At 54.2% G+C, this 69,536-nt stretch overlaps 2 protein-coding genes across 3 annotated transcripts; one reads left to right on the top strand and one right to left on the bottom strand.

Annotated features, from left to right (window-relative positions):
* Nucleotides 1–40,451: 40,451 nt before the first annotated feature.
* GALNT5 (polypeptide N-acetylgalactosaminyltransferase 5) lies at nucleotides 40,452–60,005 on the top strand. Of its 2 annotated transcripts, none has more exons than XM_075092706.1 (10): nucleotides 40,452–41,740; nucleotides 46,492–46,658; nucleotides 48,774–48,893; nucleotides 49,360–49,495; nucleotides 49,876–49,995; nucleotides 50,486–50,603; nucleotides 50,805–51,128; nucleotides 54,418–54,498; nucleotides 55,273–55,434; nucleotides 57,234–60,005. In XM_075092706.1, the coding sequence occupies exons 1-10, from the start codon at nucleotides 40,524–40,526 to the stop codon at nucleotides 57,372–57,374; spliced, it is 2,586 nt and encodes an 861-aa protein (XP_074948807.1). In that variant the 5' UTR covers nucleotides 40,452–40,523; the 3' UTR covers nucleotides 57,375–60,005. The 2 variants fall into 2 exon arrangements, with proteins under 2 accessions (XP_074948807.1, XP_074948806.1); XM_075092705.1 differs by having other exon boundaries at nucleotides 50,805–51,140.
* Nucleotides 60,006–63,174: 3,169 nt separating this feature from the next.
* Nucleotides 63,175–67,314, bottom strand: ERMN (ermin). Its single transcript, XM_075092508.1, has 3 exons — nucleotides 66,728–67,314; nucleotides 66,300–66,403; nucleotides 63,175–64,040 (listed from the first exon to the last, which is right to left on the bottom strand). The coding sequence occupies exons 1-3, from the start codon at nucleotides 66,972–66,974 to the stop codon at nucleotides 63,645–63,647; spliced, it is 747 nt and encodes a 248-aa protein (XP_074948609.1). The 5' UTR covers nucleotides 66,975–67,314; the 3' UTR covers nucleotides 63,175–63,644.
* Nucleotides 67,315–69,536: the final 2,222 nt, after the last annotated feature.

Genomic DNA, 69,536 nt, shown 5'->3' with positions numbered 1-69,536 from the left:
AGAAAGGCTTGGTTGCCATGGCATGAGGCTGCCCTGACACAGGAGAGATTTTTCTTAATTTCAAAATAATGCTTAATTAATTGTAGTTCTTTTACAGGCCCGGTCGCATCATTAAGGCAGAGCCTGCGAGGGCCTCGCGGGGCAGTAACAACCGCGACATGGGCATCCCCTCAGTCCCCCAGCCCCAGGTCCCCTCGCCATCCTTCCCTCTCGCGGCAAGTGTGGGGGCAGCGACTGCAAGGCTCAGCTCCCGGGAGGCGTCTCCCACCCTCCACCCGCTGCAAAGCTGGGGAAGCTCGGCCCCAGCCGCTCTCCCTTGTCCCTGTGTTCGCACAGGGCTGAGGACCAGCAAATCTAGAAGCGTTTGCCTTGTTCGCTAACAATAAAGTGGGCTAAAATTATCATCAATATGTTATTTTAATTTCACACACAATAATGGAGCCGTTGGAAAAGTGGTTGTGTACACACGAAATATACCTTCTGCTATTTATATGTGTTTTTCTAAATTAAAGGGAATATAAAACCGGTGAGAAATCAACTTGGAAACATTCCCTTTTTGGCTAGAACAAAATTTCAAGCCAAGCAATATCAGCAAGGAAAGGAGAACTCACCGAGGAGCAGCTTCACACGCCTGGTCGCCACTCGGCAGCCGCAGCCCCCGGTGCCCGGCAGGCAGCGCAGCGGCACTGCCGGCCTCAGGGGCTCCTGGCACAAGGGCTCCACAGCAGCCCGCCAGGCACGGGAACACCCTGGAAAGCAGCACCCAGCTCCGCCAGTGCTCGGCAGGGACGCTGGAAAAAGAGTAAAGGTTATGCAGGGGTGAGCTGGAAACTTCACATCGGAGGGCTGGAGGGTTTATGAAACTCAGAGTACCTTGGCATGCATCAGAGAATTCAGAGGTGACTTTAGCATCTCTAGAAGTAAAAATTTTCTTTCCTCCATCAGACTAAGATACCTGGACTGGCAGCCAAAGCCAGGCCAGCCAGATCACATATGCACGAGTTTCTTACGTGGAGATAATTAATAATTGGAACAACATCCCTGCCGGCATGAACAAGCCCCCATTGGGAAGGGCCAGGTGTTTCTCCAAGGCAATTCTGTCCCTGCAGCAGGCACTACAGCGAGGCAAGGGCTCCACTGCGGCTCCTCACAGGCGGGAGCCGTGGCGGGGCGGTGGTGGTGGTCCCTCCGTGTCCCCCCAGCTGTGCAGCCCTGGGCCAGATGAGCACGTGCCCGGGAACCCAGCGCTGCTGCGTGGGTGCACGTGGAGCCACCCCGTGCCTGGCCAGCGGCTGGGAGACTCCTTGCTACTGGAAACTCTATTCTGCGGGGACACGGCCCTCAGCCATGGGAAATAAAGTGCCTGCTCAGTGCAGGGCACCAGGTGACACAGGGGTCTCTGATGGGCACCTGCTGATTAGCACCTGCAGTTAGAGCCTCCCAGATAAGGACGGCCCCAGGGCAGGCTTTCCTGGCTGCAGCGCTGGGCCCTGTCCTCTCCCACACTGCTCCTCATCCAGCTCCCAGGGTCCGTGGGGTTCAGACCCCGCTTCTCCTCCCTGAGCCCAGCTCCAGGAACTGCAGATTAGGCTGGAGGCACTGGTGAGTGCAGGCAGGGCACAGCCTGTGTGGAGTCTGATTTTAACAGCGTTGTGCTTTGCCCCTCTCCTCTCTGCCCCCTCTCCCTGTGTTTGTACCTCTTACACAGACGCACAAATGAAACGTGTATGCATGAGAGCGCTTATTAATCGCTACAGCCCAGGCTTGGAAGGGCTCCCTGGGCTCGGGCTGTTGCTTTGTGACCTGCGGTGGCCACCCGGCTCCTGAGCACACAGAGCTCAGACCCAGGCGCTGAGGAGCTGCAATCGAGGTGGTGTCTGTGCCCCCAGGGATGCAGCCTTGCTCCGGGATTCCCGTGCTGCCCTCCCGCAGTCACCTGCTCTGGGTGTCCTGCTCCGAAGCTCTCCTCTTACAGAAGCCTTTCGGATGCGGAGCAGAAGATATGCAGCAATTAGTGCTCTTACTAGCCTAATCTTGAACCGACTGACAGACAAGAGCTGTTGCAACTTCCCAGCGGATTTCTGTGCCAGGAAATCGAATCAGCTAATGAGGACCCGGCTGCCAGCTTCTCCTCTTACTCCTCTCCCGCAGAGGGGACACTTGGGTTTGAAACAGCTCTGCAGTGCTTTATCTGAAAGCTAGTGTTGTGTGTGTAACATACACACGCTCGGTTCTGTTCATCAATATTTTACATATGCAGGTGTATGTAGTCTTCATTTTTATGCAAATCTCCCTGCAACCAGACAGGTGCACTTCCTGATCTCTATTCATCATCAAGAAATCCAATAACTTGGCTGTGTACTTACATCTGGTTAGGGGTTGACCCAATGTGCACTTAAGCATGGATTTCAAATATGGGCAGCAGGGAAATAGCTTATTTCCCCCCTGGCCTTTACAAAATTAAATGCAAAATCCCCCAGTATTAATGCAATGTTAATGTTGCAAGATCAAGCGTTTAAAACTCAGGGAATTCCATAACTTGAGGTTGCTCCAGCGATGCTGAGTTGATACATCACCCATCTTATATATTGTCATGTATATTTTACTGATAAATATTAATCAATAATTAAGCAATTAAATAAGCAATATTAAAATATTGCTAGTGCTTCAGCAATACTGAAATAAGGGGAAGTCTAGTGGAAAATACCCTGTGTCTACTCGGACACCCCTCGAGATGTCCTTACTACTAGAGATAACAGTCTGACAAAAAGGGTTTTGATGAGGTAAGCCAGAGCTTTGACAAAGCAGCCTGTTTGGGGATGGAGAAGTGTCTCTCTTCATCATGGCAACTTTGCATTTTTATTGCAGGAAAACAGCTCAAACGCAGGCGCCTTGGGAAGGTGCTGGAGTGCTGCTGCCCTTCGTGCAGCCGCGGTGCCTCGTGGCCTCCTCCTCCTCCCCCTGGGCTGAGCTGCCCCGGCCACCCCTCGCGTGGGGACACCAGCTGCTGAGGTATTTCCAAATAGAATAATTCTGTTTTCTCCTTTTAACACAAAAAAAGAAAAACCCACCCAACAACCGAACTCTTCCGCAGTGGAAGAGCCCCGGGCTGTTTTGCTGCTGCCAGGCTGTGGGTGCTCTCAGAGCCTACTGAGCTCAGTGCGGGCAGCCGGCTGCAGGGAGGGCACCCACCCCCGGCTCAGCGCCGGTTCTCCGTGCTGCAACGCGGTTGTTAAACCTGCTCGTGGCCAGGGAAAGGCGTCTGTCCGCCGTCTGCCAGTCTTCAAACTTCGTGGTGATTCTGCTTTTGCTGCTGCTTCAGAGATGTGGCTCTCCAGTTTTGGTTCGCTTGTTTCAAGTGGGAAGTTGTTTCCTTTATTACCTTGGAAATAGATGAAAAATATTAATGCCCTTTTTTTTGGAAAACAGAGGAGCAAAAGGACATGTTGCCTTTGGGAGTGGGCCAAAAATGAATTCCTTCAACCTAAAAGCGGAGTATTTCCTACAGACAGGCTTCTAGGTCTGCACTGGCCTGGCTCAGCCCCTCTGCCGGGAGCCGGGACTACACAGCTCCTCTGCAGACCCTGCAGTTCAGTCGCGTACCGAGACCTGGAGCAATTCAAACACTATCAGAGGTGGAAAGTTATTTCTAAAGCTGCAGGTAGGGTCCCAAACCACGCAGGTGCTTTGGAGAGCCTTCGAGACTCTTTGTAGGCACACGCTGAAAGCAGCAGCTTTGCGTGCCCGGCTCGCGTTGGCCGGGGCGGCGGAGGGATGTCTGCTGATGGCATCAGCAGGGCTTGCAAATGACCTGGACGCATCACGCGGTCATTCTGCCATCATGACAGAATCACATTATGTTCTGACAGTGTCTTTATTTACAAGTTTGCGTTTACCTCAGAGATGCTCGTATTTCAAGTACCTGGCATCTTGTCCCTGCACTGTCCTGGGCAGCCTCCCCTTGGCAGTGCTGGCTGGCGACGCTGTGGTCCTGGTGTTTTCTGCAGAAATAAAGTGAGTGGCTCTGACTGTAGCTGGTGCGGGGTGGGCCAGGTTTCCTTCAGTTGCGCTCACTTACCAGTCACAGTCCCTACCGGAGTGCACAAAGTACAGGTTACCTTCTGGGGCTCCTGGATAATCCTATGAACATGCGCAGGCTCCTGTGACTAACCAAAGGCAGAACCGTGCCTGTTTCTGGCTATTCACTGACTCCTACCCGCAAGGCAAGAAGGGGGAAAATCCCCCTGTAAGGGTGAAGGGATTAATTCACTTCCCCAAAACAGGGACCACTGCCCACAGTCTCCCATGGCCATGGGAACGGCTGCCTTGCCCAGGGACCCGCCTGCCCGCGCCGCCGTGCCGGAGAGATGCTGAGCGTGCAGGCCCCGTGCTTAAATCCTGGTGCAGAGGGAGAAGCGTGTACTTCGCATTATTCCTGCCTGGCTGCTGCAGCTGCTACGCCTCCATTCCAAAATAATATTTTCTCAAATGAAGTAGCAGAAAACAGCTTTACATTTTTGTTATTCCTTCCAGCACAAAATAAAAAATGCCTGTGCTGCCACTACCTGATTCAATCAAGTGGAGTACATTGGATACCCACAGGCTACAAGCACTGGAAAAAGCTGACTTGTATTTTAATTAATAATGCGATACAGTGTCTCAACAACCAGGCCTCTGGCAATATGCTTTGCTTTGTTCATTATTTGCTGTAAACAATTTTCAAGCAATGTGTAGACAGCCCTATTTTTTTAATTTCTGCTAATTCATAATATTAACAGAAAGCAGGATTTTTCTTGTGCAATAAAGCAAGTGATTAAACCTCTTTTCTAGCTCATGAAAGATTTCAGACTGGTTCTGATTTCAGACCAAGAAAAACCCACAGCTGTTCAACAAGGTTTCCATGGGGTCTGGCAGGGTTATGGGTGATGCTGGCAGGAGGTGGCTTTGGGGGACGAGGGTCAGCCCCGGCTGCCCTCAGGATGCGGGGAGTCGCTCGCCTCTCCGAGCGGTGCGGTCAGACTCCAAGGCAGAAAGGGAATGGGGTTTGAGCAGCCCTGCTGTGTTTGACAGGTTGTCCAAAGGTCTGTAACGTCAGCTGCAATGTTGGTTAGTGATTGCTTAGAAAGGGAAAGCCAGGGGGGATGTGGGCAGCAGCCAGTGCCTGGCAGTGGTGCCTTCAGCCCCCAACCATTTCCCAGCAAAAGCAGAGCCTCCTCTACCTTTACCCCAGCTGGCACCGTGTTTCTGCTACCTGTTGAAGCCCCCTCAGTGTGTTCGATGAGTGTCGGGTGCAGGATGTGACTGCACCAGCCCCCAGCCCAGTCCCAGCAGTGCTCCTGGCCATGGGGAGCCCCAAACCTCAGCTGGTGACTCCTGGTGCCCCTTCCACCACATCCATGGGCATCTCCACTCTCTGCCTCTGGCTCCTTAGGGACTATGCACAGGCACAGCAAGCAGTGGGCTCAGGGAAAGACCAGCTCGGCTACGGTGACATTTTTCTTGCGGAGAATAACTTGTATTTGGAAACAGCCAAGATCCAGGCTGCATGCCTCCTAGTCTGCTTTCGCTGCTATTTGGCAGGCAAGGAAGGCCCCTCCAGCTTTTGCCGTTCTGCAAATCCTCCTCCTGAGCACAAATAGCAGGCTCCCGCGCACAGCAGAGCCCTGCTCTTAATTAACGTCTCTTCCCTGGGCCATCTGCTCAGCCAAGATCAGGCTTAGCCCCCCCGCGAGCCACATGCGCCCCAGCCACAGCCCAGGGCAGGGAAAACGCCGCTCCTCGGGGGTGCGTGGGCCAGCGAAGCGGCTGGCCCCAGGTCCCCACCTCGGCCAGTGCTGGCGACCGCCCGGTGCGCTCCTCGCCCTTGTGCATCCGGAGATGCGCTCCTGGAGGCAGCACGAGCGAAGCACGGACCTGCCCCCTCCCCGGCTGAGCCCCGCGGGAGCAGGGCACGTACCGCCCCACGCGTGCCCTCCCCAGGGAGAATCACCTCTTCTCCAGGCTCCCTCCTAACGACTTGGCAGCCGACTTGCTGTTTGATGCTACCAGGTAAGAGGCAATTGGTCAGAGCACAAAGTAAAATGTCACCCAAATGTCACAGCAATTTCCGAAGTGTCCACAAAATGGCAGATGCTCCTTCTCAGTGGCACGTTGGCTTCTTCTTGGAACAGCAGCACCTTGCTTCTACCCACTGTCCCCCTTGTCACAGCTCTGCGTGAGCGGGTGCTGAGGGACGCGGCTGCCATCGCGCTGGAAGGAGAGACGTTATCACGTTAAGAGAAGAAACCTTTCCTGGTCATCAGAGCAGGCACGTTCATCTCAGCTTTTGCCTTTTCCAGTTTGGCTGAGGAGTAGCTGGGCTCCGCTCGGAGGCCGAGGCAGACCATTTCTGCCAGCCTGGCTCTTCCTCCCTTTGACGTTGAGCCCCATGGCCAGAAGGAAGTCAAGCACTTTCCAGGGTAAGGACACCCTTCGGCCAGGGCTGGATGAAGAAATAAATCTAATCTATGTTTCTTCTCATTTTAGAAGGGCAGAGCTGAGGGGTAGCACTCTGAAAGCAGTGGTAAACTTGCACAAACACGTGCCCGCACGTGCCTCCTCCGGGCTGGGGACCCTTCACACTCACGCTGCCCATGTACTCTCGTGCCTCCTAATCCATTAACCACTGGATTAAATTGTGCAATCACAAAATTACCCTGGGCACTTTGCATGCTTCCTCTGCCTCACCTGTGGAGATGCTCTCCTAGGCGCCTTAGAGTTCGGAGCCACCTGAAATCCTTCCTGGAGGCTTCCAGAATCTGTTCACGTTTAAGGACCAAGCTGCTATTTGCAGCACTTGCAGAACCACGGCGAGCCACTTTATGTGGGCACCTGAGGTTGCCTGGACTCCACCAGGTGGAGAAGAGAAGCTGCCTCCAGCCCATCCTGATCCCAGACCCTCCCCCTACCCCACTCCTCAGACATGGGCAATGGGTTTGCACTTCTGATTCCTGCGTAACTGAATTCCAACAGAGACAGCTCGGCCTACCCGATTATCAACAGGGCTTGATTCCTCATGGTGGGACGGCTCTTTCAGGCGCTGCTGCTCCTGACGAGCAGGTTTTCCACAGCAGCAGCAGACGATGACCTGGGGCAGGGCTCCAGTTTGGTCTTACCCTCTCCTGTACCAGGTCATCCTCACACTATGCACATTGCCGGTACTGCACTTGCCTCAAAGGAGTGGAAGATGCTCTCTAACAAACATGGCCATGACAGCAGGCTGGCAAGGTGGATTCATCTTCGTAACTCTGCTGTGCGCGGTGCCTTGCTGTGCCTAGCGCTCCCGGCACAACGCGCACCGCCCAGGTCTGAGCTGGATCGCTTCTGAAGAGGCTGGCGGAGCCGCAGAGCCTGCTCCCTCCCGGCAGCACGCTTTCCTGGACGTGACCTCATGCGACCGCCAAGCTGTAGGAACACCTCTGCCTTCTCTCCTGCTCATCGCCGGGGCGTACGCAACGCAACGCAACACAACAGCGATACGTGCTCACAACGTCCGATGAGTGTTAGAAACAGCGAGCTCTGACTGCCCTGATGGATATGAAAAATATCACCGAGAACCACAGAGGAAAATGGACCAGAAATAAGAATACATATGCTGAAATAGCACACCATCTGCGGCATAAAAAAACCTGACACAACCACAGCCAACCCATTGGTACGTGGTGTATGGAGACGGCTCTCCCCAAACTTCTCCAGCAGTCTATTCTTTACAAACCTGGAGGGAGGCCACATCCTCTGCAAAAGCAGCCGACCCAGCAGAGGGTCCTGCCATTCGTGTTTCCTTCTTTCAGTTGAGCCCGGTTGCTCATCCGACAGTGACCACGCGGTCGTCCCGCCACGGCACCAGCACAGCAGCTATTGACTTACTGGAGGTGAAACCCGCGCCCTGTCCAAATCACAGCAAAAATACCATTTATGTGGCTATGAGGATGCAAATTCTCCAGCTGAGCTTGCGGGCGGTATGTAAAGCTGCACACCGACAGCTAGGGATGGTTTTGCCTGTGATCGCCCCATTATTTTGTGACATTAGTTCACCCGATCCCTTCATGCTTGCACGTGCATTTAGTTCTCACAACTTCAGCATCGGTTTTCTAAATATCTATATAAATGTATGCATAAAGAGCTATACTTTCTATCTTGCCTGCTTCGCGCATTAAGGACTCTAGACATCGCTTTAAATGACTTGTCAGACACCTACGAAATATGCATTAACATCGCAGCTAGTTTGATGAGCCGCAGTTTGATAGCTTGCTTCTGATGAAAGCCCCCGCCACTGCAAATACAGGAAATTATGGTATTACAGAATGCGCAGCCCCTGCGTGGCGGTGCTGTAATTATACAACTTCTAACAATTAAGTGCTTACTGATTATGTGTTGAAAGGAAGCCGAACACCATCAGATCATATAATTGCTGATTTATTGGGTTATTATTGGCCACATCCTGAAGCTCTGACTGTCCCTCCTTGATCAAAACTCCTCATTTACCTGGATAAAGATGAAGAATTTTGCCCTCTTGTATTTCAGGCAATAGTGTGTAATCTCAAAACCTTTTCAAATGCTATTTATAATCCTGAAGCATATTGTTTTATGCTTGTTGAGTTTTATAAACAGCTTTTCTTCCTGCAAGGATAAAAATAAAGTCAACCAATGGCTTCTGCATTAAGTCAGGTCACCACAAAGTGCAATAGACAGGATTTTAAAAGGTCTGGTTTTACAATTTATTGAAGACAAAAGAAAGAAGACTCCTGAAATCTTCCCTATTTTGTGTGCGCTACAGTATGTTATGTTTAAAATAAGGTCATATATGCATTATCTTTACGCTAGACATTAGGCATGAAATGAAACAGAGCCGACAGCAGTTTACTGCGTGTTTTTTGTTAACGTCACAAACTTAATTCAGCCGCAAGAAGACTCCTTGCATAGAGCATGTCATTGACAAAAAGGTACTAGAAAATCGTGAAGAGAACAAGGTAAGTGATCTTCATCATTATTATTATTATTATTTATTCCACCTTTTCCCTTTCCCCCCATTAGGCATTTCATTTGGAAGTTCTCTGGGGAAAAAGAATGGGAGGAAAAGCGTTCTGCTTTCCCATCGGAATATCCTTAAGTCATATATGTTATAATATATTTGCATTTTTAAACAAATACCCCTCACAAAAACAAATTAGAAATGGTTATTTATGTCTTATGAAGCTCTGTTACCCTGCAGTGCTGTCAAAAGGTCAACCATCGCCTCTAACTTTGCTGTGCACACAATGACCTGGAAGTACCGTCGATAATGACCCTATGGCTGAGAGTCTTGAAGACTTAATCATCTGACATACAAGGAGCCCTACGGCGTTTGTACTTGGCATTTGCCTTATTGAAATGTACACAGACAATATGCATTTTAAACAATTCCAAACTGCGTGCCTAAAATAGTCATCGGGCCACGGGTCCCTTTCTGAAACAGGCTTCTCTCCATTTCAGCTCTCTCGCCTTGATGAGCAAGTCGGCTAACGAAACAATCTGATGCATCTGGAGCTTGAAACTAGCTGCATTTATTATTGGCATTTGCTCCATATTGCAAGGGAAAGTTATCATCTGCGTCATCTGGAACTTAATTACTATCTGCCACCAGCCAAATTTGATTTTAAGCCTCTCTTAGAGAGATTTCAGAAAACACAACAACAAAAAGGGGGTTGGGGGGTTGGGGGGGGAGGGGGGGGGCAGGAAATTCTGCATTAAAAAAAGCAGCTCAACCAAAACTGACTTCTGCTGCAAAAGCAGCTGCACCTGGAAGCCCTGTGTAGCATTGGCACCCGGTCAGCGGGGTCTGCCTGCCAAGCCAATGCCCTGCTCCAGGTCTTAAAATGGTCCAAAAAAGCCAATTACTGCAAGTCTTCCTTCGGTCTGATAGAGCAAACGCAGGCCTACAAGGAGGGAGATGAGAACTCCCTTGAGGACGAAAGCCAAAGTCAACGTTAACTATTGTGATCACGAACTAGGTTATTTAATGATCCCCTGCTTAGAAACACTTTTGCAAGACCACCATATGTTGCAGACTGAAACGGGCCTAGCAGGAACAATTTCTGATGTATAGCCACCGGCAGGCTTTTCTGGAGCATATGCTTTCACCTTGAGCGTCTGCAGGCGTACAGAGAAGTGCCTGCTCATCTGTTGCTGCGGCTGTCGTGCGCCTTACAACTAATTAAAAGCTTCTCTGGCAGAAGTCAAACCCCCAGAGATCCACGGCCATCTCTGGGTGATGGTGAACCCCTGGGTCCACGATAAGGCGGCAGTCCTCTGGTGACATCCATGTGAGCTTCCCGAAGCGGTGTCCTGTGCCCCCAGCCCCTGTGGGCAGGGATGGATGACCCCCTTGGGTCCGGCCGAGGGGCTGGGAACGGCCACGCGCCGGCTCTACCCGCTCCACCGGCGAAGTTTTGAGGATTTTGAAGATCCTGGAGCACTCGCTGCTGACCGGGCAGATGGTTTTGAGATGGCGTCCACCTGGTGATGGGTAGGTCAGCCAAGGTGGGTTGTCACCACGTTGCCCGGAGTGACCCCCCTGGATGGGAGAAGCCCGTGCGAGGGCTGCGGGTACCCATGGACCCCCCACTAGTCTGCTTCAGCAGTTCTGCAGGGGTTTGCTGTGTGTTCCCGGCCAGCACCGCACACCTGCGAGTTCGCATGGGCAACACCGTACCAAGGGGAGAAGCCAGAGGCGCCTGGGCGCCGCAGCGGTGGCGGGGCATTGCGGTGCCGGCAGCCAAGCCCAACCCGGGCAGCCCCCGGCCCAGCCCCGCGGTCCCTCGCGCTGCCCCGGGAGAGCGTGGAGACGTGGTGGCTGCTGGGGAGAAGAGGCGACATATGTTAGTGCAGTCGTAGCTGTATTCTCGTGCGTGTTTACCCTCCTACATATCTTCTCGGAGGCTCAAGGGAGTTACGCTTGATACAGAAAAAAGGAAAAAACTCAGAAAAAAATCTTCCCTTTTCTACCCACCCTTGAAAAATATGCCCAAGTGATGTCTCTTTCTGGTATTTCACATTGCTGGGAGTCAGGAAAACTAGCCTGTGCACTTTCCATGTCTTCTGTTTTAATAAACTGCACATTAGTTTCATTCAGCAGCTCCAGCCTCTGGCTATCCGTTGCTCTGTATATTAGTTTTAAATACACATTGCTTGCAATAACACTGGAGCAGGAAGCTGTGCCTCAAGTTAAGAAATGGTTAGGATTGCTTTACATTTGCAGTCTCATTGAAAACATTTATTCAATCAAAGGGAAAAATAAATGTGGTCCCTCCGCTCTGTCAAGTATAAACTGTTATTGATCCCCTAAATGAAATTTGTCCATGCTGATCGATCAAACACATTATCTTTTTTCCCCAGTCTATTACCAGCAATTGGAAACTCTCAAGCATCAATAGCAGCTTGACCACACACAACTGTAAATTTAGCCTATCAGCTCCCAAAACCTGAATTATTCCGGACCCCCTCCTTTCTCTGCAAACAGAGGGGCCTCTGCATTATGACTATATTTTTCCCGAGCTGAAGGTTAGAAAAAGTTAAATTTCATAAAATGCTGGGAATCATTTGTGTCGTGTTAAACTCCACCTGCATGGTAACGGCTGTGTGACAGCGCAGGGACGTCACGGCGCCCGCCCAGGCTCTCCGGCGAGGTCCTGGGGACACGCGTGCACCCAGCCCACGGCTTCCCGGCTGGCCACGTCCGCCAGAGCAAACTGGCAGATTTTAATATTTCCTAGGATGTAATTTTTGACAAACCCAATATTTATCAGGAATACTTCTGGCATGTAAGCTGCCTTGCATATTCCCCACTCTGGAGCCAGCCCGATGACGCCAAGCCATGAGCCCGAGCGAGGTGTCCCCCTGCACAGGCACCCTCCGCTCGCCGGCACCGCTGGCACTGCACCCCACCACTCTCCTCATTCCCGGCATGGGGTCATCGTGCTGTCCCGTGGGCTGCCCCACTTCAGCACAGCCCCTGCTCAGGCCCGGGCAGGATCTGGCCATCCCTCCCCATCCCTGCCCTTGTGCCACTCTTTCAGAGACGTGTGCCCACCAGGGGCAAACTCAGCATGTCCTGGCTGCAAACTCAGACAGCGCAGACTATGCACGGGGCTTTGGTGGGTTGTCTTGCTGCCAGTCCTGTTTGTGGTGTTCCTCATCTTCACAGACCAGCGAGAGCTAGGGAGGAGGGGAAGGTTTACACATCCTTTCCCGACTATTGGGCTCATGTGGAAACGCCGTGGCACGTGAGCCTGGCTAATGAGAAAGCTCAGTAGATCGCTAATCACAAAATCTTCACCATCCCCAGGGCCAGGCTATGCTCGCGGTGCTCTCAGCAAGGGACGACAAGGATTCTTCGCTCTGAGGGTGGCAAGGCACTGGCGCAGGCTGCCCAGAGCGGCTGTGGATGCCCCATCCCTGGGGCGTTCAAGGCCAGGCTGGACGGGGCTTTGAGCGACCTGCTCTAGTGGAAGGTGTCCCTGCCTGTGGCAGGGGGTGGGACTAGGTGGTCTTTAGGGTCCCTTCCAACCCAAACCAGTCTGTGATTCAAAGATGCTCCAGGGAGACGACAGTGTACGCAGGTGCTGTGAGCAACCCAGCGCTTCCCTGGGCGTGGGAGCAGGACTGGGCTCCAGTGGGGTTCACACCCGCCTGGGGACGCAGCCTAACCAGGCCCTCACAAACCTGCCCGCCCACGGGCACGCTGAGGTTGTCTGACGTGAAGTCCCAGGGCTCAGCAGAGCGCCGATCTTCAAAAGGAACTTAATTTCAGGTAGGCTGTGGAAAAAAGGTAACGCTTGTCTCTTAATAACCATCACGAGGGGCTTACTCTCCACTGCTGTCAATAGCTCATATGTTTGTCTTCTGTCTTGCTGATAGGTAATAATTTTCCAAGCAAGCTTAGGGAGCAGTGACTCTTTATTAAAACTAATAAGGGAGGGAGTCACAGGTTTTTAAAAATCACTCAGGAAATTATTACTGACAACTCTTTCTTGCCTCACTCCGCAGAATGAAAGCAACGCGAAGTTAAGATGCCTTGCGTGATGTCAGCTCGTGGTTTTGCTGCCACATACACTCAGGACACACAGGCTTTATGATGCAATGTCTTGCAGCAGTGGCTTACGCTGCAAATGAAAGAGTCCTGAAACCTCACCTCGAGTAATAGATGCTTCAAGTGTAAGGGGTTACAAATGTCTAATTTTGGCTAAATATGGCAGAAATTACATTTTAAGGAAATAACTAACTGTGAAATGTTTTGGGTGCTTTTTAGCACCTACTTAGTTACTGAAAATTCAAGTCCTGAGAAAAAGTAGTGAAAGAGAGCACTTGACCCTATGAAGAAGGAAGAGCCAAGGGCTGGCCTTGCTCACAGGCACATCACCAGAGGCTCCGCAGGGTCCCTCTTCTTCCCAGGTGTAAGACAAGGGCAAAGCACAGCCAGGTAAAGCCGACCCCTCTGCCTGGCTCACCTGGGGCGAAGCCCCCCGGCCCTTCCCTCTGGCCCAGGAGCGGGAGCTGCACCGCGCAGGGGAGCTACCGACACCTGCAACCCCGAGCCACCAGCAGGCTCCGGGGTTTTAAGAGACCACGGCATAACGTAGCCAGAGATTTCTGCAACCAGACCAAAACCTTCACCCATCCCTATCAAGACTGTATCTCCTGATCTCACATGTGTCTCTAAAAAAAAATCCTTATCTTGGCATAGCGCAGAACCAACCCTTTCCCTAGATGGGTATTCTGATGGTTCATCGCCTGCACAGATCTGGAGCAAATTTCAGCCTGAATTAATCCAGCTTCTGCTTCCTGCTGCTGCTCCTCCCGCCGCCTTCCCTCCCTGCGGCTGGAGCCGTGGGCCTCCTCTGCTGGGCAGCCCGCCGAGCACGGCCGGTTCACCTGGATAAATGAGACCGACTTTCTACACGTCGTGCCTCGAGGCAGGTTTGCTGCATCTCTGGTTACTCTCACGGCTGTTTTGGGGACACTTTCTGACTTCTGAATCCCCTTCCCAAGGAGCAGACGCCAGCCCCGGATGCAGCATTCCCGTCACATTCCCGCTGGTCCTGCAGGGCTCCCTTCACCTTTCCCAGTTGTTTCTCCTTCCCTGCTGGACACCCAGGAGTTTTTTGGCTTTAGCGTGGTGGCAGGGACCCGGCCTTGGCCGTCTGCCGGGCAGCCCCTTCAGCACCACTCTGCACGGCCGGGCACGGGTGCACGCAGAGCCTGCCAGCGTAGCGCCACCCACAACCCTGATCCCTCGTTATTTGACATTTTCCATCACTTTCCCACAGCATTTATGGGGTGTGTGACAACTCTCCCCTCCCAAGCCCCAGGGTGGCATATACCCCTGCCCCATCCCAGGTCCTCGCCCCCTCACTGAGCCCCTGCTCCCCAGGTGGGAACGGCCACGCTGGGCACTCATTTTGGGCGACATTTAGCCCAAAGTTTGCTGCTTCTGTTTCAGACCACAAGAACAGCCCGTGCGCCCACAGCCTTGTCCGTTTTGCGACCACACAAGCAGGTCTAATAACAGCGATGACCTCTGCCCGTGCTTCAGCAGAGAATGTGATCTCAGGGAAGTTACTTTTATCAATCACACTTTTAACCTAATAAAAAAGATGACGGGGGAAATGACATAAAGACCAGTTTCTTGCCAATATTGTTGTATTTCATACTATTATAACAATCTTCTGTGAAAAAAAGAACATGACCATGTGTGGCCACATCTGTTTCCGTCTTGAGAAACGTCGGCAGAAATGCTCCCTTATTAACCCCGGGATTCGTCCCGCCACGGGGAGCAATTCTTCTCCCTTAGTGGTGGGGGGTTCGCCTCGGTCGTCTGCAGAGCTCCTCCTGATTTTCCCCATCGTGGGATTTTCCTCCCGTGCTGTTTCACAGCTGGACTATCACAAAGAGAGCGATGTGAATCCTACTTCATCACCCACGAAAAGGGAAAGAAAGAGCCATTTTTTTTCTTGAAAATTTCGAAATATTGATGGTTTTGTCAGAACAGCCGAAGAGGAGGTCAGGAACTGGCCTTGGCTAAGGCATGGTGTGGGCATCACCGAGAAGCCACTGCGAGGCTCCCTCCAGCACTGCCGTCACACCGCATCAGTATTTCACTTTTTCACTCTCTTTGTGTTTAACTTCCAGGCTACAGGAACGTAAGTCCCTGGGCTGGAGCGGGTGCCGATACCAGACCTGGGGGGCAGAGGTGGAGAGCGGGCGGGTGCAGGGGTTTCCCAGGCTGGGCCCGTGCCCGGGTGCCTGCCCTGCGGCGGGGCGAGGGGAGAGCCAGGTCCCGCGGGGCAGAGGAGGGGGCAGCCCGAGGGGTGCCGCCTGCTCCGACGGCGGTAACCCAGGCAATCCCTCTGCGCTCAGTTGGTAACAAAAAGAGTTACTTTCTTTGCAAAACAATCAGAATTTTGAGGTTCAAAATTAATAGCGATTGAAAAATTTAAGTTTTTAAGTGTAAAATTATACAGGATTGGCAGGGGTGGATGCTGCTGCTCTTCCACAGCTCTCCAGAGGGCAAAGGAGAGCGCTCTGTGGCCTGGGGTGGGCCTGGGTATTTGGGGTGGCACTCCGCGGCTGGCCTCGGTCCAGGTAGGTTTGGGGGGCACCTTGTAACAAAGTCCTCAGGGTGGCCTGAGCTCCTACAAGCAAAATTAAAAGGAAAACAAATCTCAAAGAATAACGCGGCACGAAGCGCCCTTGGTGCGAGACCTGCCTTGGCCCTTTGGCCACGCTGGAAGGAGGAGGGCTCCCCAGCGACGGCGGCCTCGGTTACACGAGGGTCCCGAACCCCGGCCCGCCTCTGGGCACGGCGTCACGCCGCCGTGACACGAGCTGCAGCAGGACTCAGCCTGCCTCGGGTCTGGCCCTGCCAGCGGGATGGCAACCGGCTGTGGTCCTAATTAACGAAGGCAGAGCAGCATCGACTAACAGAATAGAACAGAAAAAGGAAAGGGAGAGGGAAGGGAGAGGGAAGGGAAGGAGAGGGAAGGAGAGGGAAGGAAAGGAGAGGGAAGGAAAGGAGAGGGAAGGAAAGGAGAGGAAAGGAGAGGAAAGGAGAGGAAAGGAGAGGAGAGGAAAGGAGAGGAAAGGAAAGGAAAGGAAAGGAAAGGAAAGGAAAGGAAAGGAAAGGAAAGGAAAGGAAAGGAAAGGAAAGGAAAGGAAAGGAAAGGAAAGGAAAGGAAAGGAAAGGAAAGGAAAGGAAAGGAAAGGAAAGGAAAGGAAAGGAAAGGAAAGGAAAGGAAAGGAAAGGAAAGGAAAGGAAAGGAAAGGAAAGGAAAGGAAAGGAAAAAGGGAGAGGAACTAAGAAATAGAACTAAGGACTCTTAGTCCTGAACTTAGACTTAAAACCAAAAAGTTAACTTTTAATATGCTTCTTTTTTTCTTCAGTTTGTCCATCTAGCTAAAACCAACCAATTTAATATGCTCCAGTGCCTCTTCTCCCGTAACCCCTTTGGATCTTTAACAAATTGTGTCAAAACGTCGATGTTCTTCCCCAAAACATCCCTCTTCTCCTTTACTTGCATTTTTTTGGCCACGTGCCTCTTCCATTTTCCATGTGAGTGATAAATTCTCTTGCTCTAAAGAACCAGACAGAAAAAGAGCTCCACTTCACACGAGGCTTTCTGGAAGGGCCACGCAGCTTCAGCAGCCGCAGATGCTTCTGCGTCCTCCTGCCTGCGCCCGGCCGCAGCTGGCTGGGGGGACGAAGGGCTGACGGCAAAGCACTTGCAGGGCCCTTTAGGCCCTGAAATTTTAGCAGCCTGGTGGTCTTAGTTTGCAGAGGAAATAAGTTTAAACATTGGTTCTTTTAAATCTAAGCATGGAGAAATAAGGAGTGCGCCGTGACCTCCCATAGCGCTGCCGGTTTCACCCTCCGGAGCACATACCACGCACTGACAGTGTGAGACACGCCAACTTTCCGTGTGCTCCTGCCCGCTCGTCCTCTGACACCTTGGACTCAGCGAAAGACAGAGCACTGAAAAATAAAACTCACCCAAAAGAGACGTGGCTTTATTAGGCTCCCAGCATCTCCTAGTTCAATAAGTCATAATTATACAAGCCAATTTTTCTCTTTAATCTTGGGGTGAGCTTTTAAAAGGAAAACAGCCAAGCCAGCCAGGGTCTATGTATGATATTTGCTGGTAGATAATTCAATTATTGCAGAAAATTATTTTAAACATTAAGATGCACAAAGTTCAGTTTTTCCCCGTTTCTGCTACTATCACACAAGCTATTGATAAGATGTCTAAATTTATTGCAGAATAATTCTGCAGGAAAAGAGATAAAAGGTTCCTGAATAAAATATGAGGCGAGAGCTGTAAATTGTAGCAATGCATATCATTTCATTCAAATGTAGGAAGCAATTACCATCTGCTATACTCATCAGTTCCCTCCTTTATGACTTAATTATATGTTTAATGCTATCAGATCAAGGAAAGGGCACAATAGATGAATGAGTGAAAGAAATAGAAAAGATTCAGCAACAAGACAAAAGGCAGATGAAAAGTAACCCAAGAACAGAATTGATTTCATTTGTTGGGAGAGAAGTTAATTTAAATAGTATATTCTATCATCTCCTGTGCTGTGCTGAGATAATATAAATCATGTGTTTGTGAATTTGCTTCATACAATTTTAACAAAAGCATTCAAGTTTCTGAAAACCTAGGGTCTGCAGGTTTTGATTTATTTATGAAATGAGTAACATTTACAAAGAAAGAGCAGTGACTGACAACCAAAGCATTTAAATTATTATTAACAGTACTTTGCTGTACAAGTATGAGATGACAGAAGGAAAGCTGACAAGTTCTTCTCATTCCCCTCCTATCTGTGTTTCAATATCTGCCGGGATCACCTCCCGGCAGCCACGGCCTCGCCGGGGCCGAAAGCGCAGGGCGGCGAAGGGACCCGGCCACTGCAAGCCCCTCCACCACGCTGCCTCCTCGCCGGCTGAGCGGAGGGACAGGGAGGATGCACTGGGCTGGCAGCCCCGGACCCCTCAGCATCCCCCCCCATGGGATGCGAGCAGCCACCCTCCACCAGCTGCCCCTGGGTTTGCTGGCTCCACCTGTGGCCTGGCAGGGCTGCCCATACCCTGCACCCTATAGCCTGCCCCCTGCATCCTGCATCCTGCACCCTTGCATCCTGCACCCCTGCATCCTGCATCCTACGCCCTTGCATCCTGCGCCCCTGCACCCCTGCAGCCTGCACCCCTGCATCCTGCACCCTTGCATCCTGCATCCTACGCCCTTGCATCCTGCGCCCTTGCATCCTGCACCCCTGCATCCTGCATCCTGCACCCCTGCATCCTGCACCCTGCACCCTTGCATCCTGCGCCCCTGCATCCTGCACCCTGCACCCTTGCATCCTGCACCCCTGCATCCTGCACCCTTGCATCCTGCACCCTTGCATCCTGCATCCTGCACCCTGCATCCTACACCCTGCACCCCTGCATCTTGCACTCTCCTGCATCCTATGCCCTGCCCCTTGCACCCTGCACCCCAATCCTAGAGCTGACTGCGCCTTCAGAAAGTTGGGAGAGCGTCTGTCTGATATTAGTCTGTGTTTCTTCTTGCTCTTTCCCTCCAGTAGCTCCCCCGCGCCCTGGTGCTGTGTCACAGCCCTGTTTTCCGCAGTCTGAGACATGTCACACCTCTTACCATCAGCAGTGAGATAACAATTCATATGTAGCTGAAAACCTTAGCACCAAATATTTTCCTAGGTTTGAAGGTCCTGCTGCCTTAAAATATTTATCAGCTAAGTTTGACAGCACAGCTGCCTGCTAAGTGTTGTTTTTATGGTGAGGGGGCTGTATGCTCCTGTGCAGCCTGGCTCTGAACAGCAGGGTCCCTCCTCAGCCTCGGGGGTGCTGGTGGGAGGGGTGAGGCCAGCAGAGGTGAGTGGGGACCCCCACCAACACAGCCCAGGTCCCGGATTGCCTCAGAAAGCTGAAGCTGCCTTTTCTTGACATTTAGAAAGGATAAGCGCTTGGTTTAAGCTAATCCACTTTAGCTAGCCCTCGTTTGTTGGGGGTCGTTTTGACAAAACAGGGTGCCACCCACCAGCACCCCGGGAAGCTGGTAGAACAGAGAGAACCTGGTTCTGAATCCTCCCCTCCTGCCTTTGCTGGAGCACCCCGGGTCCTGCCCCCCAAAACGAGAAGCAGGATTTGTGCCCAGGCTGCCGGGGGAGGCAGCGGCCGGTGGGGAGCAGAGCCAGCCCGCGGAGGTGGCGGCGCCGGGGAGCGGCGGCGACCCCGACCCGCCTGTCCCGAGCCTGGCCGAGCCGCGCAGCAGCCGGTGGTCCCGCAGCAGGGGGTCCCCAAAGCCTGGGACGGAGAGAAGCAGCTCCACGGCCCCAGCGGGGCTCCCGCCGGCGATGCCGGCCATGTGCTGCGCTCCGCGTTAGCCTCGAGGAAGAGCACGTCTAAATGCATTGCCTCTGCAGAAGGGACTAACGCGCTGCTCCAGCGTGCGGGTGGGCCCCCCGCCTGCGGGAGCGAGGACGCTCCTCCTGCCCTTCACCATCGCAAGGGCCACGGCCGGGCGGGGGTGACCAGACTGGGCTGTGGCATTGCAGAAAAGACACGGGCGGGCAGCAAGGGGAGCGCAGTGGTGGGAAGAGCCGCGGCGCAGGACGCCCGCCTGCAGAGGGGAACCCCTCCGGCAGCTGCACCGGCGGGGCCGGGGGGAGCCCGCAGCCTGCGCGGCGGCCGCAGCCACGGCACACGCTGGGGAAGATGCCGGCAACGGGGGCTGTCACCGCAGCCAGGGGGTCAGGATGGGCACAGAAACACCTTTGGATAGTGGGCATGTCCGGTAGTGGAGAGGGGCGGAGGGGAGGAGGAGGGAGCTGCCTTGAGTGGGACCTTAAAGAGCAGGTGAAACGCACATCTGAGAAGGAGACAGGGACACCCAGGGAGCCGGTGGCCTCTGGCCGTCCCTTCAAGCCTGTTCTTCAGGGGCTGTGAGATGTCTGGACTCCCCAGCCCCACCCCGGCTCAGGTCCTGCCAGTCCTTGACGAGACCAGGCTTGCAACCTGAAAACTGGACTCAGCAAATAATTACAAACTCCTGCTTTCATTTCTAATGTCCAGAAAACCAGTCGTTTTCAGACACCCAGTTGCTGGAGGCTTCCCACAGCTGGCAGAGCAATGGCCACAAAGGCAAAGGCATTGCTTGCTGTGGATAACCAACTAGGAAATAAGAAACCCCGGAATAATCCTGGCAGCAAACATCCAGAGTTCATCCAAGAGCTCAGACTTTCTTAACTTGCTTAGCTATTTATTTTTCCCTTCCCCTTTTCTTCCCTCCTCATTCCCTGGGGCTCCCAGCACGGTTGGTCATGGGAAGGAGCTCAGGATGTCCATATGGCACCAAGGACAACCTGGGACTGTGCCGAGCTGTAGATGGTGGGGCTGGGAGCTCCGGGCTGGAGCTCAGCCAAGCCTGAGTCACCATGAAGAGTTTCCATGTGATATTTGAGATAAACCATGAACTGAACCTGCTGTGGAGCTGGGGGCTGCGCCTGGAGGGGTGGTCAAGGGGTCCTGTGCTGTGCTGGCTGGTGGCACGGGGGTGCTTTGTGCTTTTGGGGCGGTGAAGGCGAGCTCTGGCTGCCTCTTAGCTAGCTGGGTTGTAAAGGGAAGAGGGGAATGCTGCAGCCATAACCGCTAAGCGTACCTCCTTACCACCACCCCTGCCCTTGCACAGCACACCGGCCAGGCTCTGGGGTGCCCCAGGAGAGCTGCAGCGGGTCGAGCACTTGCCACCTGTGCAAGTCCCCATCGCCCAGAGCGGCCACCACATCCCTAACAGGGCACTGGCACAAAGGGCGCTTCGCACACGCTTTGCAGCCCAGCACGTTAACATCAGCACAAGCTGATTTCTTCACAAACCAGACCTGTGGCCTTGTCCCAGCGTGAAGGCAGAGCCAGGGTCTGTTTGAGATACTGGGAGAGGGGTGGGAATGTGGGAAACTCATGGGACACCAAAGCCATCCCTGCTGCCCAGGTGAAGGCTGCAGCGCGGACCCTGCCATGGAACCCACCTGCAGACGCCGGAGATGAGGGCGCAGGTCTGACATTCTCCCTGCACGGTGCTGCTCCTAGTAGAAAAGCAGCTGCTCCCTGCATTAACTTCATTTCCCAAATGGTTTTAAGGTATAGCCCCATGTTGAGCCTATTGCATTAATCTGTCCTTAATGGCACTGCATACGCAGGCATTTCATTAAGTGCCTTGCCTTTATCTACGTGCTCTCACTGATGTTGATGGGTCTGAGAAACTTGCCGTTGATTTCAGTGGGAGCTCTCTGGTCCTCGCCGTGTGAAACGCAGCCTATTTTTCAGCAGCTATTGGAAGTGAAAATTAAGGCACAGGCACTCTCTTTCCGCGCTTCTCAGCGTTTCCAGAGCTGGGCTGTGCTGGGTTCAGCAGCGAGCTCGGCACCGGAGGGGGTGTGAGGGCGCGGGAGGATTTCCAAGAGGGCAGAGGGGATGAGCAGGGGATGGTGCAGGGTTAAGGGCTGTAGGGCAGCCTGGGCTGTTATGGGGGGACAGAAAAGCCACCTGCTGCTGAGCTGCAGCCTTTGCCCACCCCTGGGTTTGCTCTGCAGCCGCAGCTCTCCGTTGCATCCATCCCCACGGCTGGGACCCCTGGGGCTCCTGCAGCCGAGCTCTGCGCTGAAGCAAGCGAGGGGCTTGTACAGTGCTGCAACCTTCCTGACCACACATGTCCATAGAGGAAAATAATAATGGAAAAATGCAATCTGCTTAAATATCACATGGTGGGGTTAGAACACAAAAAGTATGCCATCTTTTAACATACCCTCTGGTGCCTTTAATTTCCCCTACTGCTTTCAGTAATGTGTGCAAGGCAATGATATTGCAGTCAGAAATTATGGGGTTGTAGGAAATAAAGCAGTATGCCTTGTCAGAAGACTCAAGCAAAACTGGAGTTAGAGACTTGCTAGGCAGTTACTGACACAGTAACATCGCCACAGGCAGTATCTAGAAGTACTCATCCCAAGGGTTAAACTCAATGGGCAGCAAGTGTTCCTCTAAAAGAGTAAAACAAACAAAGTTTTAGTATTTCTTACTTGAGGTCTGAATCCAGGTTACGTTCGGATCACAGCATCACACTGTTCCTTGCCAGCTCAAATGGTTATAGCTTGTTTGTCTACAAATGATTTTCCCGCTCGCATGCACACAGCACAACATCTTCCAGTGGCTGATGGCACCAAGGCTTCAGTCAGCCGCTGGACCCCTTCCTGAATGAAAAGAAATAGCTGGTTTGAGTCCCCACGCAGCACTGGACGTGCTGAGGAGCAATTGTGGCGGGTCAGCCGAGCCAGTGCCGCCGAGCCCCACTGCAGCGTGCCAGGGAAATGCCCCGTCCTGCTCTGGTGTGCGAGCGCGCGGGCTGCGGGCCGTCAGTAGGGCCCAGGGCACACAGCGCAGGCGGGGTGGGGGCAGACGGAGCCGTTACCCGAGGCTGCCCGTGCGGCGCGGCCGGCAGGCAGGAGCCCGGCAGCGCAGAAGGCTTTGCGTGGTGCACCCACCTGGTGCAAGGGGGCAAAATGAAAGGTGGGTGGCCTGCCGCCGCTCGGCCCCTCCGGGGTCTCGGAGCCCCTGGCGGCTGTGTTGGCAGCGCGCCGAGCGTAGGGTTTGCAGGCTCCGTGCCCAGCAGCGATCCTGCTGGCACCCGGTGGGAGCGCTGGGGCTGCTTTCTCGGGGCCAAGGAGGCTGCATGGCAGGGGGCGAAAGCCCGGCAGGGCTGCTTTGGCTCCAGAGTCGGGTCAGAACCTGCAGAGCCGCAGGGACGAGGTGTGATGTAGTGACGGGGTCTCGGTTTCAGACCATCCCCCCGCAATGGCTGCTTTACACCGCCTCATTCCCACAGCACAGCAGGGTACGTACCCACGGGATTTGCGCCTGCTAAGGTGTGCACAGACATGGAGAACAGCCGAGGAGACATTGTCCTGCACCGTGCTCTCAGCCCTAGGGCTGTATCTTCATGCCTTTGTGGACACAGAGACACTGTTGCCTTTACACGGGCTACCCTTACCAAACGTACGTGCGTGCAGATACGTGCTGGGGAGTCTGCGAAGAAAGAACGCAGTTTTATACTAATTCCCTTAATTTATTCACACCAAATGTCAGTGCAGTGTCATATAAAAATCTTTAATGATTTTAAAACAAATGGTCCCTGAGGCAGGAAAATAGTTATAGTGCCATTTCTAAAATTAATTTAATTCCTGTGGAATAGAAATAAAATTAAAAAAAAAAAAAAAAAGAAGAGGCTGCTCGGGTGCCTATGCATTACAAATAGCATGAGAAAATACCTGAAGAGTCTTTTCAGCTGAAATCACACAGGGTTTCCCAGCCTTTCTGCCAAGTCTCTCGACACGGCAGCGCTGGGAGCACCTCGCTTTGCTCCCTTGCAGCTCAGCAGCGTGCTGAGGTCAGCCCTCTGCCTGCCGCACCCCTCCTCGCTGCCCCCCTGTGCCACGGAGAGCACCCAGATTAATTAGTACCTGTTATTTTCTTTACACAGTAGCAGAACCTATTTTTGCTACATTTCTCAATGACTCATAATAGTATATCTTCTCTGCCATATGCGCACAAGCTCAGGACAGCATTGCACTGATATTCTGGGCCTGGAATCCTTCCTCTCGCAAGCTCATGGGATGATCATGTATGGTCCCGCTTCGCTGCCCACCACCCCGCTCAGATGCTGTCATACCTACTCACCATATGGTACGTTGGTTTCACACTGGGATGCTGCTGGCAGCGGCTGCGATGGGCAACCAGCACCATCTCTGTGCCACCGCTTCCCCCCGTCCTTCTGGCAGGGGGGGATACTGCCATCGTGCCCCGCTTGGCTCTGCCCGGCGAGCCTGGCCATCTCCCGATGGAGGCGGCGTGGAGGCGGCCAGGGCGGCCAAAAAGCCACTCCACTCCCACGGCTCTGGGTGCGAAGTGCCAAACTCAGGGAGAGGGAGGAGCAGCTTGAGCATCGCTGTGCTTGGTGCTGGTGCTGGGCTGCTGTGGGGTCTCCCTGCACGTCCTCTGGACCCCGGGGCGGGGGGCCCGCAGAGAGCCCGGACGGCAGCGGGGTGCAGGGAACATCTCAGCCTGTTCGTGTCAGGGACTACGTGCTTTCCAGAAGAAAACAGGTTAATGGAGCAAAGATGAGCTTAAGTACATGCTTAAGCCCAACGAATCAGTAGCAAAAGCCAGTCCCTCAGCTAGAGCTGCCGCAAAACAGAGGTTCGGCTGGCTTTTGCACAACTCCACCTGACAGCTGGGACCTCCGGGGACACAGGCGATACGTTTAGTGTAAGAACCAAACATTCGGGTCAGCCACCGCCCCCAACCCATGAGTCTGTCTCAGAAATCAAGCACTTTTATTTTAAAGATGATACTATGATACCAAATTTTCATCTGCATTTTTAGATAATTTGTGACCCACGAAGACTGAATTTGTTGCCAGACCTCTTACACACCCTGAACGAGACGAATTTGGAGATAATTCTCCTCTGTACTGCCTATTTGTACAAATTTTCTGGTCTTTCCCCAGACTTCCAGATCCAAACTAATGATTTTTCCCCTTCCCCCAGCCCTGCAATGAGTTACATATGCCTTGGTGGTGCCCACCAAGAGGCAAAGTAACTCTGATAGTTCCAAAGTTTAAAGTGTTTGACCTTGCAACCTAAAGGAACTAATCTTCTGGCTTTTTTAACGATGCTTTTGTAACAACAGCACCATTCATCCTCTGCTCAGAGGATGAGCATCCTCTAAAGGCAGAAGTCATTCTGCCCTGCCACTGTGGAAGCTGCTGGTTCCCTCCATGACTCCTGCTGGTTCTCTCCCCTCGGTGAGAGCGTTAACAGGAAAGCTAGGCAAAGGAGAAGTACATCGTGCCAGATTACTCGATAGAAGCTGAGAAGGGACAGCATCAGATGGTGCTGCAGAAATTGGCAGACCCTTCCCCACTGGAGCTGCAGGGAGACGGGTCCCTGCCGGAGTGGCACGGGTGGTCCTGCGGCAGCTGGGACGTCAGTCTGCACCTTCTGTGCTGAAGTTGAAAGGGATTTCCAGAATTTGCAGGCTAACATTGGGCTCATGAAATGGTGGAGAATGTACAGAAAAGAAGCACCCAGAAAGGAGCCCCGCAATGAGAGGGGCCGCAGGGAGGCTGCTGGTGCGCCCACCTCCCACTTCCCGGGCTATTGAGTCAGTCGGGATAACGGGACTTGGATCTCAGCTTGAGACCTGGTCCTTGCATGACGAGGGAGAGGCTGGTGCATTAGGGAAAGCAAAGGGGAGAGCTGACCATAATAGTTTTCAGCACCTTGAATGAAGCAACATGTTTGCCCTTTGTAAAGCACTTTTGCTGAAAGGGTGTCTCAGTAATTCTGGGGTACCTGTAACCACAGACAGTGCTGGGATGTCGCTGTCTGTAGCTGGGATGACACAAATGTGCAGTGCTTTCTTCCAGAACAGTATCCTTATCCATCCTTCGGTAGAAGGATCTTGGACCCTGAAGTCTTCACCGCATGTCCTGCATGCACAGCTGCAGCATAAGACCACCTGTAAAGGCAGACTAATATTAAAAACAGCAGCCTTTTTATGACAAGGTGCCTGTGATTGATAAATCACCCATTTGTTCCATAATTTCACCTTCTAAGTAAATCTCTGGGGCGGCAGAGGGCCAGACTACTTGAAGGATGAGTCTCTTCCCCAGCCTTGCCGCCCCGGCTGCGCTCAGCCCATGTCTCAGGCCAGGAGAGGCGCAGGGTGCTGGCTCCACACTGTGAAAGCAGGCTGGTGGAAGTGGCGGTGCCAAGCCGTGCCTCCCATTGAGGCTGGCGTCAGCGCTGGAACCACAGGGGAGCGCTGGGAGGCGCACAGAGGTGGGAGATTTCCTGAAAACTGGCGGTGTGGATAATTAAAATAAAACCCAAACATATGAAATTATGTTCAGTGACTCAGTCCACACACTCCCTCCCACTATCCTCCCACACGCCTTCTGATGCTTGGGGAGAAATTAAGCACTTACAGTTTTTTCATGCTTTGTACTTCACATTTTCGCTCTCCTTCTGCCCACCTGGGGCCACCTCCAGCGTAACGGCAGGTTTGCAAACCTACCGGAGATGCCTTCAGCCATCCTGACTAACCTGAAACCCTTCGGCAGCTGCATTGTTAAGATAATTATTTTACATTCCTTATGGCATTATTTAAAGTACCCAATGGGTATAGGCTTTAAAAAATTGAGAGATCGTTTAATTGCTGGGTTCAGGGTTCAGAGCAGAGCTGGAATTTATTGTGAATCACGTTCATTATGATTTTGGCGGACTTCCGTGGAATAATTGCGCATTCATTTTCCAGCCCTTCTCCCCCCTGCGTGGTGGAAGCAGCTCACAAACCCCGCAGGGCTCTGCTCCCTGGTGCTGAATCCTTGGTCGGCGTTGGTCGGCTATTCGCCAGGAGCCTTCTCTTGGCTCTCCCGGAAAACCCGAGAAAACCACGTGCAGGGACGCGATGCGTGGATCCCCCGCCAGCACGCAGACCAGCCGGGCCCTCAGCTTTCGGTGACTCCCCTGGGAGAGCGGGGGTGCTAAGTCAGGAGCCCAGTAGAGGGGAAAAAGAGAGAAATACTCTTAAATACTTTGGTTTCCTTTCCGTTCCACTACATCTGTCACCATATAGGCAGTCTCTATTACGGAGCTAACACTGTGTTTAAAGGGAAACATTTCCAAAGGCGTAAAAGGGAGCTAGGTGCCTAAACCACATTCGTTTTAATTAAGGAAGAGGTAAACAAATCTGTCTAAATGTATATACAAGATCCGCTGTCAACAATTCAGTGCCCTTATTTCCAGCACTGCTGTGAAGGAAGCTAAACATCATGACTTTGAATTAGTGGTTGTGCTTAAGCTGAGGTGCCAGGTTCTAATTATTAATAGATACGAAAGCATCCACATGGCAGTAGATTACATTTCAAACGAAGATCTGACATGTTAATTTCAGCTGTGCCTTTAGATTTATTCAGGTGGAAAACAGAGCAAATGACCATCTCCAAATACATCGTTAAGCCGTATGTTCTTAGCATGGCTCTGCTTTGCTTTCAGTTTAAAAACTGAGCTGAGATGCACATGTACTCTGAAAAAGCTCCAGCCCCAGCCAGCTGGAGCGCTTGATTCCACGCAAGGCGGCTGCTCTGCCCCGCTCCTTACCAATGGGCGCGGGTTTCTGAATGTTCTGGAAGCCTGGGGAGGGGACCAGAGGCGTTCGAACGTGGCAGCACACTGGGCACGTGTGATACGGGCAGCCGCGGAGCCGGCAGCGTGCACGCCCCACACACGTGCACGCCCCACACACGTGCATGCCCCACACATGTGCGCAAAGGAATTTTCAAGTCACTTATGGATCAAATCATTTTCAGGTCTCTGAGAAACCTGTCCGTGTAGGACGGGGCTTGCCAAGGGCCGTACGGCTTAGGGCCGCAAACTCTTCTGGCTCCTGAAATCCCATTGTGGTGCCTCCTTATACTCCTCGCAATATGTCCAGCAACAGGTTTTGTGTCCCAAGGTCTTTAAAAGCACTTTAAAAAATCTGTCCTCGGGGTCATCAGCCTCTTCCACGCTGGCCAGCCTCTGGAGGGTGGGAAGCCTTCTTAGGATGTGAACATCAGGAAGATTTGAACAAACAGCAGAAACCCTCAGCGTCCTGGACAGATGATTGAATGCCATTTCCAAAGTCACCAGTTCCATCCGCAGGATGTGCAATTCAGGAAAATAATGGGGGGATAAGGAGTCAGGGCGTTAAGCGTGGGGGTGTATTAGTTGGCGACACACGGAGAGCCAATAACAGGTTTTAACATTGTTTGTGCATGGAAATAAGCTATTGCAGCTCCACACACAGTCACACCCAGCTTTAGCGCTCAGATCTCTCTTGAAAGTCACTTTTGCAAAAACGGTCTGATCCACTTTAACCCAACTACTGAAGAGCGGCACCAGCCATCACCTGGGAGAGCCCAAATCCAGAGCCACAGCCTTTGCAAAAGGCACATGAAATTATATTAAACCCTCAGAAAAATTTAAAGATCGCTAAAGTTGGGACAAGTGAGAAGAGGAAGATAGCATCATCTCTACTCTGCTTAGCCTTCTTGGACAGAGCAAGCGGAAATGTGGAAGCCCACGGCTGGTGCCGCAGCCTTTGCTCGAGCATCACCCTCACTGAACCCCGGCGGGGCGGGCGAGGGGTCAGCTCGGTGCGAGGGGCAGCGGCCGGGAGCACATGCCCCTGCGGGGATTTTGGAGGGGCCAACCTCTCGCGAGGTGTGGGACGAGTCCTTGCGGCCCCACGCTGGGTGAGTCCTTGTGTCCCCTGCCTGATGGAGGCTGAAAAGGGACCGAAGCAGCTCCTGCTCCGGCACAGCATGGCAAGCCTCTGCAAACGGGCGAGGCATGGGATTGCTGTGGTCACGTCTTGGTGGGTAAAACATGCTTGAAACAGCTCCCGTAGGGTGGAATAGGGAACAATAGCACTTATGTAGGTACTTAAAAGTGTCCTGCAGAAAGCAACTAGGCAATTACACCTCTGCTACAAAACTTTCTGACACAGATAATAAAGCATATGGAAATGTACTTCATTTCTGTATTTGTAGAGCGCGGTGCACCTTGGCTTAGTCACTGTGAAATCCTGACAGACTTTCCCACGAGGAAGAGGCTGTGAGGGTCTGAAATTGCTTTACCTGTCGCTTATACAAATGCCTCCGCGGGTTGCGGCCAGCGTCCTGCGCGCAGGCAGGCAGGCAGTGAGGCTGCGGGCCTCCACACCCACCAGCACCCTGCCCGGAGCAGAGCCTTGGCTCAGACCCCGCGCTTCGCAGCAGCTGCTGGCAGGGGTGAGCCCACGCGGGGCGATAGCCGCGGTGCCGCGGCCGATCCGGCGGGCAAAGGCATCAGCCGGTGGCGGCAGGGAAGGGCGGCTGTGGCGGGACCCCCAGCTTGCTGCTGAAACACCCCCTCGCTTTCCCCTGCAACAGCGGCATGCACTGTCATGCCCCAAGGCTGTGCAGAGTCACCCCTGAGTCCTCCACACCCTGAAATCCTCCCCCCAAAATACCCTCCAGGTCCTGCCAGAGAAACCAGGTAAATGCATCCCATTGCCCTAAGAGAAATGGTATTTTCAGTCCAAGCCCTTGCTTTAGGGCTGCATCATTAGTCCACCCCAGACGATGCCCAAGGAGAGCCCCGGGCTGCAGGGAGGGTGCGAAGCTCACAGCTCCCGAGGGCTGCCCTCGCACCCAGACGCCGGCAGAGAGGCACGGCTGTTCAGGCTGTGAAGGAAAACTTGTGGTGGTGGTTTTGCTTCAGTTTCCCTAAATCTGCAGTTGCTTTTTTTTCCTCCACGAAAGGGAGGCAGGCAGCCCGCCTCCCTGTGCCAGCCGAAATAACCCTCCCACATCATGTCCGCAGCCTACAATGCCACACCTGGTCCTGACCAGCCTTGGTGGGAGGGATCCGCTTCTCAGTTTATCAATACTGCTACGATAAAGAACAACTTTAAAATATGAATTCCTGGTTATTTACTGCTTCTTTTCTAAGCAGCGCGGTTGGCAGCAGCAGCCTGACGTGCCTGCTCGTTCCCACCGGCACCGGTGTGGGACTTGATTTTGGACGCACAACAAACAAGACCAGGAATTCATTTTTACATAACCCATGGGCTTTTGAAGTTGCTTAGGAAACCATTTTGACCGGCAAGTCCAAGGAGGGTACATTCCATGTTACTGACTTCTTTCCCTGGCTTGCGATAGATTGCTGATTATTTTTACTTTCTTATGCATCATGCATGTGAATTGCTCAGCAAGACAGTGACAAACTGCCTTATGGCGATCGTGCCGACTATCTTTACATGACATATCGTTTCATGGCCATCAAACTACCAAAACATCGTCACTCATTCTCAGGACAGGACTATCACACACAGCGACCGCCTGGTTACCCCGGATTTCATGGGAGGTTTTTTCAGATTAATCCCATTTCTGTGATCACTCGTCTTAAAATATTAAATAAGGACTATACATTTGCTGCTATTGGTTGCTTTATCAATTGCAGTACTTCTAAAATATTAGCGTATTGCACGAGCGACTGAGGATACAGAGCACACACTGCCTGGTGTCTTCCAGGAGAGTTGGAACTGGTAACTTAAAGGGAAGCGCCAGTTCAGCCTCGGAGGAGCCGGGGCCACGCTCCGGCGGAGCAGCACTGTCTGAGCCTGTGCAGAGGCGTCCTGCCCTGCCCAGCCCTGCCCGCAGCCCTCCCGGGGTGAGGATGCTCACAGTGCGGGCAGCCCCAAGTAACCGTGCAGGCTCTAGAGTGTCAGAGAGGGTTTTCAAACCTTTGCTCACCACCCGAGAGAGGGAAGCACTGAGGAAAAAACATCCAAACCAAACCATCTGCGTTTTGTTACCTAACCCTTTTGAACTCCCTGCTAGTTTTAATTTCTGCCAATGCCCTAGTTGAAGGGATTATCAAGACCAATGACCAAAACAATTCAAGAGCATTTCCCAGAAATAGGTATCGTAAAAAACCTACAAATTCCTGAATATTCACTTTGCACCAGAAAAGCAATGCTGTGCAGAGGGCAGGAGAAACCAGACTTGCGGACCTACCTGCTTCGCACGCAAACGGGGAGCTGTTCCCGCCACGCTGTGACACAGGAGTCAGGACCAAACACGCGCCCACGTACTGAAGAAAATGTCCCTCTTTTCTTAAAGGACTGTGTACAGAAACTAATACAAGAAGTGATTCATTTTAATGTATTTACCCAGCAACTTTAGTCCCCAGGTAGTTAAACATTATCCCTCAAAGAGAGACGAAGGAGCAAGCTGAGATTCAGAAGGGAGACTCTTATCTTTGATTTTACATTGATGGAGATAAGCAACGCTACAAGCTTATTTTGCCAGACTTCTGGCAATGGGCTGCACGTACTCAGGGAACAACCAGGCCTTTCTTCCCCGCCTGCAGGAGCTGCCCCCAGACTTCACGTCCTGCCTTACTCACAGGCTTTTGCAAGTTTCATCCGACATCACTCAGACGTCAGGGAAAAAAAATCAAAGGGTGGGAGAAGAGCCTCTGCATGCAAAAACTCCGGGTCCGACGCTCGCAGGGAGGGGGGCACGGGGAGGAGACCCCCGCCAAGGCTCCCGCATCGCTCCAGGTGCCGCTCAGGGAAGGAGCAGCAGGAGTGCCTCGACAAGGCAGGCTGTGCCTGCAGCCAGCCAGACACCCCCAAAACAGTGTGTGGAGGCATTTGTCTCAACTCCCGCCAGCGATACAGCTCAGCCGTGGCCTGCCCCCCCAATGTTTGCTGTGCACTAACGTATGTGTGCCCAGTCCTGCTCGTGCAAATATTAGGAAAGTTGCGCTAATGTCCACCGTCACCAGCAGAGGTGTACACGATTGCACACCCGCAACTCATTCTATAGAACCAGCACTTGTGATACCTTTTTAACGGTTTTAGCCTTTCAGGCAGGAGACAGGAGATAATGTATAGCCAAGGTGAGCTGTCAAGTACCTCAAATATTAAAGAGTTATTTTGAACAGACTTCGAACGCCCTGCCCCGTGAGCTGAGCACATACAGAAGTATAAATTTACAAAAATCTGGATCCGACCATGCATTAATCAAGCTGAGAATGAAAGGTTGAGCTCTCCTGCTAATGCATTCATGGCGGGGCCGCCATCCTCAGCAAGCAGAAGGAGCAGCCGCCCCGAGCAAACGGCCGGGGCCCGCCCCACGTGCCCCACGACTGGTGGCACCCCCGCCCCACAACCGCCCCTCCCCACAGCCACCCCTCCCCGCAGCCACCCCGCCCCGCAGCCACCCCTCCCCGCAGCCACCCAACTCCGCAGCCCCCCGCCGCAGGGCTGCAAACGCTGCTTTGGGGCCCCCCGCGATGGGGTGCCGGGCAGGAGAGCCGGGCAGCGGGACGTGCAGGGGAGGGCAGAGGGCAGCTCGTGGCCATGGGGGCGTGCAGGGGGGGTCCTGAGGAAGGTTTCCCACTCCCGGGGAGTCTAACAGGCGGCTGCTGGAAGGGTCGGGGCAAGACGGGCTTTCCCTAACCGGCGGGCTGAGGTGGGAATAGCCCAGGAAAGCGCTGCAGTGGTGGGATGGGGCGGTGGGGAGCAGGGTCACCCCATCCTCCAGAAGCTGTGCACATTTGCTAAAATATAGTGTATAGAAAAAAGAAAAAAAACAGCCCTATCAAAATTCACATGCTCGTGCCCTTGTTGTGGCAATGTTGCTTCTTTCCTAAATTTCCTCCTTTAATAATTCTCGGAGTAATTTCTCTTACATTCTCTTGTACAAAATACCCTCTTTTGAAGTGATTCTAAGTGATTTTTTTTCCTGGAATTTTCTTGAAAATTTGGGCACTTGCAAAAATAATTTGAGCTCAAAGTTGCTGAAGTCTCAAAATCCTCTGCAGAAGGTAACTGTCCCCCTCCAGGAAGCTCTGCTGGTCAGGAGGAGGAAAGGCTAGCCCTTACACAGTAGAAACACAGACAATTATACCCTGGATAACACTTCAGCTGCGGGAGGAGGAGGAAGGGCACCCTCCTAGGGGTGTTACCCCAAGAAAGATAGCTGGACTGCAAGGACACAGGGAAGTGCTTCGTATTTCTTTGGATCTAGTCAGGTATAAAAGGAAAGAATTCAGGAAGCTCAGACGAAACACTGCTGTAAATCTGTTTGCACCAGCAGAAATGTGCTGTGTAAGCGTATTTGGTGTCTGGGACGCACGGGAACAAAGTGTATTCGGTGCATTAATGCCACACTTGGGATTCCTCACTTCTCCTTACCCTCACAGCAGTACATATAACTTATTTATTCACATTTCTGCGTGACGGGTGGTGAGTGAAGCTTTCTAGCTCACAGCAACCACTCATGCAGGTACCTGTCCTGAGTTCATGGCTCATGGCTTTCGCTTCGAGTGCCCCAACAGACCTAGGCACTGTTCGCTAGCACTTGGTTTTTAGTTTATCTTCCACACCTTCTTTCACAGCTCCTGGTCCAAAAAAAGGAAATCTCGGGGTCGTGTCAAAGGAGGAAACACAGCAGAGTGCTACGGGCTGGACAAAGAGGCTACGAACCTGGTTTGCGTTGCAAAAGGCGCTTTCACTCCACCGCAGTGTTTCCGCTCCCCTCTGAATGGTCTCCTCGCCGCAGAGGAGCCAGCTGGGAAGCCGGAGTCATTCCTCCTGAAACTCAGAGTCGGCAAATCGCCCCGCCGGGGCTGTCGAAGCGGCTTACACCTGCGGAGCGCTGACAGTCGAGGCTGGTTTCCTTCGGAGAGAGGCACAAAGAACACAGATAACCTCTGCCACCGCTGCCCGTTGCAGGGAGCATCACTTCTCTAGCAGGGCATCGTCTCTTCCCGCACGGCTGAGCTGGGTGTCCCCGTGCCCATCCCCTGCTGCTCCCAGCCTTTTCACCATCCCTGACCCGGTGAACCAAACCCCACGAGAGCTGCCGACCCCAGACCTGCCCTGCGCAGCCCCAGGACACATGCCGGGCGTGGCGAGGCTCCCCAGGAAAGGTGCAGGAAACGATGCTCTTCCAGGCACGAGGAGGAGGAGGAGGAGGAGGCCGACCTGGGATGAGGGTGAGGGGCGAGGGTGGTGAGGCCCGAGGTCTGCCAGGAGGTCCGGGGAGGGCGCAGGGGCATTGGAGGATGTCCGGAGGGTCCCCACAGGAGCTGGGGCCCGGGGGTGATGGCCACACCACGGCGGCGGCTCCAAACATCCCAGAGCTTTGCCGACAACTTGACAAATTTAGTTTAACTATTTTGATGTAATAATGTAATTAGGTAAAAGGGTTCAGCAACCGATTGCGTTTCACTAATTTCAACCATCTGCTTCAACATTTGTTCTTATGTGTACCAGATTTCAGAGTGTCTTTGCTCTAATAGTAATTAATGAAACTGTTAATAAGCTACATATATCATATTATGCTGCAATAATTTATCAAGGGATAACGTTATGAGACAAATTATATATAACAATTATAGAAAACGGCTTACATTACTAAATGTTGCACACTGCTAACTAGTTCCTTTACTCTTCTCTTCTTAATGAATTCCCTAATTAATTTAATGCATACTTTATGCGTAATTTGAAATTTAAAAACATTGCCGGGTCAGGATTTAACCATCCTCTTTTACATGCTGTCTGCTTCTACAAGACACATATTAGCAAAACATGACCTCTATGCAAATTGCGGAGCCCCGCTGCTGTTTCCATTCCCAGCCCCAGCGAACGCCGCCCCGCGCTCCCCCTCACGCCCGCGTAGCCCGGCTGCCCTCGCCGGCCCCCGCACGCCCCTCGCGTGCCCCAGTGCCCGCAACGGCAGCCGCCTAACAGTGGCGTATGTCGCGAGAGCCACAGTGAATCTAGGTCACTGTTTATAACCAAAAATAAACATAAATGGCTGTTCTAACCTTTTATTACGTAACCAGCTCCATTTGGGGGAAAGCTGCTCTCAATCACGCTTGGCGCAAACAGCATCTAAAAATAGAGCTTTGCCGCCATCGTACACCGAAAATCGCCCCGGCCCCAGAATAACGAGGTCAGCTTAAAAATCCAGAAACCTTTCAAAATAGAAATGTAAACTTTAAATCTTCTGGTTTTTAAGCCTCCAACACACAATTGCCTGGTATTTCCCAGTTTTCTACATGCACAGATTTGCAGTTTTCCTACAGAACACGACCCTAAACTTTTCTTTCAAAGCCAAAGTCTCCGTTCTCGTCCGACTGCGAAATTGCTGTGTGGGGGGACTTCCAGAAAATTGTCAAATACCCCAGGCAGTACAGATGAACTGCCAGGGCACTCTCAGGTCAGTGTTCCCTAAGCTTTTACGGCCTGAATTTCCATGGTGAGTGAAATAAGACAGCCCACCACGGAGGGTACAGCCAGTAACTTACGACCGGACTGTTCACGAAATGCACGGTGGAGGTGAAACTCCTCTCTCTCGACAGTTACATGAGAACTGAGTCTTCTTTCAAGTTTTGAGGCTCATCTGTGACTTGCCAACATACTGTAGGACACCTCTGTGTTTATACAGTGCACGTACCTGCTGCTTCATTACATTAACAACTTGGATCTGGAAAGGGATTCAGTGGAAAATTGTGGATCGCACTGAGGAGCAGGCTCGCAGCTACGGGGATGGCAGGTGTTTGTTTCTGCGGCACAAACATTTGCTGTCATACCAATAATCGACTCTGCCCCTCACTGCAGGGCCAGCGTTTGCCAAGGCTCCCTTGGAAAGCTCCGGAGGTTCAGGTTTCTGGCACCTGCGGTGCTGCCCAGGCAGGCAAACGCGCACCACGCCACCCGAGAGGCTTGGGATGGCTTCGTGCTGGCCAAAGGCTGCCATGCCCGAGAGCTTCCGCGGTGCCGCATGGAAATACGACCCCAGCTCCAGCATCAAATGGTCAGAAAATAATTACTCCCAGCGGTCATAAATACGTGACAGGTAGAATTGAGGTTTCATTTGGAATTATTTGTATTACTAACTAAGACTCCAGAAAGCGATCCAGCGAGCCACGGTGCCGCGGCCACGGGCTGCGCCCAGGGTGTCTCCCGGGGGAGGATGGCCAGCACCGTGCACCCACCCTCGCTGCTCGCAGACCCCCGCTGCGAGTCACAGCGTCCGGCCCCTGCCCGGCGCCGCTCAGCGCCGGCATGGAAGGGGCAGAAAATGAAGTAGCTCCGTGATCAGAGCAACGTGCAGTTCTTTGCACGCTCCCTGCTGCCAGGTACCCCCGCCGGACAGGGCAAGGGTCTGGTGAAGTGCATCCTGCCGCCGAGCCCCCTATCACAGGCCACAGGTGTGGGTTCTCTGATGTCTAAAACAGCAGCTGAGCATTCACCTTTTTTTTCAGTGGGATGCTGAGCTGGGTCTTTCTTTCCTCCACTTGGGTACTTAATGTCTTCAAGACATGTATCTTTCTTTCAAATTGAATTAAAGTTGATCAGCAGATTCAAAAGCCAGCAGAACCTCAGAGAGGACACATGGACACAGAGAGACAGACAGACATTCATCCCATCACTCAATACAGTTAATATCTTATCGAACTTAATGAACAAATCACAAATAATTCACTACTATTCTAGTAGTTTATTACCATTTGGTATTTTTGAATGTATTTCAGAAATGAAAACGTGACTTAATAACGGGAACGTGTAGCTGAACGATAAGGTGCGAACTAGATGGAAAGAGCCAGAGTGCTCAGAGATGCCCAGGGTCCTGGGAGAAGGGAAGGACCTGTCTCGGGGTCCTGCTGAGAAGCTCTCACAGCTCTGGAAGTGCCAACGGGGCACAGCCCTGAGCAGGAGGAGTCAGGCACCTCGCCAGGAAAGCTGCAGCTGAGACCAGTGTTCTGGAGGCAGAAGTCCTCTCCTAACTCCTGCCACGGCCACAAACCGTCCCAGCTGGAGGGCAACGGGCCTGAGGACACGTTAACCACCCCGGTGCGCCAGACACCGTGATGCCTGCAGTGCATGGAGGCATCCTGGGCTGCTAACCTGCAAGAGCCCATGCAGAGGTTCCCGGTACAAGTCTCTTCTCCCCTCCCCACCTGTTTTTCCATCAGGGTTTGCCCGTTTGTATCTTTTGCTTTCATTAATTTGCCAGATTTCACCTGACCACTACACCAAGCTTGGCTTTTCTTGCTCAGGAGGGACACATAATGTTAGTGAAAAGTCACATAAGGAAGATCTAAACTGGGATGTGTTTCATTTAAAATAGCTTCGGTTACTGTGGGCAGCCCTCAAGCACGGAGACGGAGCAGCCCGAGCCACCGCAACCTGTCGGCAAAGCAGGCGTCGCGCTGCCGAAAGCTGCCAGACCTGGCACCACGGGGACGCCGCCCCTCTGGGGTCACAATAACCTGTGTGTATGGCCGTTCCCCCAGCAAAATGGGGCCACGCGTATGGCTGCAATGTCGGCAAAGAAAGGTAGCCTGGTCTTTTGGCAGGTTACTACCAGTCAAATGTATACCTCCTCTAGCGTCACCTCTGCTATTAAATTTTATCCACATATATAGTTGCATAGAAACTTGCTACAGTCGCCCGTACATCGTATATTGTTCATAAACCGATTTCTGAGAAAGCTCCTCAATTGTCAGGTCTTTCCTCCTTCTGTTTGCATTTGTGCTTCAATACATCTGCTTTGCCGCTGCCCCCTTCCGTGCACAGAGCAGGTTTCTTCAAACAAATGTCTTTTTCAACATGATTTGCTTAATGCAGTGCCTGTGCCCATATCCGTGTCGGCTGCCCATGAAGAGTACACTGTGGTGCTCTATGATGGAGAAGTAACTAAGTAATCAAGTAATTAAGATATAGCAGATCCTGCCTTGTGGCAAGGGGAAGAGCTGGATGGCTTTTTGCGCTACCCATTTGCGCTATTTTCTGCTGTTTTCAGCCAAAAGGGCCCTTGCATTCCGCATGGTAGGATCAGCCATGTGTCGAATCCTGCCCCTTGTGGACCACTGTGTTGGCTTCGACTCTGCATGGTCTCTTGCGCTCCAGAGCAGAAATACAATTTATCAAGCCAGCCAGGCTTTCGCAAGAGATCATTCCTTCCCAACTTTTCTTTGGACAATATTTTTTTTCCATTAATAAAATATTATACAGAGACCCAGAGAGACTTATTATAATGTTACCTCATCTCCCAGGACGCTTCTGGCTGGAAAAAACGTTGAGTTTTCGTCTTCAAGTTAGCTTGCTTCTGTGCTTTTCCATCTGACACTTCAGATTATTTTAATGATGGAGTAGCCTTGACTAAATTAATTCCTCCCCACAAAAGCAGCTGTCTTGTGTCAAGGAATCTGTTCAACTATCTGGAACATTTATACTTGCCAAGGAGGAGAGCCAAAGCACGGTTAGGAGAGGGAATGCCTGACCGTACCAAACCAGCAGCAACGTTCTCACAGCTCATAGGCATGGAGCCGAAGCTTGGAGGCACGTCTTGGGTCTCTCTCCCCACCCTGCGCAGGGCCGGACCTTGCCGCTGATGTGCCCCGCTATTAGGAAAAAGGCTCTGCAGAGGCACGTGCTCCCCCGCAGCTCCTGGGGACCGAGGTCCGGGGGGGCTCGGGGCTCGCCGGCACACACCGCCAGGTCCCCCCGCACAGCTGCACCCCAGGGCTGGCTCCCGGGGGGTGGCACAGCCCGAGCGCCTGGAGCGCAGCCCTCGGACGTGGTGCCCAAGCCCCAGCTGCGGGGAGGCCGGCCACGCCGGGACATCATGCTGAGGCGGCATCCTGGGCGCTCCCGCTGCTGGGCGAGACAGTAAGGAACGGCAAGGGGAGAAACCCAAATAAAAACGAAAAAACAGTGCCAGCGCGGTGCATGAACTCAGCCTGTGGTTTATCTTAAACTTGTATTTCTAAACCAAATGTATAATTTCATTTAAGTTTGATCTTGACTCCAAGCTTCCTTATTCTCAAACAGCTACTCATTTTTTTCCCCTTTTAACCATCCTTTTGCAATTTCATCCTTCACTCCCTCTTACTAAAAGTCCTTAAGCATGTACCATCCACACACGGAAATCCTGCTGGACTCAGAGCTGCCTGCCACGTCTGAGAGGAGTTTGCTTTACAAAGAAAAGCCTTGGAAAAAACAACAGGATTGCCTTTTTTTTTTTTAAATACATGTTTTCAATCTCACAGTATAACCATAGGCTGGACTTTGAAATTACTTTTTTTTTTAAGTATGAATATGAATGTAATCTTTTCCCCTCACTTCTTTTCCTTTCAATACTCACAAGCACTGCAGTGGGTTGGAGCCCTTTATTTTAAAAAATCTCCTGCTTTGTGATTTGGGATACTGTGCATTGCTTTTAAATTTATTAATACCAGAGTTTGAGAGAGAGCTGCAAAATAGTGACTGGCTCAGGCTTTTTCCCTCTTTCACTTCAGGGCCCCTATCCCAAGTTTCTGCAGCTGATGCCCACACATCACGACTGATCTTACAGCTCTTTAACCTGGCCGTGCCTGCCGGTGCAAGAGATGCCACGCCGCCTGTGCGACGCTGTCCCCGCTCGTGGGCTGCGCACCGTTCATTAACGGAGGGAAGCTGCTTGATGGGGACCTTGGCACAGGGAATAGAGTGTCCCAGACAGGGCCAGTGCGCGGAGGTGACGGGGTCTCTGCTGCAAGGCTCCTCACAGCGGTGGGGTGGCAGAGACTCTCCAAGCCATGGTTTTGCTCAGTTGGTGCAATCCAGCCATGGGGGTCCTGTGCGACTGCCCCAGCATGCGGAGCTCACCGTGGCTGGCACACCTTCACCCAGCACACAGCATCTCCTAAATATCCTAACCCTGCACAGGCCGCCCCATGCGACCATATCTGCAGGAACAGTTTCTATGGATGATTCACCAGGTTTTACCCTCCACAACGTACCACCCCAACACCAGGGGACACCGCAGGGTGCTGCGGGGCACTGCACCCAGGCGTTAACCCACAACCATAGTCATACAGACCTGAGCCGGCACAGTGGGGCTGCCCTGGGGCTGTTTCCAGGGCTCCCTGCAGAACCCACCTGAGCCCTCCCCAGGCTGGAGCAGCCATTGCCTGGTCCCTGCCGGCAGCCCCAGCCCTCGCCTGCATTCACGGCCAGCACGGCCCGCACACCCAGCACAGCCAGCATGGCCAGCACACCCAGCACAGCCTGCATGGCCAGCACAGCCTGCATGGCCAGCACAGCCCACATGGCCAGCACGGCTCACATGGCCAGCACGGCCACCACATTCAGCATGGCCAGCATGGCCACAGCCCGCCACGTCTCAGCCCGCGATGCGTGGCAGGAGCAGGATCAGAGGGGTGGTTCCCGGCTCTTTCTTCACCCCAGCCGTGGCTCAGCCCGGCGGGAGCAGCACCGTTGGCCGCCCGCTTGCTTGTCCACGCGTGCCGGCTCCTGTGCCCCGTCATCGAAGCTGGGACGTGGAAACCAGCAGAGGCTGAACGTGCGGCGCTCTGCGACCGCTGCCACGCAAAGCACCCCGCGCTGCTCTAATGCTGCGCGATGCCCCTGGGACCAAAGCCCCCCGTGCCCCCGCATGCCGCCCCGCCCCGCCGAAACCAGACCCTTCGAGCCCCGTTCACCCCGGAGAGCCCCTTGGAGCGCTCGCCCGCGGGCTGGCCGGGCGAGGGGCCGCGGGCGGGGGCGGCGACGGGGAGGGTCACGGCCCCGCCGGGTGCGAGCGGCGGGGGCCCGCCGGGCCGGGCCGGGCCGGGCCGGGCCGGGCCGGGCCGGGCGGGCCGGATTCCTCCGGCGTTGGGTTACAGCGCGACGCTGGGTGGGGCGGGAGCGGCCCGGCCCCGGCCCGCCTCCCCGCTGCCTGCGGGCCCGGCCGTGCGGCGGCCCGGCTGCTCCCGGTCGGCCTCCGGGGATGAGCGGGCTGCGGCGGCTCTTCCGCGGCAGCGGGCGAGCGCTGGCGTTCGTCTTCGCCGCCTCCGTCGTCTGGCTGCTCCTCGACATGGCCGCGCTCCGCCTCTCCCTCGGCGAGGCCGGCGGGCGGCTGCTGAAGGAGGCGGCGGGGCGCGGGCAGGGGGAGCGGGCGCGGCCGTGGCGCGGCCCCGAGGGCCCGGCGGGCAGCCCCCGGCCCGACCCTGCCGCGCTCCGCCGCGGCCGCCGCAGGGGCGGCGGGACCCCGGCCGCCCGGGCAGTCCGCCGGGAGCCCCCCCCGCCGCCGCCGCCGCCGCCGCCGAGCCCCCCGCCGGGCGCCGCCGGGGGCCGGGGGCCGCGGGGAGGGCAGGCCGGGGGGCGCCCCGCCGCCCCCCCGGGGGCTCGGCTGGCCCCGCCGGGGCCGGCTCTCACCTTGCGGGGCGGCGCGGGGACTGTCGCGGCGCCGGCAGCGAGCAAAGCCCCGGCGAGGTTTGTAACACACCCCCCCGGGAACGGAGCGGGGCGGCGGGAGGCAGCGCCGTCCCGGGCGGGCGCCCCCCGGGCTCCCAGCAGGGCCCCCCCGTCGGCGCCCGGGCAGCGAGCTGGGCTTGGGGCGGCGGCGGCAGAGGGACCCGCGGAGCCCCCCGACGGGGGTCGGCAGCGACCCGCCGGCACGCCGGGGCAAGGCGGCCTGCTGCCCCGGGCAGCCTCCCCGGGGGAGGCCAGGGCGGGAAAGAAGGAGACATCCTCGGAAACCCACTTCATCCTAATCAGCAAAGAGGGTGTAGAACCCGGCAGCCCGGCAGTCCCGCGCCCCGGATCCGACTCCGCGGGGAAGCTCACCAAGAGCCAAGAGAAGCACAGAGAGCGGCAGCTCGCTAACGAAGAAGGCGAGGGTGCCATCACCGGGGCCGCGGTGCCGGGTGGCCGGAGCCGGACGCTGGGTGCGACACAAGGAGCGGCTCCCAGTGCACCCATCGCTGGCGAGGACGGGCGGGCGGCAGCAGGCGGGAGCAGCCCGGGAACGCACAGGGTCTTGGCAATGGATGCGACGCTTGCCCCGAGAGACCCCCAAGCTCCCGGACAGTTTGGGCACCCTGTTGCAGTCCCTGATGATAAAAAAGAAGAAGCAAAAATTAGATGGAAAGAAGGAAACTTTAATGTCTACCTCAGCGACCTGATCCCCATAGACCGAGCCATAGCGGACACCAGGCCTGCCGGGTAAGATCTGCTTCCCCTGCACAAATACCTGTGCCGCGACCCCGGGAACGTGTTCGGTGGCTCCTGGGGAGGGCTGCTGGGCACACCGAGGCCTCCCCGTCGGGCATGCTAGCCATGAGATGGCTTTTGCCTTTTGGGGTAAAAGCAGCTTGTTATTAAATGTAAACTGGGTAAAATTTGCCGATCATCTTAACCCACTAAGCTCCGCTGTCCAAAGCGGCTGGGGCACAGGAGGCAGGCAATGGGGCTCAGTTTACCTGGTTTGGTTTGTCAGGTGCAGCACTGAGCACTGTTTGGTTTTGATATTTGTGCTTTTGGTTCCTGGACCGCTCCTGCACCCCGACAGCAGAAGCCCTCCCTGCCCTGGAGGTGCTCTCACACCTGCAAGCTGCCGCTGCCCTTCCCTCGAGGCAGAGGCACCCCAACAGCCCCCCCTGCTTGAAGGGGGCTCCAAAAGCCTCCACAGGAGGCAAAGCCACGCAGCTGACGTGGCTGAACAGCACATGCCAGGCTGCAGTCAAGGCGGTCCGGGGGATGCCCTCGGGGCGCTTCTTTCTGGGGAGCGATGGCACTGCTGCCCTCGTGCCGCAGAGCACTGCGGTCGGTCCCCGCTCTGCAGAGGCGGCTTGGGGGACTCGCATCCACGGGCACGCGTGGGGAGGGGTGCAGGGGTGTGCTCTGGAAAACTGTGGTTTGGTTACAGCTGTCCCCACGAAACGTGCAGCTGATTCTGCAAATCTCAGTATTGCGCTTCAGAAGAGACTCTCCCCCACCCCCGCAATCCCCGTAGAAAATTGAGGTGTAAGGTGTGGGCAGCCCCTTGCTGAAGGAAAGGGTGAGGGGCTGGAGGGGCTCGCTCTCCTGAGCTGCTGTGCCTGGACAGCCTCCAGGAGGGCCCAGGGAAGGTGCCAGTTCAGGTGAATGGCAGGTTCATCTTATACTCGTCTTTTCCTGCTGCAAATGTCCCTCAGCCCCTTGGCAGGTGAGAGACCTGCCTCGTGCAGCGACCCTCCCGTGTCCCCCTTCCCATGCTCGCAGACCACAGGTACGGTGGGACGGGAGTTGTGCTGTGAGTTGCCTCATGTCCCAGAGGACATCGCGCAGACGTTCCCGCCGCGCTGCCGGTGCTCGCCTGTGAGCCGAGGTGAGGTCCTGCACGGGACAGAACAGGGCAGGGAAGGGGGGAGACAACGAGGACTGCTTTCCGGCAGGCGGAAGATGCCAGCTACAGAAGCCACCTGTGCACAGAAGAAGAGGCGTGGCCGCTCAAAGCCAGTGTTTCGGTCTTTGAGAGCAAAGCCCTGGGGCTGCGGGGCAGAAACCCGCCTCCCGGGAGCGCCCGTAAGCACAGCCCACCTGCCTCCGGTGAATCACGTACCTGCGTTGCTGTCTGGGCGTCACGGGGAACACCATGGCTGAGCAGGGGCGCGTCCGTGACGGCGCTGCCTGGGCACACGTTGGCATGGCAGAAATGAAGTCATACGGGTGAGCTCACGGCAGCGGCTGCTGGCAGCTTTCTGTGGCCAAACAGCACGTTACTTTTCTGCTGGATCCTTCTGGTCTCTCCCAGCTTAGACGAACTGTGGTTCGTCTCTTGATCCTTGCTGGAGTCCTGGACTAGACCACTGAAATTGGGCCAGCAGTAAACTTTTTCTGTTGCAGCCTTCAGTCTGTCTGTCTGGATGCAATGCTTGCTGCTGTCTGAGCTTTACTTACCGTGCTGGTGCTTGCCGAGCACCGTGTCGCTGCAGGAATGCATGTAGGAAGAACTCCACCAAGGAGCAGTGAGATGAGCCAGCCACACGCTGAAGGCTGGGGGTGGCCAGGAGGCTTGCGGGGAGCGCTCCTTGCAAAGCCCGGGTCAGGAGCCCTGGGCCCCGTTTCAGCCCAACACTGCAGCACTGGCGGCAAAGGTCCCGGCGTGCCTCTGGCTTCTGCCCAGGCTGCCGTCGTAGCCTCTCTGGGACAACCAGATTTCCTGGCCTCACAAAAAAAGACTCATGGTACATGGCATGGTATGGTCTGGGTGAGTTAGCACCCTTGCCGGCAGGCGTGGGGAGGGGACGTGGCTGCACCAGCCAGCTGGGAGAGGGCAGGGCTGGGCACTCCTGCGGCTCAGGCTGTTGCCAGACTCAGGGCAGCAGGTCTAAGGTGACTTTTTCCCAAAGCAACTTTAGCAAGAGCCTACATTTTTCTGACTTTCAGTGTGATGTCAGCAGAACGTAAAGGCTGTGGGCTATTTTTGTTTAAAAGCCTGATTGGGGTGGAATTTCAGAAGGATTTAACTTCTACTTAACACTAGTTTTATATATTATTATATACATACATATATAAAAAAATATATTACGTGCATATATGTGTATAGTTAGCTGTCATGGTTTAACCCCAGCAGCAACTCAGCCCCAGGGGTGGGATGAGGAGCAGAAAAGGCCTTGGCTCTGTGCAAGCCCTGCTCAGCAGAAACGAAACCATCCCTGGGTTATCAACCCTGTTTCCAGCACAGATCCAAACCACAGCCCCATAGTAGCTACTGTGAAGAAGGTTAACTCTACCCCAGCCAAAACCCGCACATTAGCACAGAAACGGAGCCCAGGCTCACGCAGGACATTGTGAAATGTCTTTAGCTGGAGGTGAACAATAACAAACCCATTGCTCTCTGCCTAGAAACCCTGCATTTTTAGCTAAGAAAGGAGAAAAAGGTGTTCCTCAGTTTGAGGTTTCCCCTCGCCCTCGCACGGATGCTTTCCAGCTGCCCAGAGTACGCGCAGGCTCTGGCCGAGAGCCCATTTGCTGCCTATGAAGGGGCTAAAGAGAGAAGCCCTCGTAGCAGGTGCTGCCTGGCTGCACGCAGCCTTCATGGCTGGGGTCTCAGCTGCATTTTTCTGCTGCTCTCACATCCCTCTCTCCATGCAATGAAAGCTGTTGTGCTCAGCAGATCTCTCCCGCTTTATCCCTGGCCTCTGTCCCTCCTCCACGAGCTGCCTCCTTGGGTTTACTGCAGGAGCAACTACAAATTCATCTTTTTTCTCCTAGTTTTGCTGTCCCTTGTTCTGTCTCCTCCTCACAAGTGACCTCCCTGGCAGTTCAGCCCCTGCCTTCTCTCCATCGACCCTGGGAGTCCTGCCGGCATGCCCAAACCCCGCGCTGCAGAGGGGTCCCATCTCCACGGGCCAAGACCGCTGCAGTTTCCAGCCAAGCCGTATCGAATAGCTCATCCCCTCCTGGCTGAGCCAGCCCTGGCACTGCCCGAGGTGAACCAGGCTACAGAAGAAAAAGGAAAGACACGTCCCAAGGAATGTCACAGAGGGTAATTCTGGAGTTATTTTCACTTACCCAGAGCACTTCTGATTAGCTGCGAAGCCCTGAAATACCTCTGAATTTTCTTCTCTGAGCTGAGCAGTGCCCTGGCATCAGCATTTGAGCTGAATCCAAAGGCCCGTTCATCGAGGCAGAAGAACAAGAAGTCAGTTTTCTGTACGCTCCCACATACGTGTCCCTGTTTTCTGTCCATTGCCGTCAGCAGAGAGAACGGTGTTTTCATCACCAAGAAATCCATTCTCTGCACCCGCAGATAGGCTGGTGCCTGACCTGCCTGCAGGAGGTCTGCTCTGGAAGGAAGAGAGGAAAACCTCCCATCAGACTTCAGCTTATTGACAAGAGAGAGGAAGCACGTCCCAGCAATTTGTGGGTTTTCTGGGGCAAACCCGCCAGTCTGGGGGAGAGGAGACAGGCGCTCTGCAGGCCTGGAGATCCACTTGGAGATAGGAGAGCTGAGGGAGCCCCGCTCCCCAAGGCACGCAGCAGAGCGGTGCTTGAATTGCAAATGGAAGATGAGAAAAGCTGCTCCTCAACCTTTTGTTCAGATGCTGAAGACACGGGCCTGACACAGCCGCTGCATTTTTGGCTGTCACAGAATACAATGACAAACTCATAGACACGGGAAAAATTTTATCGCCCCCTCGGATCCACCGATGCGTATCGCTGGCTGTTGGCGAGGAAGCAGGCGCCGCTCAGAGCCCCTTCACGTGGGCTCGGGGCACAGCTGGCCAGGCTGGGGCATCCCGGGGGAGACGTGGGCCCTCAGGGTGTGAGATACGGGGTGCTCAGGGAGCCGACCTGCTGGTGCCATCGTATGTGAAATTTGGATGCTTAAATGTTTTCCCATCCTCCACGGTCCCCTGAGCTAGGTGCAGAAGTTGGTCTGGGAGACTTCCTCACTGTCTGTGTGTTTGACAAGTTGCTGTGCCGAGTAACCCTTCATGGAAATGGCCGTTTCCCTGCATTTTGAACATAATACCGGTTCCTGTTTTTCCAGAGAGGGTCTCTCATGCAGCCCAGATCCCAAGCCCTGTGAGCGTTGCGGGAGTGCACCCAGCACACGGGGATCCTTTCCCCCAGGAGTCCCCGAGGCCACTGGTGCAGAGCTGGGATTGGCCTCTCTCTGTTTGCTGATGGAAAGGAGATGATATCACCCGGGCGTAGGGAGGGAAAAAAAGGGTTGTTGTTAGAAGGGAGCGAGTGTGTCCTGTCCCATGGGGCTACCCACGAGAGGGGTCCCGCGGCTGAGCGGGGAGTTCCCCCCGCTCACCCCTCTGCTCCCTTTCCTGACGAAATCCCATCACAGGGGTTTGGCTCTGTATTTCCCTTTTGGCAATTCTCCTCTCCCTGCACGTTTTCCAAAAAAACCCTAAGCTTGGAGATTTTCAGGAGCGCGACAGGCCATCGCCTGTGAGCCTGTGTTGGTGTTGCAGGTGCTCCGAGCAGCAGGTTCACGATGACCTCCCGACCACCACCATCATCATGTGTTTCGTGGATGAAGTCTGGTCCACCCTCCTCCGCTCCGTTCACAGCGTCCTCAGCAGATCTCCTCCGCACCTGATTGAAGAAGTCATTTTGGTTGACGACTTCAGCACTAAAGGTAGGCGAAGCTTCTTCTACCTTTATGAAAGTAATATAACTTGAGGCCAAAATATGATTTGTTCTTTGTAATTCAATTCTGAATAGTAGAAAGAAATCGCATTTTCTCCTTTTGATGTATGGGCGTGCGTCCCCCTGCGCTGTTACCTTTCCAGATGAGGGGGATCAGAGGCCAGATGGGCATCGGGGTCGGCTGTGGCGCATCGAGCTGCAGCTCTTGCCCAGCACCCTGCCAGATGTTATCGTCCACGTCTCTCCCATCCCAGTTCACTTGCTCAAACAGCTGCTACATCTACAGCTGTGCGTCACTAAGTGAACGCTCCTGTGCTGCTTTGCACATGTGCCGGAGGCTGGAGGAGGCGCTGCGGTCCAGGAGCACCAGGGAGCTCTGTCCCACCCAACCCACGCATCTTCAGGGTGTCCTGGCTCAAGGGCTTGTGCGTTCATAAAATACACACTGTCACCCTTCTCTGTGCAGTTTCCAGGTGCGTGCGCCCGTACTTTCAGTGCTGGTGGCAGGGGAGGAGCGGCGCACGCTTCCCAGGTTGCTCAGAGAACGGGGTAGTTGCAGCAAGAGCAGTGGTGAGCCAGGCGGCTGCACGTGCACAGCGGCTTTGTGTGCATGCTCACGGGCATTTCAGATGATACTGAACCTCTGCTTTGTAATGCTTTGGCTCTCTGCTGACTTCAGCCCTTAAAAATTTAGGAATGATGTAATTTTCCAACTGCTGGTTCTTCAGGGAAAGTGCTGTCTCAGGCAAACTCTAGAGCTCATGCCATGCATACAAAGAACCTACAATGCAGCAAGACAATAGGTGAAAAAAAGAGGAAAAAGACTCAGTTTGCTAATTTTTAAAATAATCATTAAAACATGTTCATACCATTTCCCCTCAAAAGCATCTCTTTGAGTTTCCTCTTCACTTTCTCCCAGTGACTTCCCTTTGTACCTGCTCGTTAGCCAGTGAACATCTGAAATGGGCCTTTGCATTTCAGGCACCTTTGAAGCCTTTCAAAGATTTTAAGTGGCTTTTGAAATGCAAACAGTTGTATTGTCCTGAAAAAAAGCAAAGAGCACCAATGAAGCCGGTTGGTGAGGGAGGTCGGGGGTCCTCCCCGCAGACCAACGATGTAGGTGGGTGGCTGGCTCCCTCCGAGCAGCAGCAGCTGCAGCAGAGGCCACCGGGCTCCTCTGCCGGGGGGAAACGGCCCGCAAACAGCACTGCCCACCGCTCGAGTCCCCCAAACCACCTTTCTCGCACTCTCTTATTCCTGGGAGTTTACCACCAGCTGCCTCCACAGCCACGGGAAACCATGACAAAAGCAACCTGGGAAGTAGAGATGTGCCACAGCAAACCCTCGTGCAGTTTAAACCCAGGCTGAGTCTTTAAATGTGGCGCTTAATATCAAGGAATTCGTAGAACACAAACAATATTTTTTTTAGGCGAAGGAAAAAAAATTTACAGCCAGATTTTAATTGCAATTATAGTGCAATGAAGAAAAAAACCCTCATTTTGGAGTCTGTGAGCAACTGTTCGATACCTGGTTTGGATCATGAAGTACCCAAGTGAGGCCACTGGGATTTTTCTTGTGGCCCGTCACCAAAAGCCCTGCACTTGCTGCTCTCCACTTCCCACACCTCCTGTGTGCATCGAGTCACCGCGCTCACCCGGCACCGGGTACGCGTCCGCCTCTGCTGCATCCGCTGGGTTTGTGCCGAGGCAGAGCAGCCGCCCGCTGTGCAGGGAGCCGGAGGCGATGCCACCACCCGCAGCCCTGCCCTTTGGAGGGGCAAGGGCAGCCCGTGGCGAGCCCCCAGGACCAAGCGGCACACCCGTCACAGACTACCAGAAGACACATCTCCAACAGAGATTTTTAAACTCGTCAACTCCAGCCTAAACCTGCTGGCACTGATGCGGCAGGGAGTTTCAGTGGAGAGCAGGCTCGGACCGCAATGCCGTGCACCAGAAGCCCTGCAGCTGTGCCCAGATGTTCACACCCCAGACCCGAGGACCCTGGTGTGTCTGGAGATGCTTTTGGGGAAAATCTGCCTTTTCACCCTGGAAGTGGATGTGAAATGGGTAAGTCAACCTCACCCTCTCCTTCTCCTCCTCTGCAGAGTACCTCAAAGAGAAGCTGGACAAATACATGTCACGGTTCCCGAAAGTGAAGATCCTCCGTCTCAAGGAGAGGCACGGTCTAATACGGGCCAGACTGGCAGGAGCGGAGATCGCCAAAGGTAAGACGAAAGCCATTTTGCAGCCCTTTCGGGACCACCCGGAGGTGCCGATAAGCCATCTCCAGCACTGAGCTTTAGTCCCTCCTAAGGAGCTAAGGGCACCTTTTCCATGTGCAAAGCACGAGGCCTGACGAGGGCCGAGCAGCGGCTCGTCCGGCACCTCAGCACGGCCCGAGCGAGCGGCAGCGGGGATGTCCAGCCGCGCCGCCCCGGCTCCACGGCCAGCTCAGGCTGGGCTGCGTCAGCACTGAAACGGCCGTTTCTGCTGGGAGCCGCCCCACTTTGCTCTGCAGGTCGCGGTGGCCAAGCGGTGAAAACATCCTCTGTGCTATGGCTGGGTGGGTTTTGGGAGCCGTGGAGGGTCGTGGCACTGCCAGCAGCACCCTGAGCCCGGGGGACGCCCGGGGGGGCCGGCAGGAAGGGGACAGGACGCCTGAGCCTGATGCTGCCCTGGCCTCTGCCGCAGGCACCGTCCTGACGTTCCTGGACTCGCATGTGGAGTGCAATGTGGGGTGGCTGGAGCCGCTGCTGGAGAGGGTCCGCCTGAGCCGGGCCAAGGTCGCCTGCCCCGTCATCGAGGTCATCAGTGACAAGGACATGAGGTAAGGCAGCGCTCGCACCCCTGGGAAACCTAAAATCCACGCCAGCAGCTTGAGCAAAACCTCTTACTGGGACCACCAACATATTAATTACAGGAAGACGTAGGTCCAGACCTCCTAACTGGCCCTCAGCAGCATTTCACAGGGGATACGTACTATTGCCATACACCAGAAATTAACGTTAGCAGTGGATGTGGCCCCTATGTTTATCGCACACACCTTTTCCCTTTTTCATGACTTTCAGTATATGAAGAGGATTCCTGATGAAATTTGTTAAAATCTGCTTTTAATTATGTACAGATATTCATCTTCACTCATTAAGGGTGACATTTCAATCAGGAATGTGACTCAGAATTAGTCATCCCGATCTTTTCTCCGTTTAGTTACATGACCGTGGACAACTTTCAGCGTGGGATTTTTACTTGGCCAATGAATTTTGGATGGAAGCAGATTCCACAAGAGGTGATCGAGAAAAATAAAATCAAGGAAACTGATATAATAAGGTAAAAACAGGAAAATGTGAGAGCTTTGTGAACCAACCTGTTCCTTTGTTAATCATTTAGCAACAAAGGCTCCTTTGAGGCCAAATGTTCCTTTGCTTGTAAGGACAACAGAGGTGATGGTGCACGGTGGGCAGCCACATCGCTGGGCATGGGCAAAGCCCAGTGAGCCTTTCTCACGTCTTGCGGCACCGCTGGCGTTTCACCGGTGCTGCCAGGGCCAGGGGAATGTACTGTTGCATTTTTCCCTTCCATGCCCCACTACGGCTTTCAGACTGGGTAAAGCCGCCTAAATAGCATCTATGTGAACATTGCATCTGTCAGCCCGCAGCGAAGTGACGACCTGGGTGCTCCTTGCTGTAAGCGCAGGCTCAGGCACCATCCCTGAGTGTTTAGGAGCCCGCAGCTTCCAATGATTCCCTCATCAAAGCAAGGGGGGAAGGGACGGGCGCTTCCCAACCAGCTGACCCACGTGTGGCTTCTCTGTTCCCAGATGCCCGGTCATGGCAGGTGGCCTGTTTTCCATCGATAAGAAGTATTTTTTTGAGCTGGGAATGTACGACCCAGGACTGGATGTTTGGGGAGGTGAAAACATGGAGATTTCATTCAAGGTATGTCTCTCTGACTGGCCTGTACCCCCACCAGCCCGGCTCGGGTGCCTGGGGCTCAGCCAGGGTCTCCCTGGAGCAGCCCTGTGCAGGAGACCCCATCCCTCCTGGCAGTTTACTTGCTTCTCTGCTTCTGTCTGGCTTGCACAGAGCCAGCACCCGATATTTGCCCATGTTTCTATCAAAGCAACCTCTGTTTCTCAGGTCTGGATGTGCGGGGGAGAGATTGAGATTGTTCCGTGCTCCAGAGTTGGACACATTTTCAGGAACGACAATCCTTATTCCTTCCCGAAAGATCGGGTGACAACAGTGGAGAGGAACTTGGCCCGCGTTGCAGAGGTCTGGCTGGACGAGTACAAGGAGTTATTCTACGGCCACGCTTACCACTTAGTCTTGAAAAACCTGGATGTCGGCGACCTGACTCAACAAATCCAACTGCGAAAGAGGCTTCAGTGCAAAAGCTTCAGGTGGTACCTGGAGAACATCTACCCGGACCTGGAAGCTCCTCTGGTTAAAGCCAGCGGGCTGGTGCGTACCCAGGTTACTTGCTATCCTTCATTTAAACATGTTTCCAGTGGCTGGCTAGGGACTTGGTGGCATCCCAGTACACTTGTCGCTGAATTGCCTCCCTGGCATTTGGTAGCATTTTTGAATATTTAATATGCCACAGTGGTCTGGATTCCCCAGTATTTTTATAAAGAAATAGGTCACGATTCCAAGGGACAGTTTCCCGTTAAAGCGCCAGTTCGGTGGTTACACGCCAGATGAGCTGCCCGTGGCAGTGACGCTCGGGGGACGTGCCTCCAGGGCGGCGGGTCCAGCATCCTCCCTACCTGCACAGCTTTTTGGCCACGGCAGGAGAAAAAAGTTGCGTTTTGGGGCGGATTAGCAGTGCCTGGGCAGCGCAGGCAGGGGAGGGCAGGAGGCCGCGGGCAGGGTTTGTACTGGTGCTCTGCTGCCAGCAGAGCGCAGCAGCAATCTGCTTTTGCTCCGTGCAGGCAGGTTTTTGCTCTCTGCAGGCGGGCAGGGCAGCAGCCTGGAACAGCCCCCGCGTTTTTGCAGTGCAGGTGACGCCTGCGCCTCGGGGTGGGGGTTAGTGGACAGAAAACACCTTGAAGTGTTGGACTGGAGTCCAAGGACTCCATGGAAGGAGTCCGGTCCAGGGACTTGGGTTAAGTCCTCCGTCCTGCCTCCCCAAGCCCCTTTGCTGGCTGGGTGGTTGAGGGGCGTCACCGGGTCAGGCTGCGTTTCTCCTCCACCATCCCTCCGGCTCCACGCCAGGGAGCTCGTGGTGCTCTCTGGCACTGGGCCCTACTTGTGCAGCTGCTCCACGCGTGTTCAGTGTCTCTTAAGCAATTTTAAAAGGTGAATTAAACAAGAATAAAAGGTGGGTTCTGAATTTGGCCCAGCCCTGAGCCTCGGCAGAATATCAGCTGCTGCTCTGAACGTTCAGAAACCTCAGATATTCTGCCAAAAGAAAAAAACCACAACAGTGCTTGTGATCTAGTTATAATTGCAATAACAAAAGTAAAATATCTGGTTTGTCCGAAAAACTACAGCGATGCCAGGAATGAAACCTAGAGGGTTTGCTGCCTTCCCCACCCATCCCCGTCTCCCGGTGCCGCGGCAGGAGCGGCACCGGCCCAGAGGAGGTGGCCAGGAGCCGGTGACCACAGGGCTGGCACGGCCGGGGGAGCAAGAACAAGAACTGCCTGTCCCCTCCATCCCTGCCAAGGTGCACGGCCTCCAGTTACTGCACCGGCTCTTCTGGGAGCCAGGAAAAAACACAGCAACTCTTTGGCCGCATTTCAGGCTTGTCCGTGGGCCAAGGGCGTAACGTGAAGGTTCCCCGTCGCAGGGATCTGTAGGGATCAGGTCTGGCTCTCTGCCAGCCGCAGCCAGCGCGTTACTTTGATGATCGAGCCGTGAAGGTGTGGGAGGGTGGCTCTGCAGAGAGCACGGGGAGGGATGCCGTGCTTCCTCTGGGTGACCTCTCGGCACTTGCGGAAAGGCTGGAGGGAACTGCTGGGTCCAGGCACTTCGGTGGATCCGTTTGGATGTGCCCGCGGGTCTCGGCGTGGCAGCAGCGGCCACTCACAGCTCGGAGCCGCTGCAAGCACAGGGGCTGAGGGCTGTCTGCTGGGGCACCCGCTCTGAAGCCGTTGTGTGGCTGAAAGCCCGCGTCCCTGCGTTGCCTTCTAGAAAGCACCGTTTGGATTAGACTGAAGGCTTCAGTGGAACGTCGCCTTAAGTGGCATTTTTTAAAAAGAATTAGCCGTAATAATCTTGAGAACATCAGAAATGGAAATAGCTTGAGAAATATTTGCTTTTTCAGCTCTTTTGTTTCAATCAGAGGATTAAAACTTGATGTCATACTCAATGCAAATCAGTTAGACCATATAGAGAGACCTCTCTTTCAACTGAACCAAGACCTTGGCTTTTCAGAGGTGTCTGTGAAGATTTTCAAGATGTTGCCTTGCTTTGTCCTGACCCAGGCCACCTGAATTGCTCCTTTATCTTCATTCTCAAAATTTAATAGGGCAGAAAATCTGTTTTTCATCTAGCTCTGCAAATTCCAGCTGTCCTGAACGTTATCCAAAGTTACTTGAGAACTGTTTTCTGAATAGCTTATTTATTCACTGGGATTAATTCATAAGTTCTTCTGAAATTTTGAAAGAAAGAGAAGGAACGGCATCTGCAAGGAATCGGAGGTGTGAGCGGCCCCGACTGAAGCTCCACTGGGGTTGCCTGAGGAGCCGGTGCCCGCCGGCTGCAGCCAACCAAGAGCCCCTGCAGCACGGGGGGCTTCAGCCCGGGCACCGGCGGGGGCTGCCAGGGCTCAGTCCAGTGTTTCCAGCTTTCCCATACAACCTCCTGAGCATCCTCTGAACGCGCCACACCAACAGCGTTAGGAAGGCGCCTCTTGCAGAGCACACCGGCCAGCAGCGGGGTGCCCGCTCACCGGTGGGGGACGGCTGCAGGGAGGCAGCGCGAAGAGGAGCTGAGCCAAGGAGCAGAGCCCGACGCTGGCTCGCAGCGAGCTGGCGGCCGAATACGCACACACGGAGGAGCATCTGGTCTGCGCTGCGCAGGGTGCAGTGCTCGCTCATCCTCTCCTCCACCCCACCGGTGCGAGGAAACGGCAGTTCAGTTAAAAACAGCTTCATGACGACGTTCTCTCCAGGGTTCCCCGCTTTGGGGGACCAGTCTGCACTTCCCCGTTGATGGCAGGTACCAAGACAACCAGCCTGGATGGAAAACGGGAAGGGTTACCTCCGGGTGAGGCACTGAGCGCATCACATACGGTGATGGAGTTGTTCCCTGGGGCCGGCCGCGGGGTTCGTGGTGGGCTGCCAGAGCCCAGGGCCCCGTGCCCAGCTGGGAGGGGACCGGCCAGAGCCGGGATGGGACCACCACAGCTGCGTGCGGCGGCTGCTGGCCTTCACGGTGTAGCAATGGGGAGGGATTCCGCAGCGGTACTGTTGGGAGCTGCTGTACTAGGGATTTGCAGAACAGGAACGTTAGCTGTGTCCAGAAAAACCCCCAAAAGGAACGTGTCTCCTCCAGCCTTGAACGTTTCTGGAAAGGGCTAGATTCAGACTTCTCTGAGTAGAAAAACAGATGTAGTAGAACGAGAGCAAATGTAGTGTGCATGTATACACCCGTCCAAGGACTGCGACATGTCATCTCTGCTTCGCTCAGTTAAGGGGACGGTATTAATCAGTGTCCTATGAATCCAGCAGCTTAACTGCAGCATAACAGCCTCTCTTTCATGGAAACGTATGTCTAAATTTGCATTTTTGATGCTGTTTTATAGCTTGTTAACGTAGCCATGGCAAGATGCATCACTGTGGAAAACAAAACCCTAGCTTTTGAGCCATGCGATGTTAACAACAAGGTAAGGATATTCTGCATACTGAGGACATAATACCATTTTTAGTGCATGCCATAGAGCTCACGTACCTCCCCACGGTGACCTGCCCCTCCCCAGGAGCTAATGCCGTCCTTCCCACTGGGGGTCACAGCTGAACGATGCCTGGGAGCAGCGAGGGGCAGGAATGGCCTCTGTTTGCAAAGCCTGTAGCCAAGCAACAACCCCAGAACCAGCAAATTCAGCTGGAGTAGGAAAGTTTGATTGAGCCATGAGCCTGCACATGAAAACGGGGAGAAACATTTAAGTACAAGCCTGTGTTTTGTGCTGCGCTGCTGCAAAACATCCAGCTGCGCTCTGCCACTAGATGGGAAGCAGCTGCTGTGGACAGCCTCTCCCTGCCTTTACAGGCAGAATTTCTTAGGCATTTCCCCACTAATTGCTCAATACTGGCACAGGCCAGCGTGCAGATTGGGCCCTGTAGTGTACGGGGGTTTCCCTCTTTGCACCCCAGCGCCACGGCACAGCCAGGGGAGAGGTGGCAGGGCAGAGGAGTGCGCAGCCGTTGGGGCTGGGGTCTGGGCTGCTGCAGTGGGAATTGCTCCCAGAGCCTGCAACGGGGCTGTCCTGAGCTTTTTAGCTCTGCAAATCCACAGGAAAGGCCTTTCCATGGATCACAGCCTTCCTCCTCCCCCAGTCCTGGGTGAGGGTGGGAGGAAGGCGAGGAGAGCCTCTGCCAGCAGCCCGCCCCGCTGGGGAAAGGCAAGCGGGGTCACAGTTCTCACCAGCTTCTCCCCACAGAACCAGAAGTTCAACTACACCTGGCTGAGGCTGATCCAGCACGGAGGGCTGTGCATCGTGCCGGGCGGGGCGGCGGGAGCGCTGGACCTGCACCCTTGCGAGGGCAGGAGCCGCAGCCTGACGTGGCTGCACCGGTCGCTGGCCGCCTTCCAGCTGGAGCTGGTAAGTGAAGCGCTGGCGAGGGCAGCCCCCGGTCCGGGTTAGCGTGCCGCCATGCAAACTGACGAGCGGCTGCAGCCCGGTGCAGGGCGCGGGGTGGACCCCGACCCTCCGGTCCCGGCTTTGCCAAAGCCGTCTTTTCACCTGACGTCAAGTGTTGGTCCCCTGGTGCCACTGCCTTCCCTCGCGGGGGTAGCGAGGCGCGCCCTGCCATTAGGTTGCATCGGTCCAGGTGATGTGCAGCCCACGCCGCCTCCCGGGGGCTGGTGAGACGCTGGTCGTGCCGAGGCATTTGCTCCGGCAGCGCTTTGCTGCTGCCTGCATGGCAGGAACAAAACATCCCGGTTTTACATGGAAACTATCGATAGCGCTTACATGGAGATTACTTGATATTGATTGGCATTCAGCTCACAGTGTTTTTTTAACAGAAAGCGTTTATGAAAAGGAAAAGAATGGATACTTGTATTTATTACCTGCACTGCAAAAAACAAGAAAGTCCTGACTATCTCTGTCAGCCTGGTATAAGTATTGTTCAAAATGATACGAAATGGCACACTTTATGTTTAAGACCGACGTACTCTTAATCTAAGACAGAGAAAAATGTAGCTAAGTTGTGCACTCATCCTATCAACAAACTCCCATTCCTCTTTAGTCTGAAAAAATAAAACTTGCAAAGCCTGAATGCCGCGGTGCCGAGGCTCACAAAGGCCGGGGTATTTTGTGCAAAACACGTGAAAATTGTCACCCGCTTAGGTGCCCAGGCAGCATTGTCCCTGCGTGGGCAGTGTTTGTCACTGGTTCCAGCCTGAGCTGGCCTCGAGCCGTGAGCTGGGTGTGTTTGGTGGTCCCCGCAGGAACAGGGGCTGGGCACGGGCAGCCGCTCCCGGCCGGGGACGAGGTCTGGCCGCCGAAGGCACGGGCACCGGCACGCCCTCGGGGACAGGCGGCCTCAGGCAATATGGTTGCATCAGCCTTTACTGGTCCCAGCAATAGGAGGTCTGAAGAGCAGCTCAGCAGCTGGTGAAAGCTGACCAAAGGAACTACAATCCTTTACCTTCTTCCAGTGTCACCGTCATTGTGTCATATTAATGATGTGAAGTGCATTTACAATGTGCACAGAGATGCGGCTTTTGCCCAGACAACACTGCGTGTCATTTCAGGGGTATTTCATCTAGGCATTAACCAAATGCTCATCAGAAATGCTGCAACGCTAGGCGGTGGCACGGAAATGTCCCTTACCTTCCGCAGCTCTTGCAGCATCGCCTCGCCGGCCGCACAGGTTAAGTAGGTAAAGCCAAGTAGATGTGAAAAGCAAAAGGATGGAGAGCAGACTCTTCATTCCCTCATAATCCAATTCACTGCCCCAGCATTTGAACTTCAGTGCTGCGTTACCTAACATCCTTTTCAGCGCAGTAAATGTGCTTTGAGTTCCTCAGCCAAGAAACTTAAAAATACAAAAATCAGTCTCCTGCCGAACGTCCCCCTATATTGCAAATATCATCTGGAGTGTTTTCCTTTGCGCGGTAATTACCACTTGGTCAGCAAGAGAACTAATCTTTCCAGTGGCTGAAAAGCCACGAAGCACAGAAAGTATGGTCTGATCCTGGCTCAGCAACAGGGGCAGGCTTTGGATCCCTCCCACCCAAAAGTCCCTGTAAGTCAGCAGAGCTCTCACGTAATAGGGAAATGCAAAAAAAGGGCAAACCATAAAGAAACACGCTTTCTCAGTGGAAAAATAGAGCACCTTACAGCAGCTGCACCCTGCGTCCTGCTACCTAAAGCCCTCTCTCTCTCCCCTGCAGATGGACCACATCATCTCGGAGCACCTCCAGCAGCCGGCGTGCTTGGAAGTGGATCCCTCGAACAAAACCCTGAGGGTAAATGCCTGTGACTCCACAAATCCTTATCAAAAGTGGCAGTTCGGCAATTACTATGCAGAGTGAAGGGAGCACAGTTGAGCCAGAAATGCTGTGTTTTCACCTTGTGAATTCAGCACGGACATCTGTGCGACTTATGACAGCAATTACAAAACTGGAAGTTCATTTCCAAATGATAATTGAAATCCATAATTTAAACCAGCATACTGAGAGATCAGAATACCAAGAGCAGCACACCTACTTTGACAATGTCTGAAATAGATAGGTGTGTTTTTCCCTCACTGAGTGAGACTTTGGCAAAAACTCAAATAGTTTTCTGTATTATTAAATGGAAATATTTTTTTAAGTCCCCCATCCTACCGTAAGCAAATCTTTATCGCTTCCCCCTGGACAACAGCATTAGCTACAAAAATACTTCCAGGGCTCTATAGTCTGTAAACTGCAAATTGGGCTGCTTATTCTCCCACAGAAAATGGAAGTTTAGTGACCAACGCATTAAAAAAATCTATCTGACATGCCTGTGCTGGGTCTGGCCGCAGGATCCTGCCCTGTGGGACCCGTTGCCTCTGACAGATGAGTATCAGGGTTCCGTTAGAAATTGATTGCTTATCGAAAAAGCCTTCTTTTAATAATGGGAGGCAGATGTGGGTCAATAAGCCACCCAGCAGACGAGGTGAACCAGGGGCTGCGGAGGGAGCAACGAGCACGCCTTGCCCGCGCCCTGTGGACAGCGAGGACACGTGAGCCTTGCTTGGCTTGGAGGCAAGCAGCTGCCGGGGAGGCGAGCCAGGGGCTTGTCCCGCTTCTTGCCGTGGCGCGCGCCAGAGGCCAGCTGGGGAGCACCTCATCCCGGGGCAGCCAGACTGTCCCCACCCTGGGGCTGCCAGGACCCCAGCCATGTCCCCAAGCCCCCGTGGCTTTTTCAGGGCTCCCCCGGGACCGCTGCTGCTTTCCTCAGCCCCCGGCTGGGCAGGGCATTGGTGCCTGTGCCAGAGCCTGGTGATGCTCGGTGCAGCCCCGAGCAGGGTGGCCCTGCTCCTGACAGCACTTTCCCAAGGGAAGCTTCACCTGCTGGCAGTACAGGGCAGGCTTCTCCCCATCACAGCATCCCCCCACCGTGGGCGGAGGAGGGGCCGAGACCTCCAGCAGGACATCTCGCCACCCAAACCTTCTACCCGCCAGCACTCAGGATGGATGAAAACACCCGCTGAAGTCAGTGAGGGCTTTTTCTCCAAAAGGCTGCAGGACACAAGCGTGCCTGCGTACACGTGTTCCACGGGGACCGTTGCAGAGGGGATGCAGCACGACGAGGCCTCGCCTGGCACCAGCCACCGACACGGGATGGCCGGGCTCTGCACACCGAAAGTGCCTCTGAACTTACTGTCGTGGGCATGTTTTTGCCTTACTGTGAAATTTTATCTCCAAAAGCCAGATTTTGAAGGGGCAGACTGGATAGGAGTCTAAATTCAGCTGTGACGAGACGGTGCGATCCAAGACGCGTGACACCGGTGCGTCCCAGGCAGGATGTCTTCCCCCATTTCTGTCAGGGGGCTCCGGCTGCGGGAGGTGGCTGCCCGTACAGCTGCGGTGTTGCTGCGGGGAGGTGGTGCTTCTCCTGCCCCGCTGCCCAGCGCTGGGGTGAGGGGCTTCTCCAGCACAAGCCGGTGGGGGTACGCGGGGCCGAGCATCGCACTTGGTTCTCGCACCGCTGCTGGCTACAGCCGAGCCTCCGCCATCCCGCGTTCACAAAACGCCTCAAACCTCTCCTTGGATTTTTCAGAAGGCCCCGGCATAACCTCGCCTCTCACGTGGCGGATCAATGCCGACAGCGTCTGACGGGCTGAGTCTGCCAAAATATTGACTGGCCCAACAGATTTTCCCAGTTGGATCCTATTCCAACTGTCTTCTTGATTTTCTCCCCCTCCTTTAGTGCAGCTAGCCTGCAGTCACTACCAGAAAATTGACACAGATGTTGTTTGTGCAGTCATCTTTTATCAGGAGCATGAATTCCATCAAATTCTGTTTGCTGACATTCAGTCACTTGTCACTGAGTAGGCACCAAATGGTCGTATGTCACGGTCACATCGCATTGCCAGGCCTGTCACTTGCACGCTGCTTCCCCGTTTGTGTAAATGCTCCCTTCCACGTTGGTATCTTTTGCTTAAAGACTGGAGCCTTCAGGGCTGCTGGCAGCGAGCTGTGGCCCCGCTGCTGCACGATACTGAGACGCGGTCAGATTGTACCAGTCGGCCCCATCTGCCAGAAACGAGCGCGTTTTTCCCGGCGTGCTCGGCAGACGTGGCAAGAGGCGTCTCGCGCCTCCCCAGCGCTCCTCTCGCCATCTCCACTGATGGCGCCCGGCTCTGCCTCGCCCCTCAGCACGCGGCGAGGTTTCGGGGCTGTTGCAGGCTTTGTGAGCCTTCAGGGAGGGGAGGGAGGCACCACGGGTGGGAAGGAACGCTGTCGGGCTGGGGGCAGGAGCCGCCGCCGTCCCCGGTGTCGGTGAGGGGGAAGAGGTGCAGCTTTGCCAAACGAGAGCAAATGGCTCCTGGGGGACGGGGCACGGCATGCTGCGCTTCCATCAGTAAGTGCCCTGAATCGAAGCAGCCACAGTTGGAGCCCCATTTGGTTTGTTTTAAAAAAAAAAAAAAAGCTTTAAAAAAGGGAATAAATGATAGATGACGCTTCTTCCTCTGAGCCCTGCGTGTTAACTCTGTTTCTGACCAACTTGGACCCTTTCTAGGGGCTCTCCTGCCTGAGTTACTGCCAGGATGAATGGCAAAACATCATCCCGGGAAGAACTTTTAAACTACCAATTTGCTCTGATTTATGGCTGTGCCTTGGCTTCTCATTTAGCGCGCTATTGATGCAGGCAGCGGCAATAGCCAGCGCTGGCTGCTGTGCCCCGCAGCGGCTGCAGGTGCTGTGGCAGCTGTCAGGTTTCCGCCAAAGCAGTTTGACTCACGTTTAAGTTGAGCATTCAGTGCTGCTAGAAACAGCCCCCAAAGGTGAGCCAGTGCTATGTGGCACTGTCCGGAGAGGGTGGAAAAGCATCACAACCCTCCGAAAGAGTCCACCTCTTACTTACCCGCCACCAGCCCACATCTGGCACTGTGGAAATGGAGAGAAATTATGTTCAGGCTAAGGCCAGACCTGTAGTTACTGCGTCCCAGAGCTGCAAAACCTAATCAGCATCCCCACCAGCTTTTCTGCCCAAAACCGCCTCTGCTCCAAGGGGCAAATTTCAGGTCCTTGGGTGTCCTTCCCCCCCACGCACTGAGCAGGCAGCTCTCTGCCCAGCTCCTCCGCACACTCATGCACCCCACCGATCCCGGGTTTGGCCAGCCGCAGACCCCCTGTGTCCGACCGTGGCCCTGCAGCCCCGACGGTGCTGCCTGCGAGCTGCCCCAGCGCAAGGGAGCGCAAGCCGCCGTTCCTGCCTGCTTATTGCCTGCACACCCCTTGATTGCCAGAGCGCGCCCACCCTGAGGGCGGGCAGGAGGCGGTGTGTTTGTGGGAAAGGCCCCTAGAGCATCCCAGGGCTTTTCATTTTCTTTCTCCAGCTACCAAGGAAAGCAAGAGAAGGAGTTGCAGTTCTCAGGTGATCAAACACCACTTTCGAAGGAAGGTAAGAAAACTAGTCCTAGTTTCTTGAGAGTCTCGGCAGGACTCCACAACTAGCTGGAACCCAAGCCCACAGTCAGCACACCAAGCTGCTTCTCATCCCTGCACTTGCCCAAAAAGCCTGGGAACTATTTTAGCAGTCACCCGGGGTATAAGCCGTATGTTAAAAACTCTTACAGGCAGATGTAAGGAGAGAAAAAACCCTACCTTCTGCTAAAGCGAGCACAGGGTCCGGCCAGCCCGTGCAGCGTGTGAGGGAGCCGGAGGGTGTCCGGCTGGCAAAAGGGCTGCTCCTCGTGACCGGGTGCTGCGGGCTCGGCCGGATAATTCCCTGGAGGAGATGGGGACCGTGACGGTGAATGGCCAGGCCACGAAACACCGCTGCCTCTCCTGCTACCGCTCTCCTCGCCCTGGGAGAGGTGGAGACGTATTTGAACTCTGGCTTTGCATCTCATCGGGTGTCTGTGCTGTTCTGGGACCCAGCCTCAGTGCTGACCCCCAGCCCCCCAAAGCCTACCTGCTACAGCAGCCCGTGCCTTTTGCTCTGGTACCGACAGCTTTCCGCTCCCCGCCTCTCCGCCCTCAGCGGCTTTTCCAGAGCCGGGCGCGAGCACCCACGTGTCCTGTCGGCCCCGATGGGCACGGGCGGGTGCTGCCCATCAGCCCCTGGCCTTACCGCAATATAACGCCTTAAAAACCCCAGCTTCTGCTTCTCAGCAGTGCACACAGTTGCTCACTTTAGCTCTGATTTTTATTTCGTTTTGGGGGGTTTTCTTGCTTTCTTCCCTGTTGCATCTTTTTAACTGCAGTAAAGCAAATTTGTTACTGGCAGATCAGGCCGGGCAGCGTGGTGGGGAGGCGGTGGTCACCTGCCCCACCTCAGAGGGCGTGTGGGCACTTGAAGCTGAGGCTGGTGAGCTTGGAGCGGCGCTTTGCCACCCACAACCTCAGCAAGTCACCGAAAGTCCGGGTGATGGTCACATCTTTAAGAGAAACATAAAGCTTTTACAGGAAGCATCGCAATGGGAGCAGTGGGGGGCAGCTGTCAGCATGCGAACAAACCCGCAGTATAAATCCATACAAGCAAACCTCTGAACTTCCACAAACCAAAGAGCGAATAAACAAGTCTGAATAGCACAATGAGGGCTGTGTCTGGGTTGTACAATACAGACTTGCCCTTTATTATTTTCACGTTGCCAATAAATAATTGCCTTTATGTAGAACGAGAAAAGTCAAAACAATATTCAGTGCTGCTGGTGAGGTGAAACTAATCCTTAAAAAAGCGCTTATGGCTGGAGGAGGCCACTGCTGCTGAAGTTGGAGTCTGACTTCATTTTTGCCTCCTCTCCCTTTGCCAGCTGCTCTCAACTTCCCCAGATGCATCTGCAAAGCTTAGTCCCAACTCAAGACAAATCTGTCTGTAAAATAGTTTAAAAAAAGGCTGCATCAACAATACTGTAGTTACACAAAGGTTTTTAAAAGTGGAGAAAGTTGTGTTCAGATGACGCAAAGCCAAATTATGCATAAAGCCTGCCTGGCGCTGACAAAAAAAATCTTTAAAATTTTGCATCTAACCTTAGTGTGAAAATCAAGAAGAGAGTCTAAACTAGTGGAAAATACAGGTTTCTGGTAGTGGCTGGTTTGGCAAGTGACCACGGGCGGTGGGCAAGCCGCTGCCCCCCAGGCTGGCCCAGACCCCAGCTGTGCCGCTGTGGACGGCACCAGCCGCTGGGACCCCTCCCCAGGGGCGCCCCTGCCGCGGGCTGGCGGGTCGGCACGGCGGCCGGCCACCACCACAGCGGCTCCAGGGCTCTCAGCGAGGGAAGGCGGTGGGGAAGAGGAGCGGCTTTGTGGCCAGCAGCGGTTTGGGCTGGCTGCACCCGTGGGTTCACGCTACCGCCCAGGAGAGGCGGGTGGAAGGCAGCGCTGCGTGAGCCCAGCGGCACCCGCGGTGCGGGCGGGCAACATCGTGTCTGAAAACATCCACATGGACTCCTCTCACCCCAGTGGGCAGGGGCCAGCGGGTGGTACCGGTCCTATCTGGTGCTGGCTACGGTGCTGCGTAAGGAACCCAGCTCCCCGTGGGATGGCAGTGGGGGAACAGGAGCCTTGATGCCTTCCCATCTTTTTTAATTCCTGCACACCAGCATCTCCCCACGAATGCAAATAACCCTCCATCCCTCCAGCACAAGGTGGAAATGGACGGCCGCTAGCAGGAGGCAGCTGTCAGTGCACCGTGAGATGCCAGCATGGACAGACAGCAAAACAGAGCGCGCTGAAGTGGCAAACAGTCACCTCTTTTATTATTCTCACTGCCCTGGCCAGTGTTAGCGGAGCTGCTGCGCTGCCAACTCATTACCAGCCCGGCTGATGGCATGGATCACGTGTGTGCCGGCAGCTAGAGAAGCCCCAGCCAGTTCAAGACATCCTATTGTTTGAATATGGTTACAAAAGTTGGATAGAAAATAAGAAGATAAACTTTAAATCAAATGGTATTATATTTAGCACACTGATTATTTATGTTCCTGCACTATGGATGTCTCTTCCCGCTGTCAGAGCGAAGATGTTAAATTTTCACAGTGAATTATGAAATCATATACAAAAGGCAAAAAGCAGTGACCTCATGTTGTGTGAAGAGACATGTCCTGGGGGAAACAACAAAGAAAAAATCAGAGTGAAGGCTTTGCTCATTAAGCAATTCCCCACCTCAGTTTATAAGTGCATCATGGATTCAAATTCATCGATTCGCTGTTTGGTGTTTCCTTTTCTAATCCTCCGATAGGAGATTGTGTTGTATCTGGAGTAGCTGTGTCTGGAGATATCATTTTTTTTCCCCAGGCTGGGCTGATCCCCCGGTTTCTCTGCCTGGGAGTTGCAGCCTGGGCTGGTCGGGGGAGATGCCTCCTTGCCGCTGTCCTGCTTTAGACGGGATGCCTCACTGTTCTCCTTCTTGATTTCAATCACCTGAACTTCATCCTCTTCAGTGTCCTCCTCCTCCTCCTCTGCCTCCTCGTCCTCCTCAGCTGTGTCCCCTCTCCCATCGGCGCTGGCTGCAGGGGTCTCCGCCGCCGTCCCCAGCTCTGGCTCCCCGCTGCCCGCAGGCATCCCCTCGCCACCCAGCCCTGCAGCAACACAGAGGGGGTGCGGGTGAGGATGGGCTCAGCACCACTGTCCTGCCCCTGTCGTACGTGCTCTTGGTGCAGCATCACCCTTGGTGCCTGACCAGCTCCTGCCATGGAAGCACCATCCTCCAGAGGCTGCCTGGGGAGGAGTACCCCGCAGCTCCAGGCTGAGCCCCACCACCACGGATGACTGCGTGTGCTTCGGAAAGGCTTTGTACATTCTCAGACTTACTGCTTGCAGCCACCCGCCCTTGAGGTTTTTAATGCCTGTCTCTTTTGTACCACCTTTCCCACGGAGCCCTCCCCACTACCCTCCTTTAAAAGGAGAGGCGATGCAGATGCCAGTGGTGGAGCCTCGAGGAGGGAAGAGCAGCATGGGGTCCTCTCTGCGCCCCAGGGCCAGGGGCTCTGCCCCCCTGCATGCACCAGCTCTGCTCCTGCTCTCTTGGAGCTGCTGCACCCTCCTCGTGGGGTAGACCCGGCCACGGGAGCGGGGGTCCCATCTCCCCATGGCTCAGTGCCGCTCTGCCTGCCATGGGGAGGGAAGGGAAAAGGGGAGAGGGGAAAGGGGGAGAGGGGAAAGGGGGAGAGGGGAAAGGGGGAGAGGGGAAAGGGGGAGAGGGGAAAGGGGGAGAGGGGAAGGGCATTTCTGCACACAGTGCCCAGCTGTGCCAGCGATGCAGAGGGACCCTGGCACAGCCCTCCTGGGACCCCCCCCCCTTCAGAGGTGGCCGACCAGGCTAAGATGGCTATCTCCTATTTGTCCTGTTTGGCACGTCTCTGCGTTAAATGATGCTTTAGCGTCACAACAAATGGTCTATTCAACATTTTGCCTGCACCGTCCTGAGTATTAATTAGACTAAATTGGTTAGGTACTAAAAGCTGCCTGCAATTTAGAGATAAAGCGCTTGTGACTGGGGGGGGTTGGGAGTGCAGGGGTGGGGCTGGGCGAGATCGTTTAATAGGTTTTATTGTGCACTCATAAAGCAGCACAGCTGGAATATGGATGTCAGCTCTGAGTGGGAAAACCTCCGTCATGAGTTACCTCTTCAAAACCTTTGCAGCTCCTATGAAATATTATTTTGCCCATGACAAACATTCATATATTTTTTTCCTTTTTGTAATCAAGGTAAAGTTTCTGTTTACAAGGCATGGCTCATACATCTTTTAGGGCTACATTCAATGATGCTAGCTTTGCCAGCACTGCGACAGCTACTCTGCCTTGTTAATCTGCCCTTCTCTGAGGACGGATTTCATTTTTATGTGGCAGCTGGCATATAGACAACACCAACGTACTGCAGCCAGGTGGGTGTAAATGACAAGAGGGACCCAGCTCGGCCGGGTGCTGGGGAGCTGGGGCAGTGCTGCCAGCCCAGCGCCCCGACCACTGCCAGGGTCAGTCCAGGGTCGGTCAGTCATCGGGGGGGGGAGGTGTTAGCAGCCCACGCCCAGCTGCCCCTCATCCCGCAGCTGCCAAAAAGGATGAGCCAGGCAAGAGCCCATGGGTGGGAAACGGGGAAGCTCAGCAATGCCGAAAGCCCACCCATGGGGAGATGTAGCTTTCCTCCTTCAATAATACTCAATGAAATACTCCTCCTATTTGGAGGAGGGGCTGCACTTTGCATAGTATAATTAAATATGTTCAGTTGTGTGTATAACTATTCAATACCCTTTGACTTGCTGCCAGGGACGGGCAGTGAGCGCTCCCCTGCAGCCCCTCTCACCGCTGGAGGCAAGTGCGAGGTCCAGCCCTGGCTCCAGCTGGTTTTTACCATTTTCTCCTAGGAACGAGTAGAGGGACCCAGGAGCAGATGTTCAGGAGAGCAGACAATTTACTGCTAGATACTTGGGCGCGGGGGGGGTTAGACGTTTGGTGAATCAGGCAGGAAAAGAATTTGGGGTTTGAGGCCACACATTTTTGGCTGAGCATCCCGAGGTTATCCTCTGAGCTCCCCTGCATGGAGCAGAAGATAAAGCATCTCCCAGCTTCACAGGGCTGTTGGAGATCTCCTGGTCAAAGAACCTGACTGCCTCAATAGCCCATCGTAATGGAGATATGTGCAAACCTCAGGGGGAGAGATACCAGCTGTGTTTCCTAAGATGTGGCAACTCTACTGATGAGAAATGAGTCACTGTTGTCCGCAATATAAAGGTCTGGTTGAATTAAAAAAAAAATAATAACCCTCTGTATGTCATTGTCTTTGAGGGCTGCTCATTGCTATGCTTCGGGGAAACCTCACGTCACACAGCATTTCCCATTACCTTCCTCCAATTCCTCGCTGTCGGTGCCTGGGTCCTGGATATCAGCTGATCCCTGCTGTAGCATCCCATCACTTTCTTCTCGCTCTTCTTCAGGAAATACAAAGCACAAGAAATGGATGGATGGAGCAGTTTAGTGATGACAATAGGTTTTAACAGATGCAGATTGGCAGCAGATTTTCAGAGCAGATCAAAATACTGCTTGTTTCTATAGTCACATACTTTTCATTGCATCCTGTGTAACGGCTTGCTCAGATTTGTCCCTGAACTCTGAATTACTCTGAGCCGTTGTTACAACCACCATAGTTAGAAATTTTGACTAACACACAGAGAACATCATGCTATTCATATGGCTATACATAAAATAGAGCTTTTCTTTCCAAACACTTAAAGAAAGGCAGCCTTGTACTTTACCTTCACATTGCTTCTCTCCATCAAAATCCCCACGCACTGTGTCCTCTGCCAATGAATTTCTATTTTCCTCCTGATTTTCTGTTGCAAGTGGAGCATCAGGGCTTATTTCTGCATTCGTGTAAGGGACCGTCCCAACAGATTTTGCTATTTCCTCGATGACGCCAATGACCTGGAGCGGGCCCTTCTCCGGAGGCACGCTCCCGTTGCACTCGGGCATGCCGGATGCCGCTGGGACTTCTTCCGTCATGCTTAGGACCGTGCCGTGCACCTCCGGGGGCCTTGCTCCTGCACCCCGGGGTGGGGAGCGCTACACCTCACCCCTTTTTCCCCGGGGATTTTTGTTCCCCTGCTCGGACGGTCAAGGCACGTCTCGTCTCCTGCGGGCGCTGCGGCAGAGCAGGGTCCGCGGTCACACCATCAGATGTGCCAAGGGCTTGCCAGCGGGCTCTGGCCACCGGGCGATCCAATCAGCACCTCGCTTGTTGCTGAGGCTCGTCCCGTTGCATAATTAAATGCACCACTTTAATTTACATAAACAAACAATCTGAAGCAAGGAAGCTTTTGTGCTGGCATGGAGAGCGGGTCTTTCAGCATGTCAGCCCCATGGTAATAAACAGAGATTTTGTGCTCCGGGCACAATGGCTCTCTGTGTCTCCGCCTGGTCACAGGGACGGCGATTGTTCTGCCCTCTAATCCCCAGAGGGTGACCACCTTCCAGGGCGCTGCTGCCACCTAACCCGCTTAACATTCCCCGTTGGGCTTGTGTGCCGATAAACCTCGCCGCGCCGCTGGGCGGACAATGAACGCCTTTTGTGCTGGTCAGGGAGCAAACCGGCCGGTTGGAAGGGGCACATGCCCCGCACACGGCGCGACCCCACGCTCCTCTGCCCCACAGCTGCAGCCCGGCCACGCGTGGGGCTGAGCACCTGCCATGATCTGCTAAGCGAAATGCATCGCAAGGGCTCGGCCCTCAGAGACAGCACTAGAAGATGAAAAACGAAAGCACAAGCCAAAGTGGCATTTTGTGACGAGATGTGCACCGAGGTGGCAAGTCCCTGTGGCCGAGCCAGCCGGGCGGCGGGACGCTTGCTGCCAGCTGACACCCCGGCCAGACCCCCCAGCACCCGGGCAGGTCAGCGCGGCGCTTCCCCTGCCACGCCCGCAGCACAACCCGCTTTTGCAGAAGCAGCTTCTGGCCACGGCAGCAGAAACTCTCTTTAAAGGAATATAAAAGGGGTAAGGGATGAGATTAGCACTTATGTCAGTAATTGTCAGTCAGACCTCAAGCCAGCAGGAGCAAGAGGGGAACGTTTTGCAGAGGGAAGCAGGAGGCTCGCCTGAGCAGCACCGGGGCATTTTCTGACCATGGCTGAACTCTGGTTTACGTAAGAGCGTAATCTCCTCCTGTGAATGACTTTTTGTGCTCGTACAATACAACATTTTTGACATCTTTGGGCTTTAGGATTTGGAAAGCCTCTTGTTGAGTTCAGACCTTGATTGGAAATGGACCCAAATCCTTTCCACTGGTTTTGTTCATCTGTCAGTTTTCATCTTTAAATCCACAACTTTTCATCATTGTTATGAAAATTACTCTGGTGCAATTGATTTATAAAATCAATCCTAAACTAGAAAAAATTTGTCAAAGAAAAATGTCCATATCCCTGAGATAATCCAAAGGGCCCTGCAGGTGGCTTCTCGTTTGACAGCTCCTGTCCCCAGGGCTTCCCTCAGGGTGGAAACACCGCTGCAAAAGGTTCCCTGGCTGGGACTTACCCGAGCACCCCGGCTGCGCCGCCAGCCTGGCCCTGTGCCGTTGAGGGCCCCGAGAGGCCGATGAGCTGCAGGCGACAGCGGCAGCGCCGGCCCGGGGCGCATCAGCCGAGATGCAGCCGGGCGCCCGCCCTGCCCGTCCACGCTGTGACGCCGCGCCTTGTGCAGACCCACAGCCCCGGGCGGGGAGCCGTGGGCATGTCCCCCAGCAGCCCCGCGCAGCCCAGGCCGGCTCATCGCCGAGCCGGCGGCGGGCGCGAGGGCAGAGCGGGGACGTGGCCGTGGCACAGGGCAGGGGGCCACGGCTGCCCCGGGGTGGGCACCGTGCCCCGCCCAGGGCAGCCCGCGCGGATCCTGCACTGGGGCTCGAGCACAGGGCAAACCCCTGGCCAGGCTTCAAATCTGAAACACCCTGAAGCTGAAAGCACGGCACCGGTCGCGACGAGCGGGGAGCCCTGCTGACCCGGGAGTCCCATCAGCTCCCACGGGCACCGGGATGGGCACAGGCCCTGTCCCCATCTCCCCAGCCACCTGCCTGCCTGAATTCTTGATTGCAAAAAGAGATTGAAACAATTTTAGGTATTTCCTGGTGCCATCTATTGGTTACACAACCAAGTCTCGACAATTCACACCTTCCCAAATGAGCGCCTCATGGCCGAAGCGTGATTTGCATGAATATATTATAAATCATTTTCCGTGTGACCTTTAAGGCAGGAAGCTTCCTTTCAAGCTATCCTTTGCTAAAATTTCAGAATCAGCACCTGGGATTTCAGAGCCGCTGGGGCACAACAGGGATTTGAAAGTTGGTGAGGTAAATCATTAAATCCACAGCAATTCCAAATCATTGCAGATACAGGAAGAGGCCGCCATGGCAGGGTGTTTGCAGAGCTATGTAGGCTCCCTGCTCCCCAGTTTCTGCTCCAGTCACAGGTTTCCAGGAGCAGGTCGTGGACGCAGCTGGCCCGGGGGAGCACCTGCACCATGCATGGTCACCGGAGCAGCTCTGGAGCAGAAGCCATGTAACCCGGAGTGACCAGGG

This window comes from Phalacrocorax aristotelis, chromosome 5 (assembly GCF_949628215.1).
Source record: "Phalacrocorax aristotelis chromosome 5, bGulAri2.1, whole genome shotgun sequence".
Taxonomy (NCBI): Eukaryota; Metazoa; Chordata; class Aves; order Suliformes; family Phalacrocoracidae; genus Phalacrocorax; species Phalacrocorax aristotelis.
Note: the sequence above shows the minus strand (reverse complement) of the source record. Positions and strands in the feature narration are given on the sequence as shown.

Coding starts and splice junctions, on each gene's coding strand:
- GALNT5 (XM_075092705.1), top strand. CDS start 40,524: ATGAGCGGGCTGCGGCGGCTCTTCCGCGGCAGCGGGCGAGCGCTGGCG. Junction 48,894..49,359: donor AGGAGCGGAGATCGCCAAAG/GTAAGACGAAAG, acceptor CCTCTGCCGCAG/GCACCGTCCTGACGTTCCTG. Junction 49,996..50,485: donor AAGGAAACTGATATAATAAG/GTAAAAACAGGA, acceptor CTCTGTTCCCAG/ATGCCCGGTCATGGCAGGTG.
- ERMN (XM_075092508.1), bottom strand. CDS start 66,974: ATGACGGAAGAAGTCCCAGCGGCATCCGGCATGCCCGAGTGCAACGGG. Junction 66,404..66,727: donor TGGAGAGAAGCAATGTGAAG/GTAAAGTACAAG, acceptor TATTTCCTGAAG/AAGAGCGAGAAGAAAGTGAT. Junction 64,041..66,299: donor AAGGTAATGGGAAATGCTGT/GTGACGTGAGGT, acceptor CTGGGTGGCGAG/GGGATGCCTGCGGGCAGCGG.